The sequence below is a fragment of the Sus scrofa genome, chromosome 15 (assembly GCF_000003025.6).
Source record: "Sus scrofa isolate TJ Tabasco breed Duroc chromosome 15, Sscrofa11.1, whole genome shotgun sequence".
Taxonomy (NCBI): domain Eukaryota; kingdom Metazoa; phylum Chordata; class Mammalia; order Artiodactyla; family Suidae; genus Sus; species Sus scrofa.
The window spans coordinates 40,458,629-40,530,717 of record NC_010457.5 but is presented as its reverse complement, the minus strand read 5'-3'; the positions used below and the strand labels follow the sequence as shown (position 1 = coordinate 40,530,717).

The following is a 72,089-nucleotide window of genomic DNA, read 5'->3' as shown; positions in this document are numbered from 1 at the left end:
ATCCCTCAAAATACGTGAGAGTAAAAGAAACCTCCCAGTTAGAAGGAATAACACCTCCTCATCCTCTTCAAATTCCTTCATTCCTTTTCCAGAAAGCACCACTCTGTAGTACAGAAAAGATACATTGTTCTTCTCATGACCACCAGAACATTAGAATGTGCTGTTTTCTTGTCAGTTTTTACTCTTCCATCACATTCTTGGTAAGAGCCTGGGACACAGACTGAAAACATAGGGTCATTTTATAATCCTTATGTGGTATAGTTCAAATGATGTGTGTAATCTCCCATGAAGATTATATCTTCTTGATTATAATTAAGTCATTGAAATCAAGGCCAATTCAATGCACTGAATTCTTTCATCCAATCCTAATATGCCATGAGGTAAATGTTGTATGTGTAGATAATTTTATCATGATACTACAGATGTAAATCTGAGACTCTCCTATTTCAGTATATAATGCTGAGAATTCCACTTCATCAAAAAGTTACATTACCAGAATGAGGAAAAATACAGGTGTTCTGTTCTTAGGTAACATTTTAGGAATAACTTACGACCTAAAAGACATATCTAGGAAAATGATGTAGCAAATTACTGTATTGGCCCATTTCAAAACTAAAATAACTGCTACCCTGGCCCATTTTACATTTAGACTTGCTTGGTTTTGAGAATGTCATTCAATAAATCACTATGTTAATAATAATAACTCTCAAATACTAAGGACTTAACGCTGTATAAGATTCTGTGCATAGAACTTAAATTTAGTGTTATATTCAATCCCTAGAAAAATCAGTTTTATTATGTATTTTAACATCCATTTTATAACCAAAGAAACCAAAGAACAAAAACAAAGGCAATGTCACATAACATGCTTAATTTAACAGTTTTAATAAATGGTAGGATTAGAAATTGATTCATTTTCTTGATTAATTCTCTATTAACTCTTTTATCTGTGCTTCAGTTGAAATTATTTTCAATGTAATGATTATAGAGGTAATACCTGAATAAAATTATTTTAAACATCTAAATACTAAATTTAAGAAATATTCCATTGAAAATATTTATTTAATTATATATAACATTAGAATTTATATTAATTTTAAATATCAAAGTCCTCTGTTATAAGTGATGCTAAATATTTTTTAAATATAGATTACAAATTTATATATGAATATATTTTCATATCACACCTATTGTAACGATTTTAATTGGTAAATTCTATCATCCTACTGTATATCATTTTCTTCTTAAAAAATTACATAAGTCATTTTTTTGTGTCTATTTAATAGTATTTTTAATGATATCACTGTTCACATAATGGGCCATGATTAGACAAATATAATTTAGCTTAGATAATACAATCATTTAATAATGTCTGAATCCTAAATTTCATAAAATTGTTAGTAAACTAAAATAAATTGATGTTTCATCCATCTATATTTAATTTTTTTGAAAATTTAAATCTTTTATTATAAATATATATGAGTATACATAAGTAATACATATATGAATGTATATGACATGTATATAAATATACAGTAGTCCCCTCTTATCCACAGTTTTGTTTTTCACATTTCAGTTACTGTGACTGGAAAATATTAAGTGGATAGTTCCAGAAATAATTCATGAATTTTAAATTGCACACCCTTCTGAGTAGTTTGATGAAATCTTACAACATCAACTCTGTCCTGCCCTGGACTTGTTACCCCTTGATCCAGAGTGTTCAGGCTGTAGGAGCTGCCCACCTGTTAGTCACTTAGCAGCCATCTTGGTTATCAGATCCACTGTATCTCAGTACTCTGATCAAGTGACCTTTTCTGACTTAATGGTGGCCCCAAACACAAGAGGAGTGATGCTAGCAATTTGGATATGCCAAAGAGAAGCCTTGAAATGCTTTCTTTAATTGAAAAGGTGAAAATTCTTGATTTAATAAGGAAAGAAAAAAAGTTGTATGCTGAAGTTGCTGAGATCTAAGGTAAGAACAGCCTTCTCTTACTGAAATTGTGAAGAATGAAAAGCAAATTTGTGCTAGTTTTTTGTCACATGTCAAACTGAAGAACTTTACCACCACAGTGTGTGTGATAAGTGCTCAGTTAAGATTGGAAAATGCATTAAATTTGTGCAGTAAGATATTTTAAGAGACCACATTCATATAATTTTTATTACCATATACTATTATAAATTTTCTATTTTGTTATTATTTAGTGTTGTTGATCTCTTACTCTGCCTAATTTATAAATTAAAATTTTATCATATGTATGTATGTACATTAAAAATGCATCATGTGTGTGTATATGGTTCAAAACTATGCAAAGTTCACACAGTTTTCGATGATCCACTGGGGGTCTTGGAATGTATCTGTCATGGATGTGTGGGCTATTGCATATTAAAAATAAAAATAAATATATAATATACAAATATAAAATGTTAATTACAAAAATATCATTACATTTATAATAGATTATAAAATTTCATAATATAATTTCATGTCAAGTTAATCTAAAGGTCCCTAGTTGTATTTTTTCTCTAAACTTAGAAATATGGAAATTAAATTTCAGATATTTAGAATGGAGATTTAAAATAACTCTATGCATAGAATTATAAATTATTCCATGTATTGCTAAGACAAAGGTCAAGAATAGTAATTTCTTAAGACAAAATAAAAGAAGTTTGGCATTATCCCATGTACTTTTCTTTTTCTTTCTGTTTTTTTTTTTTAAGCTTTTTAGGGTCATACACCTGCAACATACGGAAGTTCTCAGGCTAGGGTTCAAATCAAAACTGTATCTTCTGGCCTATACCATAGCCACAGCAGCAGAGGATCTGAGCTGCAACTATAACCTACATCACAGCTCACAGCAACCCTTGACTGAGCAAGGCCAGGGATCAAACTGGCGTCCTCATGGATATTACTTGTGTTCCTTGCCACTACACATCGATGGGAACTCCATGTATTTTTTTTTTTTTTTTAATTTTAGCTGCAACTGGGCAAATGGAAGTTCCTGGGCCAGGGATCAAATCTAAGCCACAGCTTCACCCTACACCACAGCTGCAGCATTGATGGACCCTTAACCCACTGCATCGTAGCAGGAAATCTCCATGTACTTTTCTTATGAAATATGTAACTGTCTTAATAGTTATTGAAAACAATATAAATCAGAGCATTTTTAATTCTCATATCAATGATCACAATGTAAACAAATACGAAAACTTTTAAATTGTTATTAATAAAGTTGCCTAGAAAAGACAATCTCTTACTTTACTTGATTTGTAATTGTTTTTAAGAATTACTATTCTTATTTCATTCAACTTTTTGTACTTCATCATTTGAAGAGATAATGGGTACAGAGAAATCAGAGGGAGTTACGACTAACTTTTAACAACAACAACAAAATTCATTTATAAGCTTAAGTTGATAATTTTAATATTCTCAGAATGATGTTACAAAATGTCTTTTCAAGGAGTTCAGAGGATCCAGAGATATCTTAGAAGCTCTCAGTTAAACCACCATGGAAATTTATGTATTTATTTGTTTTTATCTTTTGCCAGAATATAAACATTTATCATGACAGAAGGGAGCATATAGCACTTTTAAAATACTACTTAAAGGGGAAAACATAATTATTCCATGTGTTTATATAAAAGGGAGTTAAATGAAAATATTTTAATACTCCCAGGACAATAAAATAAAGCATGTATATCTCATCCACATCATAAAAACATCTGACTAGAATTTAGAAGTGTTACTGTTGTGTAAAAAGCTGATCATATACTGTTCAATTTATTTCTGGAATATTTTAAAATTTGTATTGGGAAATAATGAATCCCAAAGCTTTAAAGGAAGAGAGAAATATTGAAAATGAAAAGAAAAAACTTCCCACTGTGGCTCAGTGATAATGAACCTGACCAGTATCCATAATGACGGCAGGTTCAAACCCTGGCCTCGCTCAGTGTGTTAAGGACCCTGCATTGCCATGGCTGTGGTGTAGGTTGGTGGTTGCAGCTCAGATTCAACCCCTAGTCTGGGACCTTCCATATGCCATGGGTGTAGTCTTGAAAAGAAAAGAAAAAAAGAAAAGTCAAAGAACTTCTCCATGTTACCATAAAATAAAATAACACAAAATTTAAAATATTTTTTAAAATATGAAACCATCAATTTGACTTCTGATGATTTTTTAAAAAATATCCATTAATCAGAATCCACCTAAGAATATATTTACTTTAGCAAAAATATCAAATCAGATACAAGCTTTTGTATAAAAGGAACTTTATAGGCAGAACTTCCTTTGGCATCTGTTGTCACTATATATTCAATCTTAGTTCTATGTATTAGTGGTGAGAGAATTGATTTGAGTTTTAGAAAGTGATGCATGACTAGTATTTTCTTGTGTTAGGGCACCCATATTTAACCCAAGTAACATTGTCTAAGGCCTTATCAATTTTCTGGCTAATAGTGTATGGAATTATGTCTCATGGTGTAGGGTAAATGTTTTACACTAGCCCACAATGCTTTCGTCCTTTCGTTAACAAATACATGCCTTTTCATGGGGCTGTAACGCTTCTCTATGGATGTGATTCTTGTGGGTACCAATCACACTGTTATACACAAAGTTCAGGTGGATACCTATACGATCCGTACTAGGTCCATTAAGTCCTGGATCTTATAAATATCTAGGACTTAGATGCATAAAAAATCCAGGGACTGAAAGTACCTTGAACTTCTTTAATATAAGAAAAATAAAAGCTGAAAAAAAGTTTAGAGTTTTTTGGCAAACTTTCATAAGAGGGTTTTTAAGCTTGATGAGCGTCTAAGATCTGCGTTAGCTCTTGTCTGGACTCCATATTGGGTTTTACTCTTCCATCACTCCTGTGGGCTCATCAGAATCCTTCCAATGAATACTATTTTCTTACATAAATTAGCTATGAATAGTGTTTATTGTTTTAATCAAATTATGCAATGCATTTTGTTAATATAGAAAAAAGCCACTCTGATTCGATTAACCCCAAACCTATCGTTCTTTCCCACTTACTTTCATTTTACAGATAGTTCAAAAATCAGTCCTTTCAAAATTTCACTTTACCCAGCCTTTAGTCAAGAGAGAGGCAGAGAGACAGAGCTGCTAGAATTGCTTGGATGTGGTTGAAGTCTGTTAAAAGAAGACCTAGTAAAATTAAATTGGCAAAAATTGGTTGAGGCAGGAGCTTATTTTTAAGTTCAGTATTGCCAGATGGCAGTGATGATTAGCGAGAGAAAGGTTTAATCATGTCTTTCTGCAGAACTGGTACATAGTTCTCTAAAGTTTATTCCTGTTCATTGTGAATCTGCCTGAGACGACAACTAGTTTTATTCCCAACGGGTTGGTTAATACCATTCACAATTTGATGCTATGTAGTCAGAATGACCTGTAGAACATAACATCTACCCATTCACCAAGCCTGTCTCCCCTTCCCTGCCCCCTCCCTCAGTACTTCTGCAGTATCCTGCTTTTCCTAATCCTTTGTTCAGTGGTGTGCAATCATGGGCATGTGTCCACTGACCATTTCCTGGACTTGACTGTGACATTCCTGCTTTTATGCTATTGCTGCAGTTTAATGATTGATTCTGATATTCTTAAAAGTGCCTAGATGTAGCTAAGAAATTATATGCTCATCTTACTATCAAACAACATGGTACAGATTTTCATAGAACTTGTTGGGAAGAATGAGAAGTATAGTACATTTTGCTGGTAGAATTACTCAAACTCGAAAAGGGAACCCTCCTGCACTGCTGGTGGGAATGTAAACTGGTACAGCCACTATGGAGAACAGTTTGGAGATACCTTAGAAATCTATACATAGAACTTCCATATGACCCTGCAATCCCACTCTTGGGCATCTATCCGGACAAATCTCTACTTAAAAGAGACACATGCACCCGCATGTTCATTGCAGCACTATTCACAATAGCCAGGACATGGAAACAATCCAAATGTCCATCGACAGATGATTGGATTCGGAAGATGTGGTATATATACACAATGGAATACTACTCAGCCATAAAAAAGGATGACATCATGCCATTTGCAGCAACATGGATGGAACTAGAGAATGTCATACTGAGTGAAATGAGCCAGAAAGACAAAGACAAATACCATATGATATCACTTATAACTGGAATCTAATATCCAGCACAAATGAACATCTCCTCAGAAGAGAAAGTCATGGATTTGGAGAAGAGACTTGTGGCTGCCTGATGGGAGGGGGAGGGAGTGGGAGGGATCGGGAGCTTGGGCTTATCAGACACAACCTAGAATAGATTTACAAGGAGATCCCGCTGAATAGCATTGAGAACTATGTCTAGATACTCATGTTGCAACAGAAGAAATGGTGGGGGAAAAACTGTAATTGTAATGTATACATGTAAGGATAACCTGACCCCCTTGCTGTACAGTGGGAAAATAAAATAAAAAAAAAAAAAAGAATTACTCAAACTCCAAATAAAGATTACCAAGCAAAGTAAAGTAAATCGCAAAGTTTGTAGTTAAAATGTTTAGCTTCAAATATAAACTTTTGAATGTCTTTTTCTAGTGAAAATATAAAGAGTAATTTTCACATTAGCAATTAGAGACATTTTGCATATGGCATTAATAAAAGAAAAGATCGTGAGTGTGTGTGTGTGAGAGAGAGAGAGTGACAGAAAGGTAACTGGGATAACTATAAATAGGTTCTGGGGAAAAAACTAAACTTTTATATGCTCTTGCTGATGACCATTCAGTGATGTGATATGTCAGTAATAAGCACTCTTGCTGCTTGTTTGGCAAATATAATAATAATAATAATAATGCAACCATAGAAGTGCATGGTCTTTGCATGTATGAGCATAATGCCTTAGCTGTTGAAATAAAAACATTTTCCCACCATTAATTTTAGAGTTATCCTTTTAATTAATGTGATGATTTTGAGTTAGTCTTGATATGCTTCTTTATAACAAGTATCACATATAAGTAATTCTGAAGATTTCCTTGTTCTCATTAAAAATACATAGCAAAATACATGATATAAATTTGTTTAGTCATGCACAAGTGGAATCAAGCAAGCTATACTTAACATCACATCTTTGCTTAATAATTTCACTGTGCCCCTAGCATTTTATGGCAAATAATTAACAGGAATACAATGCACCTGTCATACTCACACAATTCATACATTTTTTTTTAAAAAATTAAATACATTACAGGAGGTAAATCTTATTTAATTACTTGAAGATAAAACATTAATAACATATATTTATTCTCCCCTTTTATGAGCTACTGAGACAAAACTATACACAAAAGACAAAAAAAAAAAAAACCTCCCGAATTTAAAAGTAACCCGTTGAATATTTAAAATTTATTCTTTGAATTTAAAATTTTTTTCATTATTATTTTGGCATGTGAAGCTGATTTTAACATAGATTAATATTTGGTTTCCACAAATTTTCTAACCGATGCAAGGATAGTTGTAGACACGACTATTTTCTGAAAATGTATCAATGCTCCCTCAAAAATTACAGGGAGGTAGAATGAAAACAAAATATATTTTAAAATAATGAAGGAGTGGTAAGCGTAAATTAGCTTCCATGTTTCTACCCATGAATACAGAAAAACACATCTGTACTGCTTCCTGTTCCTGCCCCTGCCACACATAATCCTAGGAGTTAGTCTGATATTAACTCAAGAATTGTCTTGATTAATTTTCAAGGTTGCAGATTCTTAAGTGACATATATACTACTTTATTTCCTCTCACTCTCTCTTCATTTTAAAGTTAGAACTACAGATTAAGAAATTTGGGGCAACCTAAATTTTTAGTTATTATTTTTAAAGACATTGAATTTCTTTACTTACTGAATAATGGATCAGAATCTCACATGTGTTGTTGGACATTTGTACTACCTGGTCTTATTTGTATTATTGCTTTAAAAAATCAATAACCTCTACATTATGGGGAAAGTTTTACTTTTGACATAATTTCAAACTTTACTTTGACATAATTTCAAAGTTGCATGAGCATCACAAAGAACTCCCATGTACGTTTCCTTCAGATTCCGCAAATATTAACATATTAGTATGTGTATTGATTCTTTCTCTCCTTATTATGTTTGTTTATTTATGAACACTTTTCCTTAACTGAAAGTTGTGATGCCACTTTACTCAAATACATCAATAGGTATTTTTCAAAAGCAGGAATTGTATTATAGTACCATAGTAAAATTATCAAAATTAGGAAATATGTATTAATGTGATTATGAAATCTACTGACTTTATTCAAACTTCAGCAGTTAACCCAATGATATTCTTATAGCAAAGTAAATCTAACATCATGTGTTGCATTTATTTATCATGTCTCATGTATCTCTTTAATCTGGCAAATTTGCCCAGTAATTCTTTATATTTCATGACTAAGTTTTCTAGAGGCATGGGCCCACTATCCTATAGAGTGTCCCTCAGTCTGTGTAACATGATTTGGTTCAGATGATGCACTTTTGGCGGGAATATCACTGACATGATGCTGCATGCACAGTGTTTTGCAGCTGGTCACGAACGTTACCAATTAGTCCCATTACTGTTTCTATTAACTTTGATCACTAGGTTGAAATGGTGTCTATCAGTTTTCTGCACAGTGGTTCACTACTGTGAACCCTTTTCTAGTTAATATTATTGCGAGGAGATATGTTGAGGAAAAGTAAATACTATTGATCCTCTTCAAGTATTTGCCTACTAGTTTAGCATGTATTATTGTTGCTTGCCTAAGATATTATTGTGCTGTAAAATTCCATGTGTACTTGGATATTCTGGACTTTCTATTTTATTGCAAAAGTCTAGCTGTATATTCATGTGTCAGTGCCACACTGTTTTAATTATGGAGACATCATAGTATGTTTTATTATCTAATATTTGGGGCCACCTTGCATAGATTGTGTGTGTGTGTGTGTGTGTGTGTGTGTGTGTATGGTGTTTTCTTGGCTGTTGTTGAGTGTTTAAATATCTATATGAAGGTTTACATCAAATTTTCTCATGCCATTAAATGTATGCTAACATTTACATTAGGGTTACTTTTAATGTATGGATTAATTTGGAAGAATTGAGTCCTCTATTATATTGAATTATCATATCCAATAATAATAATTGTCTTTTTACTGGTTCAAGTCTAATCTCAATCAGTGTTTTAAAATTTTACTCATATAGTAAATAGTCATTCAAATTGACTTTGTTTTCTTCTTTTTTGTTATTTAAACTATTTTTCTCTCATGATATCTACTATTACTTTGTACATGGAAACTATTGATTTTCTATTAACAACATAAAAATCTTGAATTAAAAACTATAATTTGAATAAAGTTTGTTCATTGAATTTTCTTTTTTTTTTTTTTTTTGTCTTTTTGCCATTTCTTGGGCTGCTCCCATGGCATATGGGTGTTCCCAGGATAGGGGTCAAACTGGAGCTGTAGCTGCTGGCCTACACCAGAGCCACAACAATGCAGGATCCGAGCCGCATCTGCAACCTACGCCACAGCTCACTGGCAATGCCGGATCCTTAACCCAATGAGCAAGGCCAGGGATCAAACCTGCAACCTCATGGTTCCTAGTAGGATTCGTTAACCACTGAGCCACAATGGGAACTCCTGTTCATTGAATTTTCTATTATTTTTTAATATTGTTTGAGCATTTACAGCCAACTTTAACATATAAAAATACTTAGTTTTCACAAACTTTCTGTGCAAGAACATTTGTAGACATGGCTATTTCAGACTCTTTTCTAAAAATGTATGTACTTGGACCTGATTTTCCATTATAAATTGCAAGGAGGTAGAGGGAAGGCAGCATACCCCACTTCTCTGGGGTTACTGCTAAACTCCAGTGGCCTTGCAGCTCTGTATTATGTGAATATCCTCTCATTAGAGCCTCCTCTGTATTGAAGTGTTTTGTTTGGGAATTCACTTGGGATATTGAATTCCACATCTTGTCCTCTTTACTTACTTTTTTGAATCATTTCATTGTTTGAGTTAAAATTATCATTGTGTATCAGGGATTTTCCAGATACCTGAATATATCATCTACACATAGAGATCATTTTATTTCTTGCCATCAAATTCATATCTATTTCCTACTTAATTGGATAATACTGGAGATAATGAATACCTTGCCTTGTTTTAGATATTAGTGGAAATGCCCCTGGTTCCTTCCCTCCCCCAGTAAGTTAGTGTATTTAGGATTAATACATGTAATCATTGTAGGAAAGAATTATTTCTTATTCTCTTGTACTTTTTTAAAATTACAGGTGAGTATTGTAGTTCATCATGTGCTTTTTTCAGCATCTATGGAGATACCTATATGATTTTTCCTTAAGTGTCAATAGAGTTTATTACATTAATACAGTTATAGAAATAGATTTGCCAACACTGGAAAACCTTTGGATTCCTGGAATAATTTTTGCTTTATCTTAATACATCATTTTCTTGCATGGTACTGGATTCTATTTATTTACATTATTTATATAATTTTTGTTAGAGCATTAGTGACATTAGGCTTTTTTTTCCTTTTCTTTTCTTTTCTTTTTATCTTTTTTAGGTTTAAGTATCCATGTTATATTTAGGAATAATTTATGATACTTTGAGACTATTTTGCCTTTGGGATTTTGTACCACCTTGCCCTTTTGGTTTTTCCTGGGGTAGTTTCTTACTAACATTCTTAGTATCTCCAAGGAAAATTTATGAGTTGAAGTTCTCCATCTTTAATGTGGTTATCTTAGAAAATTGAATTTCCCTAGGAAATTCTTCAATTTATTTGCAAAAATATCTCATAGTTTTTATAAATTAATTTTTGTTTCAAAAGTTATTTCCCCTTTAAAATCTTTTGTTCTGTATTTTCTTTTTTTTCCTTAATTGTATTTTTAACAATATGTCTATGTCTTAATCAGGAGTATGCAACCCCTGATGAAAAAGACTGATAATCATCCAAATTTCTTGAACTTTAAGGTGAATGAAATAAATAGCTGGGCATTTGAGAATTATTCTTATGGAGAAGGGGTGAGTGTTGTTTTTTTTTTAACTTTATTAAATAAAATTGTAGAGTGGATGTTATTTTGAATCTAGTTTATTTTGCTCAAAAATATGCATACATTTTGTGAACTATAACAAAACTTTGCTCATTTTCAATGTTTATAACCTAGTCCATTATGTAACATTGCCACAACTTATTTAGATATTATACCAATGATGAGCATTTGTTCTGCTTCTACGTTGCAATTAATGCTATGAAGATATCGTTGTACTTCTCTTTTGGTAACTGAGTGCATGTTTGTATCTGTGTGCACTCAACTAATATATAGTTCTATATAATATTAATTTTATAAACCTCCACACATATCTAGAAGTACAATTGCTGGGTGATAGATTATATCATAGGATATTAGCATGCAAAGGAAAGGCTGTTTTCATAAATGTATTGCCTATATGGACCCTCTTATATTATACTTTTGTCCACTTTTTTCTATTATTTATCTTCTATTTTCTTCTGCATTTGAAGGTGTTATTTATATATCCTGGATATGAGTTCTTGTTGGTCGTATGCATTTCAAATAACTTTTCTCAGTTTTTGGCTTGATTTTTTCCACATGCTAATTGTAAATTTAATGAATCGGTTTGTTGTTTTAATATTGCCCAAATTATCAATCTATTAAATACTGTATGATATTTTAGTGTGTTTTAAAAATTTACATAATGCATGTTTTTTGTAATTTTGCACAACCTGTATTACTTTTAATTTTTATTTTTGAATCTATAATCTACTTGAGGCTGCCTTTTAGAAAAGTTGTGAGATAAGAGTTATGATGTGTTGTCTTTTAAGAATTATGATATGTTTTAATACCATATGGATATTCAGTTGTCCCAGGACTATTTCTTGAAGAGCCCATCCTTTCCTACTCCACGTATATGTTGAATTTCTTGAATGCCTTCTGTTGTTCCATTGTCAAGGTAGTTATTAATTTTTCCACCACTATATTATTTTATATATTCCTGTTTTATACGACCATATCCTTTTATGTTAAAACTACTACTGTAGCTTTAAAATAAGTTTAACTGATATTAAATAGTATAAGAATCTCACAGTTTTCTTTTTTTATGATTTTCTTGATTATTCCTATGTCTTTCTCTAAGTTTCTGAGAATTTTATTTTATTTCTTTAATTTAATTTAATTTTTTAATTATTTCCCCAATACAATTTTTTTTCTACTGTAAAGCATGGTGACCCAGTTACACATACATGTACACATTCTTTTTTCTCACATGATCATGTTCCATCGTAAGTGACCAGACGTAGTTCCCAGTGTTACACAGCAGGATCTCATCGCTAATTCATTCCAAAGGCAATAGTTTGCATCCATTAACCCCAAGCTCCCCAACTACCCTACTCCCTCCCCCTTTCCCTTGGCAACCACAAGTCTGTTCTCCAAGTCTCTGATTTTCTTTTCTGTGGAAAGTTTCATTTGTGCCCTATATTAGATTCCAGATATAAGTGGAATCATATTGTCTTTTCTGTGGAAAGGTTCATTTGTGCCTATGTTATATTCCAGATATAAGTAAAATCAAATGGTATTTGTCTTTCTCTTTCTGACTTACTTCACTCAGAATGAGTCTTTAGTTCTATCTGTGTTGCCGCAAATGGCATTATTTCATTCTTTTTTTATGGCCAAGTAGTATTCCATCGTGTATATATACCACATCCTCCTAATCCAATCATTTGTTGATGGACATTTGGGTTGTTTCCATGTCTTGGTTATTGTGAATAGTGCTGCAATGAACATGCGGGTGCATGTGTCTTTTTTAAGGAAAGTTTTGTCTGGATATATGCCCAAGAGTGGGATTGCTGGGTCATATGGAAGTTCTATGGATAGATTTCTAAGGTACCTCCATACTATTCTCCATAGCAGTTGTACCATCTTCCACTCCCACCAACAGTGCAAGAGGTTTCCCTTTTCTCCACCCCTCCACCATTTATTATTTGTGGACTTATTTGTGATGGCCATTCTGACTGGTGTGAAGTGATATCTCATGATAGTTTTGATTTGCATTTATCTAATAATCAGTGATGTTGAGCATTTTTTCATGGGCTTGTTGGCCATCTGTACGTCTTCCTTGGGAAAATGTCTAGGTTTTTTGCCCATTTTTCCATTGGGTTGTTGGTTTTTTTGCTGTTGAGTTGTATAAGTTGTTTGTATATTCTAGAGATTAAGCCCTTGTCAGTTGCATCGTTTGAAACTATTTTCTCCCATTCTGTAAGTTGCCTTTTTGTTCTGAGAATTTTAGATGCATTTTGATCTTTTTCATATTTGTAGGGAATTTCAGTCACTGACATTTCAAACATTGTTTATGTCCCATTCACATGATCTTCCTCTTTTAGAATTCTAATTACACATGTTAGAACCACTCTCTGCCCCACTTGATACTTATGCTTTTTTTCCTCTGTGTTTCCTTCTCTTTTCTTTCAGTGATTCTGCTGTATCTAATTTGTTGTTAAGCTCAACTATTTATTTCTTAATTTTGGCTATTACTTATGGTTCTAGAATTCTCTTCATTTTTAATATGATTTCTAGTTTACTGCTAAAATTCATCAAATTATTATTTCTTGAAATATTAATCAAATTAACTTTAAAGTTCATGTGTAAAAATTCTAATATCTAGAACTTCTGTGTATCTTCCTCTATTGCTTGTCTTTCCTCAAATTTCCAGGTAATTATAGTATTCCCACAGGAATTTCGTACTGCTTTGTTTTTTAGTGTCAGTCCTTATTCATGAAAAATTATAAATCAAAGCTTTTGTGATGTTATTTTCTATCTGAAAGGATTAACTTTTGCCTCTGGTTAGAAGTTTGCAAGGAATACTTATCTTAATCCAATCGGATATTGACCTTTTTTTGAAGTTTCTTTATTTTAGAACTTTATATATAGCCTGCTCTTACTCTTATGCCAGAACCTTTGAATCTTCAAAGGAAAGCCTGGAGTATTTACAGTGGTCTCTTTTCTGCAGTGGCCCCTTAAACCAAGTTTTTTGTTTTTGTTTTTTCTTCCATCACTTTGACTCTCTAAGTGTTCTATTCTCATAGCAATTACTGCCAAATCAATAAAAGTCATACCAAACACTGAACTCTTATTTCTTGGCTTTCATTCTCATTAGCATCCTGCCACTACAAGTCCACAATTGTACCTCAGTGTTCTCAAGCATATTTATTTTATTTTTTATTCTCACTTTTAAAGTTCTTTCCCATAGGGAAAATAAGATCAAAACAAGCTTACTCACCATTTCTGAAAGTGAAATTTGCATTTACAATCACATATAAGCCAGTGTTATTTGTGTTTTCTTAGCTTAAGATGAACATAATTCCCAATAGTGCCAGCTCGATAATAGCTAAAGTTTTAGAACAAATTATTTGGCAAGTAACTACTTTTATGTTGAGAAACAATATTGATTTACCTGTGTGTTAGAGACTGAAATTCTCATCTTTATACCATGCATTCTCTGATCTGACATCTATAGGAAAACTGGGCATTGTCTGTGGTGTATGGAATAATTGGCCATTGGGAACCTGTTCTATATCACAGGGAACTCTAGCCAGTATTCTGTGATAATCTACGTGTGAAAAGAATCTGGAAAAGAATGGATATGTGTCCATGTATAACTTAATCACTTCGTTGTACAGGAGAAATTGTCACAACATTGTAAATCCACTATACTTCAATAAAACTTTAAAAAAATGAAGAAAAAGAACAAAATCCAAATGCACACATGCACACACACACACACACACACACCCCAAACAACAACAACAAAACAAAACTGGGTGTTATATCCAAAAGCACTTCGTTACCACTTGGGATTAGCAGTTTCTAAAAACATAATTCCTAATGATTTTATTATTGCCATATGAAGAGTTGCATGTAACTATTAAATTTATAAACAATTATTTAAAACGAGTTTCTTTACAAAAAGGTTATGTATTTATCTCACGTCAGCACGCTGATATTTTCAGTATAACAGCCGAGCCCAAGGGCATCCTTGAAGCTCAGTAATGCATGAAATCCTCTTGTTGGTCATAATTTCAGGTTGTTTATTGCATTGGCCAGTCTTCTTGAAAGGAGAAATGGCCCTCTGTATAGGAACCCATGATTTCCAATTCAGTTACTCAGAGAATTGGAAAGGGTATAGTATGATAGGATTTCTAATAAAAGAATTTACGATAGAGAATTTTGAGAAAGAGTTCTGTTGTGGAATCTGAGAATTCTCAAAGGAATTCTCACCAAAATACTCTAATGCAGAGGCGGGTCTCACAATTATGTGTCACCTGTGCCTGATGTTCACCTCAAGTCTTGCTTAATGGCCCCACCAATGGTGATTGTAGTGACAGAGAATAGTAACTGTACATGGACTCAATCTCCAGGTCTTTCTCTCACTGGAGCTGAACTGGCAACCCTCAGCACAAACTCCCAGCTTGATATTAAACCCCTGAGGTGAGGCATATTGCTCAAATTAGACCCCTGCTAATCATGAAGATTGCTACAGTTATCCACACTGATTTAAACGTTTATGCTGCAGATGGAATTTTCTTCCCTTCCTAGCACAAAATTTCTGTGACATTGACCTTGTACTTAATATTTACCTGTCTATGCATTATAGCATATAACATTGCTTTGGAATAAGAAACTTTTCACATTTACAGATCTTACCACTCTTTCCATGGTTCAGAAGCAGCTAGCCTTGTGGAACTATGGAACAGCCTACTGAAGACATGCATATGGAGCCACCTGGGAACACCAGGAATCATGGACATGATCTCCTGTAGGATGTGCTGTATGTTCTGAACTAATGAAAAATAAATGGTTCTTTTATCCCACAAGTGAAATAAAAGAGCCCAGACGTGAATAAATAAATATAGTTTTCACCCTCTATAATCATTATCCTTTTAAAAACGCTGGAAATATTGTCTTTCCTATCCCTAAAATTCTAATCTGTGCTTATTGAAAAAGCACAGTACTTAAGAAAGAAATGTTTTCATCAATACTATCATTGATTTGAAAGTAATCTGACCATTTAAGCTTTCTCAAACCACTTGTTGAAGCAAAAAAAGTGATTATGTGTTGTCTCATGTGATTGATTTTGGTAATCAGGAGGAATATACTTTCTAATATACTTTCTAGTCTTACAAGGAAAAGTAAATTTGAGAAAAAGTAATTATTTCCATGATCAGAGGGAAAAAAATGAAAAAAAATAAAGCACATTCTAGAGTTAGGGCCTCTGAGATCACAGATTCTTGAAGACTGAAGGTCTGGCTTATCCTGAGAGTTAAAACAAACAAGAAGTTCCCTTTGTGGTTCAACATGTTAAGAACACAACATAGTGTTCATGAGGATGTAAGTTCGATCCCTGGCCTTGCTCAGTGGGTTAAGGATATGGCATTGTCACAAGCTACAATATGGGCTTCAGATGCAGCTGGCATCCAGTGTTGCTGTGGCTGTGGTGTAGGCCAGCAGCTGTGGCTCCAGTTCAACCTCTGCTTCCATATAAAGCAGGTGTGGCCCTAAAAAGAAAAAGAACAAAACAAACAAACCAAAAACAGTTAACAGAGATTCCTGCAGAGTTGTTAAAAGAAACTGATATAGGTATTTAACATATAAAATGCTCTGTAACCAGCTTTATGAGTGAGAAACAATGATTCCCAGTCTTACTTTCTTCCTTGATGTGATAATGACTTTTCCTCCCTTTTCATCCATTCTCATAATTTTATTAATGTATATTGTGTTGATATTTAATTTTTAAATTCAGAAAAGAACATAAATGCACTATCTACATGACTTTGAGCTGGACTACACTGGGGACACTCACACTGGGTAAATAGTGGGTGGATTGTTGTGGGTATCTGTCATTGGTTATTGCCTAAAATCCAACCTTCCCAAAATAGAATCCCAGAATTCCTGGTAGCTAAAATGTAGGCAGGTAATTAAAGTTCTTCTGGTCAAATGCACTTTCAAGAGCCTTTGGATTGGCTATGAATAGCATGAATAAAGAGGCTTTGAAGGATATCAAATTTTTACTTATATATGAGAAAGAAGAAGCACCTTGATATCAGTTTTACCATGATTCTTGTTAAATGTTTGCTGGTATTGACTTGTGAATTACCTGCTGTCTTCTATTTTTTTTTTTTAATTAAGTAGCCAGATGGAATCTGCTATTTGCATGAACCCTGAGCAATACTGTATTAATGGTTAGTTTCTTCTCAAAATATTTCTTTCTCCCACCTTGCTTGAATGCAGACATAGTGATAATTGAGAAAAGTTTTCTACAACAAAGGTTTGTAAATAATACTTTTTCTTAGTTTTTGAAAATGTGACAACATATAAATAAAGCATATAGCAATACATCTATCATATATGTTTATATAAGTGACATCATATATATACATATGTTTATATATTTAATTTTTGTTAATTAATTTAAAAGGAAGGAGTAGTATTTAGTCACTCCATCTAGTAATGAATCATACTGAAAGCACATTTTTCAGGAGTATATAAGTTAATTTTATGCACCATCTAAATCTTATTTTCACTCATTGTTCTTTGTTTCTCATATGTGATTTTACATTACTTTTATAGTGTAACTCACTTTATACCTTTGTTAATTTCTTTTTTCTTTTTTAGGGAAGATGGTGGTTAAAATGAACAAAGAAAACAATTTTAAAAGTTGTCATTTTTGGAGTTACCGTCGTGTCTCAGTGGTTAACGAATCCGACTAAGAACCATGAGGTTCCGGGTTCGATACCTGGCCTCGCTCAGTGGGTTAAGGATCCAGTGTTGCCATGAGCTGTGGTGTAGGTTGTAGACTGGGCTCAGATCCCACGTTGCTGTGGCTCTGGCATAGGATGACGGCTGCAGCTCTGATTAGACCCCTAGCCTGGGAACCTCCATATGCCACAGGTGCAGCCCTATAAAGACAAAAGACAAAAGACAGAAAATAAAAATAAAAAATAAAAGTTGTCATTTTTAATAGAAGTGTAATGCTAAAGTTGGATATTACTTTTATTTTATGTTTCCTAATTATTAGAAGAATGTCAAAACTTTTCTCGTTTTACGTAATATTTCTTTTAAATTGTTTTCCTCTTTTGCTCATAGAAAGTTCATATACATTTGTATTGTCTTATACCATATAAAAATTGACTTATTATTTTAACATAAAAAACTATTAAAATACAGAGTTATTTTTCTTTATGTAGAAATTCTTTCCTATGTTTTCATAATATAGTTTCCCCATAATTAAAATAATAATACAGGGGTTCCCATTGTGGTGCAGAGGAAACAAAGGTGACTAGTATCCATGAAGATGTGGGTTCAATCCCTGGCCTTGCTCAGTGAGTCAGGGATCCAGCATTGCTGTGAGCTGTGGTGTAGGTCGCAGACAAGGCTAGGATCCTGTGTTACTGTGGCTGTGGCATAGGCCAGCAGCTGGCTGTAGCTCTGATTTGACCCTAGGCCTGGGAACTTTGATATGCCATGGGCGCAGCCCTAAAAAGCAAAACTAATAATAATAGTAATAATAATAATAATAATAATAAAATAATAATACAGAATATATTCATTGCTTAGTGTTTAAAATTGGAGCAATGATTCTGCCTCCCACCGTTAATTATTCTGTACTGCAACAGAATGTCCTTTCTTAAATGTGTTATGATACCAAAAAATAAAAAATATGAATTCTCATATCTACTCTCAACTCATATTTATATGTTGAATAAAACAGTGTTAACCCATGGTCAGCATGTATTGAATGATGTATGCCTTTCAGAACCTTGTTCTTAACTATTCTTTCATTGTCTCTATTTCATATTCTTTATATTTTCCTCTATAAACATTGTCTTAATTTCTACTTTTTTGTTTTGAAGTTTTTTAAGTTTTCAAAATTTAAAAAAGCATATTGGTTTTTTGGGGTTTTTTTTTGTTTTTGTTTTTGTTTTTTTTGTCTTTTTGCCATTTCTAGGGCTGCTCCCGCGGCATGCGGAGTTTCCCAGGTTAGGGGTCTAATCTGAGCTGTAGCCGCCGGCCCATGCCAGAGCCACAGCAACGCGGGATCCGAGCCGCGTCTGCAACCTACACCACAGCTCATGGCAACGCCAGATCCTCAACCCACTGAGCGAGGCCAGGGGTCCAACCTGCAACCTCATGGTTCCAAGCCACAATGGGAATTCCAGCATATTGGTTTTTTACCTCAAGAACTTAACCTACACAAAACTGTGATACAGTTTTAAATCATCTTTAGATCGTCATTAATTAATGAATGAATTAATATATCTGAATAATTTCCTTTTCTTTTTTTCTTTTTTTATTTTCTTTTTACATCTTTCTTTGTGGCTTATGGAAATTCCTGGCTAGGGGTCATGTCAGAGCTGGGTCATGTCAGAGCTGCAGCTGAGGCCTCTACCACAGCCACGGCAACACCTGATCCATGCCACATCTGCAATCTATGCTTCAGCTTAATGCTAAACCCTTAACCCATTGAATTAGGCCAAGGATCGAACCCACATTCTCACAGAGACATCATGTCCTTAATCTACTGAGCCACAACAGGAACTCCTCTGAATAATTTTCAACAACATTGTTAGTAAATATTATGGTATGTTGTGATTGTATTGGACTATCTCTGTTTCTTAATAGAAATTCCCAGAGCACAAGCATCTGAGTGTAAGTTCATATATGAGTGTATATCAGGAGTTATATAAATCTTGTTAATTTCTCTTAACATGCACAATTTGTCACATAAATTTGTTGATCAATAATTGTTTAATGTCTAATTAATTGTGAAAATATATTGAAACAAAAAATATCAATGTTTTAGATAAATGTCTCAAATATTTTCAATGAAGTGTCTTTAACAGCCAAAAATAAAACAATATTTCTCATGTCCAATTCATTTCTATTCCATTTGAAAAATTCTCGTGAATACACAATTTTAAAAATGTATAGATTTTGACTTCTATTTCTTAATATCTGTGTTTTTTAATGTGAAAAAAATCCTGTTTTTATAGTTCATGAAATTAAAAAAAAAAATCAAATTTTCTAGTATGTCAGCACACCATCATGGAGCCAGTTCCTTCATGGTGCTTGTCCATATAGACACCTGACTCCTCTCCGCTCGATTACCTACATTCAAATAGGGAGAGAAGAAACTATTCCTTTCCTTTAGGATATTTCCGGAGTGCTTTTTTACAGGCTGTCTTGGTGTTTGGCACTACTTTTTTTTTTTTTTAACATGAATCAATGTGTTTATCCAATTTGCCATGTACTATGTATAACCTAAATTTGCAGGTACGAATGTGAGTATGATTATAATAAGTGCCTTCTGCATTTTGGATATAAATTAGAACGCTATTCACTTACAATCTGGTTAATCTCTTATATACTTTTTAAAAAATTTTACTCCAAATAACTTGAAGTATTTACTTAAATTGTGGATTAAATTAGTTGACCAAAAACATTCTTCTTTATTAACAAGATACATTTTGTTTTTATTTAGTATATTTCTTCATTTTTTTTTTCCCTTTTCATATCTTTACATGCTGTGAACATCTTCTTAAATGGAAAAATGGGTGATATTTGTTGTAAGAGAAGGAAAAGAGAGAGAAAGTTTTATTTTCAGAAGACAGATCATATCATCTTAACATTCACTTATTCCAACTACACAAAATACTTCAACATGTGATTCTGGCAATAATTATTTTTTAAAAAAGTTATGAATCTTTGGATTGGAAGTTTGCTTAAATATGTACATTTCTCTATGTTTATAAACTAATTGAAAGGAATAAGACTGAATTTCTAGTCATGTAATAAACATTTGGGTTTTTTTCTTGATAAGTTGAATGAATGAATTTATTGGAAATTACAAAGTTTTTTTCTTGATAAGTTGAATGAATGAATTTATTGGAATTACAAAGTTCCTTCATATGACCATTTGCCTTTGCAGAAAAAAATTAGCTATTTTATATCTTCAGCTTATCTAATCTTCCCATTAGTTCATTCATTTGGTTGCTTGACAAATTTTTCTTTACTGAGTGCTCCAATATACCAGACATATCTGTTTTACAGCAGAGAAAGGCAATTAACAAGATAATAGAGAAATATGAGTATTTTAGACTGAAATAAATACTAAAGACAAAATAAATTCAGAGAAAATAAGTGTTAAGGAAGGGTAGTAAAGGCAAAATAAATTCAGAGAAAATGTGTTAAAGAAGGGACTTTTGCAATCATGGGTAAGGCATCAAACCCATTTCTCCTACCTTCACTATTCAAGGTCCTTTAAAGACTTGCATGTCCTCCAGGTGGCAAGTAGCCTAAACAGTAAGAGGTTTGCTTGAGCTGTTTTCTAGAAACAGAGTCAGCTGTGTCTAGTTGGAGCTTAGCTAGTTAGGACCGGATAGGATCATGGTCCCTCCAGCTGGGCATGCACAAGTGTCCTGACCTTTTGCACTTGTGGAGGCCTGTAGCTTAGTTACAACTGGGCAGAACCACAGTGACCACACCTTTTTCCAATCACCTTTCCCCACCCTCCCCTCGTTCCCTGCATCTGGACCCACCCTGCTGCTTATTTCTTATCCCATAAATACCCCGAGCCCCTTGGATCCCGGGAAGAGGTTTTGAGTGCGGTTTTCTCTCCTTGCTTGGCAACTCTCTGAGTAAACTGCAAATCTCTCTGCCACAAGTCTTGTCATCTCAAGAGTTTGGCTTGCTGTAAGATGAACAAGAAGAACCTGGTTAGTAACAATCTTTATAAAGAATCTAGAAAAAAGCTCACTGTAATTTAAATTACAACCTCTGTGAGTAGAGAATTCTAGGTAAACTAAGGGCAAGAATGGAGGACCCATGAAGGAAGTGTGTTAAGTAAGTTCAAGAAAAACTGATGGAACTGGAGGCTGGAGCAGTGAAGGGAATAGGAACAAAGTCATATACATCAGGGGCTTAATACTTTGTGAGGCCTTTTAGTTCATGTAAGGAATTTGATATTTACTCCAATATGAGAAGCTGCCAGAGAGTTTGGACCAGGAAAGTGGCCTGATCTGAATGAGACTTGTTTTTCTCTTACTGAGGTATAACTGACAAAAAATTATACATGTTTAAGATGTACACATGATGTTTTGATATACATAATATGCTGTGAAATGATTACCAATATCAAGTTAATTAACATATCCATCACCTTGCATTGTTTGTGTGTGGTGAGAACTCTTTAAGATCAACTGTTTTAGCAAATGCCAGGTAAACAATACAGTATTAACTACGGTCACTGTGCTATATGTTAGATTTCCAGAAATTATTCATCCTACATAACTGCCACTTGGTGCTTTTTGATCCATATCTCATTTCTCCACCTCTAGCCCTTGACAGCCACCATTCTACCTCTGCTTTTCTGAGTTCTACTTTTTTAGATTCCACAGATAAATGAGATCATGTGGTATTTGTCTTTTTTTATCCGGCTTCTGATTTAAATTTAACAATATCGCTCTAACTCCTGTGTTGAAAATATGCTGGGAGGAGGCAAAGGCTGCAAGCAGGAATGGTTAAGCTGCTAGGGCTTTGCTCCAGGTGAGAGATATGTGGAGGTAGAGGGGGCCATGAGGAGGAGCCGGATCCACTGTAGCCTTTGTATCACTTCATGATTATTTTCCATATTCCCTTGATTATACCAACATCCTACCCACCTTGCTGACAGCACATAAGTGCCTTTCTCTGCTCCTTGCACACCAGGAATATTCAACTGCTTCTCTAACAAAAGTGATCAATCAAGACCCTCCTAAAAAATTTCTCCATAGAAGTTTTCTTGATTCCTCCCAAACCTCAGACCCTCCATGTCACAATTTATTTTGTCAAGTATTGACTTCCACGTGCTAACCTGCAAGATTCCCAGGAGTATTAAATTATTTCTCATCTATAAAAGCCCTCCAAAGAAAGGCTCCCTCTCCCCCATGAAGAGTGAAATTTGTGACACAGAGTGTTTAAATGATGTTTCAGAAACCGCCCTATTGACAAAGTACTGGTCTGGGACTTAAAGCTGATTCTGTTTTGTTTCAAAGCTCAAAAATGTTTCTTCACTCTGCCCCATAGCCACATCATGTGTAATTTACATCACACTGTGCAACAGCAACAACAATTGGGGTTAATATAACCTATGCTACATAATGCAGGGGCTCTTTGTTACTCACCTTAATTTCTTCCAGTTGATCAATATACAAATAAAGTTTTCTCTTACTAAATTTCTCCTTTTGAAAGAGCAGCAACATTGATGTGTATTTTGATAACTTCCAGGTAGTTTATTCTCCTTCCAAAGAACCTAAGCTATTCTCTTCTGTTCCAGTATTGCAGCTATGTGTTCATCTTTACTTTAGTTAGGTTTTTCCTCTGAAATTTTAATTTACCTGTTTTAATAATATAATTTTAAATGTCTTGATAAGTCAATTTAACTTATAACAAGTTAAATAATTAAAAATTGCTAAATTAGCCCACTGCGTAATTTAAGCTCTTTCTTCACTGCTTAAATTGTGGTTTAAATTAGGTTTTATGATTAGGATTAGATTTTAGGACTTGATTTAAAAATAATAAAAATTTATCTAAATTGTATATTGCATTAATTATATATTATATATATGGTTAGCACCTAAATCACCACTAGATATTATTATCATATAATGGAGTTTATTATTACTATTGTGAGATTATTTTTAGATTAAAGACTCTAGAAATTCTAATTATAAGATACAAATAGCTTCACATTTTTCAGTTTCACTAATTAAGATATGTATAACATGGTGAAATGATAATTTAATAACATTACTAATAATTAGATATTATTAGAATTGAACTTTTAAAAAAGATTGAAGATAACAGTGTTTTTCTAGAAAAATCCATACTAAAGGCACCTCCTGTGCTAGAAAAGTATTAAATTGTTTTGGAAAAATGCTGGAAGCCACCCAGGTTTTGCTATAGTTACAGAGCTTTAAAATATTGTGTTCCAAAGAACATTTTTTATTTTGAATATTTTTTACCTTCAAATATATGTTAACAGAGAACATTTTTTAAACATATAAAATAGAAATATCTGAGATGCATATTAATATTTTATTTCTAATTTTATCAAATAATTAAGTTTAAAATGAATGTCTCTTTAAGATCATCAGATTTATGGAACATACATATAATTCAGTTCTGAAGGAATTTATCATTAAAAGGGCAATTTTGGTTGGCCAAGCCATTCCTTTAATCTATCTGTCCAAAATTCTATTAACTCTCTTGGCATTGAGAAAATTTTATACAGAGTTCTGAAGAACAGAAAAAGGTTTATATTCCATATATATGTTTAAAATTATAAGTGAATAAGCCGTAAAAGAGACCTTACTAGGTTTTTCTCTATTTAGTTTTATCTGATATTCCAGCTTAAGTTTGAAATATTTGAATCACTATTGTTGCAGATGTCTTACAGTAATAATTATTAAAACAATATTAACCTTACTATCTCAATAATACACAAACCCTTTATTCCTTTAGGATTATGATTTGAGACATAACAATTAATAGTCAAAAAGCCAACTGTCATAATTTTTATAACATTATTTTGTATAGTAAACATTGGTATCTAGAAAATACAGTCCCTCAATTTCAATGTTTCTCTGATGAATCTGCCTCTTTGTTTATAATTCTCACAAATAATCAATGTGATATTTCTTTGTTTTCTGTCTCCTACATTCAAGGCACTTGAGAGAATATGAGGATAAATAGGAAAAATGCTGCACAATTTATTCCACTTTCTTTTTGAAATGAATTGAGCAAAAATGTAGAAGCTAGGCCAAAGAGAAACGTGTACACATTTATAAAGTATACCTTGAATAAGAAAGATACTATGTTTCAAAAGACTACATAACAAAAAATGTCATATTTGAGTAGTAAAATAAAAACAAATTTTAGTGCAAAAAATGCATGTAGCCCATATTACACATGTCCTAAATCAGTGATGCAAAAAACTAAACATGATCAGTTAAAATTTCATTGTTTAATACATAGCAGTGTCCTGATAAATCAAAGGAAAAAATATTTCCCTTAATTCTTATACATATTAAAAAAATCTTGTAGTTAGGCCCTCATGAAAGGGCAGTTTAGGGATTTAGGGAATATGGCCTCTGACAAAATCAATCATAAAATCACAAAGGTTTTCATAAAATGTGTCTGGTTTTCCTTAGTCTCTTTAAGAGTTTTCTTGTAAAAATGAATTCCTCATTCTCTCCATCCCCAGATTCCTGTGATAATTGATATTTTACTTAAGGTCCCTATGAATTTGATTTTTCTGAGTACCTCATAAAAGTTTTTTGTCTTTTTAGGGCTGTACCCTCGGCATATGGAAGTTCCCAGGCTAGGGGTCAAATCAGAGCTGTATCTGCCTTCCTACGCCACAGCCACAGCAATGCCAGATCCAAACCACATCTGCAACCTACACCACAGCTTACAGCAATGCTGGATCCTTAACTCACTGAGCAAGGTCAGGGATCGAAACTGCGTCCTCATGAATGCTAGTCAGATGAATTTCAGCTGAGCCACAATGGGAACTCCACCTCATACACATGGATTACACAATATATGTCCTTTTGTGTCTGGCTTATTTCCCTTAGCATAATGTTTTCAAGATTCACCCATGCTTTAGTTGGTGTCAACATTTCATTCTTTTTAAGGCTGAATAATATTCCATCTTATGTATATAGTATATTTTTTTATTTATACACTCTTGGGAGTTTGAAATGTTCCCCACTTTGGGCTAATGTGAATAATACTGCTGTGAAAATTGTATAAATATCTGTTCAAGTTACTGCCTTCAATTCTTGGGGAATTGAAATTACTATAAATGGAATTTCTGGTTCATATCGTAATTTTATGTTTAATTTTTTGAGGAACTTCCTTATGTTCTACACAGAGGCTGCACAATTTCATATTCCCACTAGCAGTGCACAAGGGTACCAATTTCTCTTCATCCTCACCAACACTTGCATTTTTTTTAAACTTTATTTTTTTTTTAACAATAGCCAACCAATTGGGCATGGAGTAGAAACTTAGTTTAGTTTTGATTTGTTATTTCTAATGATTAGTGATATTGAGAACCTTCTCTTGAGTCATTTGTATTGTAGAAGAAATATTTATTTTCATCTTTGGCCCTTTTTTATTGCAGTTATAGGTGTGCAACAAAATTTACTGCAATGCACAGAGATTTGCTGACAACCACTTGCCCCCATTATCAACCTCTCCCACCAGAGTGGTACATTTGTTACAGTTGTTGAACCCACACTGGCACATCCTAATTACCCAATGTCCAGAGTTGTGTTCACTCTTGAGTGTTGTATATTCTATGGGTGTGGACAAAAGTATAGTGCCATATAGCCATCATTATATCATCGTACACAGTATTTCCACTTCCCTAAAAAAATCCTAAAAATTCATCTCTCTCTCCCCTTACCACATTCCCTGCCAACCACTGATCATTTTACTATTTCCATAGTTTTGCCTTTCCCAAAGTTTGGAATCAGACAGAATATAGCGTTTTCTGATGTGCTTCTTCCACTTAATAATATGAATTTAAGTTTCCTTCATATCTTTTTATAACTTGATATCTCCTTTATTTTTAGTGCCAAATAATAATTCCATTGTGTGCACATACCACATTTCTTTTACCCATTCACTGACTGGTGAATATCTTGGTTGCTTCCAAGTTTTGGCAATTAGAAATAAATCTGCTCAAAACATGCTTGTGTACATTTTTGTGTGGCATTCAGTTCTCAACTCCTTTGGGTAAATTGCAAGGAGTGTAATTGCCTGATCACTTGGCAAGTGTGCTTAGTTTTGTGAAAAACTGCTGAACAGTCTTCCAAAGTGGCTATATATTTGCATTCTCACTAGCAATGAAAGAGAGTTCCTATTTCTCTATGTCCATGCCAGCAATTGGTGGTGTTAGTGTTCTGAATTTCGACTATTTTAACAGGTGTGTGGTGGTATCAACTTTCTTTAAGTATTACCCTGATGATATAAGATCTACCTTTTCATATACTTATATGCTATCTGTGTATCTCCTTTGACAGGATGTCTGTTAAGGTCTGTGACCCTTTTCAAAATCTGGTTGTCTATGTCTTGTTGAGATTTATGAGTTCCTTATATATTTTGGATAACAGTGCTTTATTAGATGTTTCTTTTGCAAATATTTTCTTCCAGTCTGTGCCTTATCTTATAATTCTATTGATAACTATTTTTAACAGAGCAAAAGTTATATATATACATATATATATATATATATATATTTGGTCTTTTTTGCTATTTCTTGGGCGGCTCCCGCGGCATATGGAGGTTCCCAGGCTAGGGGTTTAATCAGAGCTGTAGCCGCCAGCCTACGCCAGAGCCACAGCAACACAGGATCTGAGCCGCGTCTGCAACCTACACCACAGCTCATGGCAACGCCGAATCATCAACCCACTGAGCAAGGGCAGGGACCGAACCCGCAACCTCATGGTTAGTTGGATTTGTTAACCACTGCGCCATGACGGGAACTCCAAAAAGTTTTATATTTATTGAAGTCCAGCTTATAAATTATTTCATGGATTGTGTCTTTAACATTGTATATAAAAAGACATCAGCATATCCAAAGTCATCTAGGTTTTCTCCTTTGTTATATTCTAGTAGTTTTATAATTTGGCCTTTTATATTTAGGTCTATTATCTGTTTGATTTAATTTTGGGTAAGAGGTGAGATTTCTTTATAGATTATTTTATTTTTCAAGTGTATGTCCAGTTATTCCAATACCATTTATTGGAAATATTATCCTTGGCCCATTTCTGAAATCAAGTTATAAATTTTATTATTCTTCAATTGTTTAATCTTTATATATTCTGGTTGTTAATGCCTTACTAGATAATGATTTTCAAATAATTTTCTCTCATTCCACAGGTTGCTTTTTCACTGTCCTTTTTAGTATCCTTTGCACAAAAGTTTTCAATTTTAGTGAAGCCGAATGTACCAATTTTTCATTTTGTTCCTTTTGCCTTTAGTAATATAACTAAGAAGTTCAATTGGCAAGTGCAATGATAACAAAGCTTTCCTCCTCTGTTTTCTCTAATAATTTTATAGTTTTAGCTCTTATGTTTGTTTTGACCCTTTTTCATTTAAGTTTTGTGTACGGTGTAAGGTAAAAGAGCAACTTAATTCTTTTGTATTTATATATCTAGTTTCCCTATACCATTTGTTGAAAACACTGTTATTTCCCCATCAAATAGTTTTGGCACCCTTGTCTAAATCATTTGATCATACTTGGGAGGGTTGGGTTTGGGCTTTCTATTCTAATACATTGGTTTCTATGCCTCACTTTTTGCCAGTACCATATGGTTTAGATTACTTAGCTTTGTTGTAAGTTTGGAAATCAGAAAGCCTGAGACCAGAAACTTCATTTTTCTTTCCCAAGATTGTGTTATCTATTTGGGGTTCTATGAGATCCTATGTGAATTTTCAAATCTTAATTTATCAACTTGCACATTTTTAAATTACGTAATTTATTGAGAATGGGCTAATCATATGGACTATCCTGTAGACTATGGCATGTGTATCTGAAAAGAATGTTTATTATATCAGGGAGTGTTCTATAACTGTTAAGTCTAGATTAGCGTGTCATTCAAATCTTCTATTTCCTTATTAATGTTCTGTTTAGTTGTTCTGTAAATTGGTAAGTATGCTGCTTACGCCTCTAATTATTATTATGTTCATGTATTTTGGTGCTCTATTTTTAGGTACCTGAATTTTTTTTTGTTTTTAAATTTTGATGATAATGTGTTGTTTCCTAATGATAAATAAGTCAATTTGATTTATGGTGTATACTGTGTGATAATATAGCCATTGCAGTTCTTCTATGACTGTGTTGTGCCTTAATGACGTTTCTTTATTTCTTTACTTTCAACTTGTTTCTCCTACAGATAGTACAGATTTGGATGTGAATTTTCCAGTAGATAAAATTTGGATGATTTTTCAATCCACTATTTTTAAATATTACTACTAATATTGTTGGATTAACATCTGCTATTTTGCTTTTTGTTTACAGTGTATGGTGCCTTTTTGTGTATGTTATTCTCTAGTGCCTTTTTTTTATTGTTTTGGGAAAATTTTTAGCTTTTACTCTATCACTTACTATTTATATTTTATCAAAGTCAACCTCAGATTTATAATAACTTGTTATCAGTGATGTATAGATACTTTTCTTCTTCTTTTTTTTTTTTTTTAATTTTCCCACTGTACAGCAAGGGGGTCAGGTTATCCTTACATGTATACATTGCAATTACAGTTTAGCATCATTCCATCTTTTTCCTTTGGTATGATGGCTGTACATATTAAGGCTACATGTGTTAACAAACCCAGCAATATATCGCATTGCTATGTTTATTACTTTACAATATCTTATGTCTTCTTAATGAAACTTAAGAAAGGAAAGCAAATATTTATAATTTTGATATTAACCTATTTGCCATTTCTGAATCTTCCTCATTTTTTTCCTGTAGATTGACTTTACTACCTAGGGTTACTTCATTATCCTTACACAGCTTTGTTTCCATCTATCATCTTTGTGCTGTAACCATAAAATGTGTTATATTCCTATGGGTTATAAACCCCCAAACACTTATATGCATATTGTTTTATGGTATTATTTTCTAAAAGTCACTTAAGAGAAGAAAGGGGAGATACACAAATATATTATGTTTATGTCAAAATAGCTGTTTTTTTTAAAAATCCCTGACTCTAGCAGACACCTGTAACATTGTATTCTTGCTTCATTCCTAGATATGAAAATCCTAATGGAGAACAAAATTAAATAGATCTTCTCTTAATAAACAGAACAAAATCTTAGAGTACAGAAGATTTCAACAATATAATAGGAAAATGTAGACCTAATGGGGAAATATAGAGTATTAAATTATTTAGAAAAAAAGAAATAGATATATCAAGGATTTAATCATATGCCAAAAATTAGAAAAATAGAGCAAGTAAAACTCAAAGACCATTAACAGGAGAAAATAATAAAAATAAAGTTAAAATGTTTAACATAAAAAATATATAATAATGGATCAAAGTCTTAACATTTTTTGATGGCTTTTGCCAATGCCATGTTACTTTCTCCCAATCATGAAGATAACTCTCCTATATTTTATCTTTCAAGCTGAGACCACAGTCAACTGGAATTAATTATTCTACGCTGTATGAAGTTGTGGGTAGGATTAATGTTCTATGAAAAAATTACCAAATACCACTTATACTTTTAATTTCATGTTTTATATATATATATGTATAAATGTAAAAAATTGTACAAGCTGTGTTTTGAGAGGCAGCACTTCAATGACACTTTTATAAATTCTACTACTGAACATTAACCTATGGTTCAGATGCAAAATCCTGATGATTTGTAGAATATAGCTTAGAAATATTTCTAGTCATGTTATTCATGTCTGATAACTTCTCTTTATATATATTAATATATATTAACTTTAGATTGTTTATAGTTATAAATGAGTGAGCTATGCCTTATATTGATGTCTAATCATGCTAGTGACTACAAAATCCCAGCAAAAAAGTACATGACAAATTGACTTTTTTTTCATCTTGGCATTTTTTCTATAACAAAGTATAAAACTCACTTTAAATCAGGATCATGACCACAGTGGGAATGTTATGGTCAATACCTCTTTTTTACCACCCTTACAATGATCAAATGAATAAGTCAAATTGTTCAAATCATAGGAATTACTATCATAAAATTTTATGTTATGTGCAATTATGTAATTAGGTTATCTTTTTTTTTCATTTTCTGTCACAAAAATAACTTCCTCAAGAGCTCCAAGTATGTTCCAATGCAAAAGTGGTATGCTCCCATTTCTGTACATTCTGCCATTTACAAACTTCTTAGATTTTTCCTACATGAGTTATTAAAAGGAAATGTCATGTGCTCAAAAGAATTTTATTTTCCTTAGGTGATTATGATATCACCTAGCCTAACAACCAGAATCATTTTATTGCTAGTTAGTATTTTAAGATTCTGTAGTTTGTTTTTCTCTTACTTAGTAGCATTTCTGCATATTGATTTCTAGAACAGGAATATGTATACCTATGGTTACCTCATGTGCTAAAATGCCACTTTGACAAATGGTGCATTAAATTTTATCTGGATCCTTGGGGAAAATGAAACAGCTTGTTTTGGATAATCTACATTAACATGAAATGCCCAAGTATGGATCAAAAGAATAAAATTAATCCACAGATGATTCTTAATCAAATCCAATATATAACATCTGTCATCATCAGTGATATTTACAGTAACTGCTTCCAGACTTCAAGGTTTGTGCTGCAGTATTAAAGGAAGTTTTATGAGCAACTGAATTACTAAAGTCTCTTAGGATTTTAAGTATGAAAAATTCACAGAGACTAGTTTAAGCATTAAAAGGGGGGGCATTTGTTATATCTCTAATACTTTTCTACATAAGCAAAAATATACAAACTAGCTTCAATGAAGAGGAATGGTTATTATAAGGTTATAGAGTTGGTTCATGGAATGCAATGGCAGGGATGGATCGAGAACTCACATTGGACTAAAATCAAGGACTAATGTGCTTCAGAGTGCTTTTCAAATTTTCATGTGCATACATGGTGCTGGGAAGGTAGAAACTGGTATGTCAAGGCTTATATACATGTAATCACTGCAGCTTTCTTTGTGATGGTGAAAAACTGGAAAAAATTGAAATCTCACCAGCAGATGAAGTGATAATCAATGTTACTCAGTTTGTTCTTTTATTATGGCCAGGACAAAAATGCCAGATAAAAGTTCTGCTGCAGAGACCAGTTCAGCAGGTGAGGGCTGAAGAACGGGTCCTGTGGAACTTAAGGAAAAAGTTAACATAAAACAAGACACAGAGACATTTATCTTAATTAAAGGTGGGAACTGGGGGACTCAAGGTCTCAGGGACTAAGAGCACAGCCTCAAGAAACCACACTGCTTTTATTGTGCTCTTTAGGATTACATAAGTGAGGAGGGGGTTTTAGGTGCAGGATATATTTTTTTTATTATTTTAAAAGTTCTTTTATTATTGTAAAAGTCACATAGCTCGTAGATGGTTAAGCTTTTATTCCGACCTTTAGACATTTAACAATTGTTAGCATTTGAGGAAGTTTGGTGTTAGCTGTCTATGCATAGCACCTAGAGAATCATCATTGTGCTTCCATAATGGGCATGCCTATCTGCTGCAACCCAGAGTGCCTAGGTTTGCACCTGGTTCTCCTTGCTGATGCATATTGTGCTAATGACCCCTCATAAACCCCTTGGGGCCATGAGGCTCATCTTATTCTTAAGAGAACAAACCATGCTGTGCAAATGGCATGCCAATCTGCACTGGTCCAGACATGCCTAGACCAATGCATTATGTCCTTTCAGCTGACCATATGAATAACTCATGTCTTTAGATCTTTGTTCTTTGTTCTTAAGCTTAAGTCATTCACCAGCACTGCGACTGTTTTTCAAGCAGGAATATGGGGTAAAGTAAAGCAGGACAAGATGGAGTTTCTAGAAAACAGAAGCAAAGAGGCTAAGAAAATATTGTAGAAACATGTCTCTCGACATTGTGCATGATTCCATTAATAAAAAATTTTAGAAAATGAAAACATTATAGAAGGCAAATCAGTGAACTTCTGGGCATGTGAGAGGGCAGAGTTATAGGGCCTTAGGAAGTTATGATGATGATCTAAATGTTCATTACTTACATTGTGTTAATAGCCTCACAGATATAGGTATTTGTTAAAACCATATCAAAGTTCCATGCATTGCATGTCAATTATATCACAATTAAGTATTTAAAAAATAAAAAAATATTGACAGTAGGCACAACATAGTGAAATTAAATAGCCCTGTCAGATGGAGAGAAGAGAAAAACCTTAAAATCAGGAGGAGAAAGGTTATATTTAAAAGAGCAATAGTTACGTGATAGCTGAGTTTGAAAATCAACACTGAAAGGAAGAAGATAGGGGATTACTATCTCCATCATCCAGTGGGGTGGGGGTGGGGAGGGTGGGAGTGCAAAACTTGCCTAGGTAGAATTCCAGGGACAGAATTTTTTTAAAACAAGAAAATAAACAAATGGAAAAAGAATGAAATTTAGGCAGAAGGAAAGTACTCTCACATAGAAATTCCCTTATGCAGGATGAAAAGAATAAATAAAATTGGAGATATGTCTACTGTAGTAAACGATGGAATACCAATGTTTCACAGGGATTAAAGGAATATAATTAAAATGCATTATGCAAATTTGACATCACAGTGTTCTAAGGTCCAGGGTCAGAATGAAAATATTAAAATTGGGTGGGAGGTTCTAACAGAGAAAATGACAAACAATCTAAGGAATTATCATTAAAAGAATGGATTAAAAAACCTCAGTGAATTCAAAACTACACAGCAATTAGATCATATAAGCTCATGCATAACTGAAGTAAATTAAGTCAGATGAAAATTTACAAAGGCTATTTATTATTATATGGGTCACATATAAGTAGTAAGATAATAAAGTTTCCATAAAAAGGATGACAAGCTTAATTGTATAATTCAGGAAGGGGAATAGAAGGAGGGAGGACACCCTTTTTCTTTTGTTGTTCAATATTTCATTTTTTTGTAAACACAAGATAAAGTTTGGCTTAAAATGAATATGGTGAATATTTATCATATTCTCTACTTTTAAACTTGAAATACCAATTTCAAAATGTTCAAACAAAGTAATTACAAATTTCCATTGATAATGCTACACTTATTTGTAAAATTAAAAGCTTGAATTGAGGTAATTGATCTTGGGGAAAAAATACTTTGGTGACAGGCATGTTGAAGTATACTGCTCCAGAGATAGAAGTAAAATGTAACAACAGGCTTCAAACATTTGGTAAAAATAATGTAATAGGACTACATAATTATGCTTTAATTACTAAAGCCATAAAGAAGAATAACTCTAATATATTTATTTGTTGAAAAAGCTTGGGGTTAATGGGGAGAAGTCACTGAAAGAGGTTTTTAAAAGTGTTTATACAGGAGTTCCCGTCGTGGCTCAGTGGTTAACGAATCTGACTAGGAACCATGAGGTCACTAGGAACCATGAGGGCGCAGGGTCGATCCCTGGCCTTGCTCAGTGGGTTGGGATTATGGTGTTGTTGTGAGCTGTGGTGTGGGTCGCACGTGGCTCGGATCCCACGTTGCTGTGGCTCAGACGTAGGCCAGTGGCTGCAGCTCCCATTGGACCCCTAGCCTGGGAACCTCTATATGCCGCCAGAGCGGCCCAAGAAATGGCAAAAAGACAAAAAAAAAAAAAAAAAAAAAAAAAAAAAAAGTGTTTAAATAACATAATGGCATTGGGTATTTGATGTAAAGCATCACTTCTAAGAGTTTTAAGTTACATGATCAGACTAATGCAAGAAATCAAATGTTGTATTTTTCCCTCTTGGAAAGTAGCAGGGCACATTGTTAATACGAAAGATTCTGAAAAACCTTGGGAGAAAGAACGGTTTAATTTTGCTCATCCCAACACAGGCTAATTTGATCACTAGAGATATTTTTTTTCTTAACCAAGCAATGCATAAAACACTCTAGTTACCTTGGAAAACACACGCGTAAAGTGAACATTTCAAGGAGGTGTCAAATTATGCACAAATGTCAACAAATATTGATTAAGAGAAACCATCACATATGGTGAACAGGAATTCACTGGTATTTTGTTAAGACACACTTTAGGAGAAAGTGGGATTGAGAGACACTGTGTGGTTATAAAGGAGAAAGTAGGATGTGGTAACATTAGGTGTGGAAAACAGTTAAAAGGAAAGGGTGTGTTTGTGATATGAAGGAGAGGGGAGAAATTGCAAGAGAGTTTTATTAATCTTAAGGTAGTTTCAGTTGTGCTATAGATGTGGATCTAAATTGGATATATTATTAAGCACAAATTTAAATTTCATAATTTTAATTTCACCAAACCTTGAGGAAGATGAAATGGAGAAGAAAAAGAGCTCTTAAAGCAACATCTCTCAAAATGTGACTATAGAAACACAAGTCTCAAAATTACCCTAGGACATGGGGCCCAAGTAAATGGCATTTCAGAAAAGTACCTTAGGGGAGAAAAATTTGTTCTTTTTCTGACTCTTTTACTATAGGAAGTAATGTTCCTAATATATGTTCTTTAATAGTGAGGTGTTTTTCAGAGAGCTAGATAATAGTTCATGTGATGTGGAATTGCCACCATTAAACACAGTGTAATCTGATGTTTGTAAAATACAGAATCACTAATTCATTAAAGATGGGTATCGGCTTTAAAGTTACTACATTGCACTCAGAGGCCACAGGGAAAATGTGGATGAAGTCGTCCCTGAAGTCACTTTGGGGTGGTGTTACATTTTAGGGTCCCCAGCTCTGCCTCTGCCCTTGGAGAAGGGCTCAGAAAGGGAGGCAGGTTTGCTGGGTGGACAGCAGTGGCTTTTCCCCTGTGTTTTAGATGATGTTTCAGGTAATTCAGCCACTCTAGATCTGAGTCAGGTTGCATTACATGCTTCTTTAATTGGAGGATGATGTTAATTCTTCACGGAAAAGTTTACCTTTCCTTTCAGAAGATTTTATACTTTTGTTTACATTAGAGAGAATATCATTTTTTGTTCTGGTGGTTTCTTGCTATGTAATCAACTGTGCTGCTTGCATTTTAAATGATGTTAACTATAATATTCTTACAGCAATCCTGTGATCTTCATTTTGAGTATACATAGGAAATGTTTGTGATATTTCTAAAATAATAATTCCCAAATTACTGAAAATTGAGACACTGTTGTTTCCTTTGTAGCAATACATACTGATAAATATATATTCATTTCAAACTGTGAATATAAAGTTTTGAATACAGTTTGAAATGATGTAAATATGCTCTTATATGTGATTTAATATATCCGGAAAAGAGAAGACAGACCATATAAATCAATAAATCAGTTTTATTTTTGGCAGTGTAGAAAGTGACTTCCTTTTGGTTTCTGCAAAAAGTGAATAAATATATTTTAAAATGACTGTATGATGTTGCTATGATATTTGAAGAAATTTCACTTCAGATTTACCTTGAAAATAAAATATGTGAAGTTACAGATAAAGAGCAAAGCCTAAAAATATTTGGAGAATATGAAATTAGGAAAATGCATTACTATTTTTAACAACTATAGTATTCTTAAATATATGCATGTATGGACCATATATACATTGCACATTTTCACACAAATCCCTATAAGGTAGAGATAATGATGGTATAATCCCATAGAAACTTATAGTAGTATAGCTTCTGGAACTAAGGTTTAATTTAGGCACATAAATATAAAATTTCAAAAATTATTTTACAAAAAATTATAATGATCTTAATATAGTATGGATAAAACTATGTAATAGCATTTAGTGTAAAAATCTTCAATTAACATGCTTTGCAAAGAAGCAATATCATTTTAAAAATTTTTAATTGAAGTATAGTTGATTTACAATGTTACACTGGTTTCATGTGTACAGCAATGTCCTTCAGTTATCTATATCTATAGAGATATTCTTTTTCAGGTTATTTTCCCTTATAGGTTGTCACAAAATATTGGGTATGGTTTCTTGCGCTACATAGTCGGTCCTTGTTGTTAACCTATTTTACATGTAGTAGTTTATATCTGTTAATCCCAAATTCCTAATTTATCCCTCCATTCTCCTTTCCCCTTTGATAACTATAAGTTTATTTTCTGTCTGTGACTCTATTTCTGTTTTGTATAATAAATTCATTTGTCTCATTTTTCTTTAGATTCCACACATAAGCAATATCATTGTATTTTATTTTTTTTATATATTTTTTTTTTCCCACTGTACAGCAAGGGGGTCAGGTTATCCTTACATGTACACATTACAATTACATTTTTCCCCCCACCCTTTCTTCTGTTGCAACATGAGTATCTAGACATAGTTCTCAATGCTACTCAGCAGGATCTCCTTGTAAATCTATTCTAAGTTGTGTCTGATAAGCCCAAACTCCCAATCCCTCCCACTCCCTCCCCCTCCCATCAGGCAGCCACAAGTCTCTTCTCCAAGTCCATGATTTTCTCTTCTGAGGAGATGTTCATTTGTGCTGGATATTAGATTCCAGTTATAAGTGATATCATATGGTATTTGTCTTTGTCTTTCTGGCTCATTTCACTCAGGATGAGATTCTCTAGTTCCATCCATGTTGCTGCAAATGGCATGATGTCATTCTTTTTTTATGGCTGAGTAGTATTCCATTGTGTATATATACCACCTCTTCCGGATCCAATCATCTGTCCATGGACATTTGGGTTGTTTCCATGTCCTGGCTATTGTGAATAGTGCTGCAATGAACATGCGGGTGCACGTGTCTCTTTTAAGTAGAGTTTTGTCCGGATAGATGCCCAAGAGTGGGATTGCGGGGTCATATGGAAGTTCTATGTATAGATTTCTAAGGTATCTCCAAACTGTTCTCCATAGTGGCTGTACCAGTTTACATTCCCACCAGCAGTGCAGGAGGGTTCCCTTTTCTCCACAGCCCCTCCAGCACTTGTTATTTGTGATTTATTAATGATGGCCATTCTGACTGGTGTGAGGTGATATCTCATGGTAGTTTTGATTTGCATTTCTCTTATGATCAGCGATGTTGAGCATTTTTTCATGTGTTTGTTGGCCATCTGTATATCTTCTTTGGAGAAATGTCTCTTCAGGTCTTTTGCCCATTTTTCCATTGATTGATTGGCTTTTTTACTGTTGGGTTGTATAAGTTGTTTATATATTCTAGAGATTAAGCCCTTGTCAGTTGCATCATTTATCATTGTATTTTAAATGCGTAGATTCAGCCAGAGTACATCTCAATTTTAAAACCATGTTAATATTTTGAGTTGTGTAAATATAACACAATCATTAGAAAATTTCATTTTTGTTAAAGTAAAAACAGTTGTATTATTCACATGATCATAATTATCATAATGATATAAATTTGGCAATGTCTCATTGAACCACTCAATTTTATTTATAATCATTATTTTTATTAGTAAAAATCATCATGGAAAAACTTGGAAGAAAATCTTTGGGGGAAATATAAATTTATGATATCTTAATGGAAATAATACTCCATATGACATAATGCATTCTCTTAATATGTTCTGAATTTAATGCCGTATTCCTTCAAAACGGTGCATGATACTAAATGTTTTTATTGATTTTTAATACAAATGAACAGTAATTTCTTTCCAAAATGTGGTATAAGCAAACAAAAGAGAAAATATTAAGTATGTGTAATAATTCAGAGCAGTCATGGGGGGAAAAAAGCACCTTTGAAAATGGAATATAAATGGAGTGAATAGTAATGGAAAGGAGAATATTTAAGAGATCTGTTTAAGCTCAGTTTTCTCCCATTGTAATATGCATCAGTTTATTTCCTTCCAAATTCTTATAGCGTGCAAACTCTATATTAAATACTAAAATACAACTATACATCACTGACAATAAAAGAAGTAGGGATGGTATTGCAGTTGAGGAAATGTATTTGATATTTTTAAATGGGTTAAAACAAAAAATTCCTCCATAATCCTCTCTGAATTTAGCCTTACTTGAGCTTAATGGAGGCTTGACACACTTCAGGGAAAAAAAAGGGAGAATTAGTTTTAGTTTCATCATTTTTTTACTTTGTTTCTTTTAACAAAATTAAGATGTAAATACCATTCTTTATAATACACTGGCGATTATTTCCTTAATTGGATAAATAACTTTACGCTGAATCCAGTACAAGATGCTTTTTGACAAAATGTCAATTTTGTTTGCTTTCAAGTCTTAATTAGATTCATACTTCTCTAAGCAATTTATATTAGAACAATTGAGACATTTCTAGGCTCTAATATGCTTGTTAGCAGAGTGCAATTAAATCTATGGTTTTTCATTTGCTCTTACTTGCAACAATGCTTACATCAGGTGATTCCATATTAGGTGATCAATGATTTTCATTTTTGCAGTTATTAAGTAATATTTTTGGAAATTTTCAATGTACATGATTTAAGTTTTTGGTATGCGAGGAGGATTTTTTTTTAAGGTATTTTCACTCACAGAATTCCTGTTGTGGTTCAGCAGGTTATGAACCTAACATCCATGAGGATGTAGTTTCAATCCTCTGGTCCTGATCAGTGGGTTAGCAATGAGCTGTGGTATAGGTCACAGGCACAGCTGGGATCCCATGTTGCTCTGGCTGTGGTGGGAGCCTGCAGCTGCAGCTCTGATTCAACCCCTAAACTGGAACTTCTGTATGTGCAGTTGTGGCCCTAAAATGTGAAAAAAAATAAAAAAAAGATATTTTTCACTCAGGAGCTGTAAATATTAGCTGGAGAAGGGATAAAAGAGGAAACCACTGATTGCGTTGGGAAGAGAGAAACGTGTGAGATATTGAAATGGTTCAGGGGATGGTGATGATGTTGATGAGGACACCAGTTTTCTGTCCTTCAGAACAGGATGAATGTTGAAGCCATTTTCTAAATAGGAATCATCAGAGAAGGTACTGTTTTTTGGAGGAAGCACATGAGATCCACGCTTGATACGTTTTGTGCTTGATTTCTGGTAGATACATCCAATAGCAATATTAAGGAGGTGGAGTTTTTGAGGAGCTATAGTTCAGAACTACATGGGAATTCCTGTCATGGCTCAGTGGAAATGAATCCGACTAGGAACAATGACTTTGCCAGTTCGATCCCTGGCCCCACTCAGTGGGTTAAGGATCCAGCGTTGCTAGGAGCTGTGCTGTAGGTCACACACATGGCTTGCATTCAGCATTGCTGTGGTTGTGCTGCAGGCCAGCAGCTACAGCTCCAATTCAACCCCTAGCCTGGGAACCTCCATATGCCGTGGGTGTGGCCCTAAAAAGACAAAAAAAATAAAAATAAAAATAAAGAAATATATGAAAATGAAGATCTTTGGCATACATGTGGTGACACGGTTTTGGATGAAATTGCCCAGGCAGAGGACATATTGGAAGATGAGGCTCTAGAAGGACGCTACTAGAAACCCTACATTGCATGGCCAATTGGAAGAGAAGGACTTGCAGAGAGGATAGAAAAGAAGCAGGGTAAGTCCCATATGGAGAAAATAAGGAGACTGTGATGTCATAGAAACAAGAAAGGAGTGTCTCTTTCCATGTTGTGAATCTTCCTAAAAACAGAATGGGTTTGGGAGCACAGAAAGGATTGTGCACTGAAGCAGTTGTCTGATTTCAGCTTTCTAATAAATTTAGGGGTTTACTGGCTTAATCCTGCTAAGAGCTCTGTGTAAAAGAAGTACATTGCCACCACTTTCTTTGTTATTTTATTCATCCTAGTGTAATAATGCTTTTAGTCTTCTCTATAAAGAGCCAGGACCCTATTTTTAAAATATGATTTCCTTATATTCTATAAAAGAAATAATTACAGAGCAATCACCGGCAGGATTGTTCATATCCTTTCTGGGGAAGAATTACAAAGGAACTACAAAACTGGAAACTTACTGTTAATGTATCATTAAGTGTATTTCCATTTCCTTCTCCAAGGGGTGTCTTATTAGGGGAGGGGTTAATGACACTGACCTCAAACACCTGCAGTTATATTCATTTAATCTGCATCACTTGACCAGTAAAGAGTATGACTAATAATACGATGCATTCATGTATTCTTAGCTTATTGGACCTTGAGTGCTATTTTGAGCTCATGAATATCAGTTAAATGAGTCAATGATGACATTTGAGAATCTGTTCTATCATGTGAATACTCAGAACTCAGGAGACTTATGATTGGAGATCATGTAGGATATTGGATCAGCTAACTGAAAGAAAAAAAAGCATATTTTTACAAGCCCTCTTGTATATTAGATTGAATTCTGTATATCTAATATTGGGAAATGTTGGCTTGAGCTTTCGTTTGATATGATACTCCATTGTAATTACACCTTGTTGTTCACACACTTCCATCAGTTGCCATCCTCAGGGAATTGGTTAACTCTAAATTCTGAATCTAATTCTTCATTTACATTCAATTCTATCAACATTTTTTAAATGGAACCAATCAATTGCAGAATCTATGAGACACTGCAGCATTTGTCTTTCCAATATTCATTGAATAAACTCCCTTCTGGTCAGGTTTGGGCTTTAGAGTCCAATGAATGAGTGCTCATTTTGATTTTTTAAATGCGTATTTTAGAATTGAAAATATTTTGATTATCTTCTGTTCAAATCATAGCCAATTATGAAGAAAAGGCTAATTTTTATGTTCCATGGCCTCTTCAACTATTGCGGCCAAGAGTTTTAATGATGTCATAAGTTGAGTTGACTGCTTTATACTCTGTTTATTTTGGTGTTTATTGTGCTTCATTTATCTCTTAAAGACTACAAACTCATTGGGAATAGGTATTTCCGATCTAGTCATACCAGTCTACCATGCTGATAAGTTTATCATCAATTAGGTTAGATCCGAATTTAATCTGTGATGCTCATTCTCTTAAAGATTTATTCTCAATTACTTAAGCTCTCTGTGTCTAAATTTCTCATTTGAAAAATGGAGATAGTTATAAGTACCTACCACCAAAGGAATTTATAGGGAAGAAATTAGGAAATTTATACAATAAAATGAGTAAAATAGCATATACATACTATTCTCTCAACAAATTAACTGATAATTATGAGATATAAGCAGGTACAAGAAACTCATCCACTTGCTCATTGTAAAATTCAGAAATCACATTCAATATTAATTTGTAATTTTAGGAAGGAACATTTTACTATTCTTTTTATAACAAATTTCTGCATAAGGAATATATATTTAAAGATTTCACATTCAGAATTCTAATACTATTATTTTTATGCTTTATATAACAATTAACTGGAAAATAATCCATGGCTTTCAATAAATAAAAGACATTCAGTAAATATGCCCACAGTTGTGGGAATATATATTTTTCATAATAAAAAATTACCTATTACAAGTAACACTAAATATTTATAATATAAAGAAGAATCAACTTAAATATGTGATAGAATATTTCTACAGTAACTATGGAATATACATTTCAATTTATTAATTTATTTTGAAATTCTTAGGAACGTGGAAAACACTAGTGATCAAAGGAATAAAGCTTGATTTTTTTTCTTTTTGTGTGTGTGTTTTCTAGGGCTGCACCCGTGGCATATGGAGGTTCCAAGGCCAGGGGTCTAATTAGAGCTGTAGCCACTGGCCTTCACCAGAGCCACAGCAGCGCAGGATCCAAGCCACCTCTGCAACCTGCACCACATGGCAAATATTTTTCACTCATAGCAAAGCCGGCTCCTTAACCCATTGAGCAAGGCCAGGTATCAAACCCACAACCTCATCATTCCTAGTCGGATTCATTAACCACTGAGCCAGGATGGGAACTCCATGATTAATAAATAGGATTTATAAAGAAAAGTAGCATCATTCTCTTATACATTATCTTCAATTAATTTTGTAGAATATTAAAGATATGTTATCATCCTTCACAAAAATTGAAACAAATATATTCAACTGCATTCTCTAGAAGCTAAACTAGAAGGGCCTCTAATTGCATCTTAATTTTATAGTATTTGGGGAGTTTGATTAATATTTCCAATCAAGTTGAACCAGTTTATAGTTAAATTAGCTTGTTCTCTGGATGATTCCTAGGGATTACACATTTACTTGATTTAAAGACAAATATTCTAAAATGAGGTAAGAGTGTTCATTTCTGCAATACAATTTAGCACCATAGGATTTAGTATAAATAAACTATTTCTTGTCTAACATGTTCCAAGTACAACAAAGTAAATCATGGTGCATAATTATGACAGCAGAATAGTCAGAGTTATATATTTTGTTTATATGTTTTGTTTTGTTTTTGCATTTGCCTAATTGCTTAGCTTGCTACTGGTTTTTGTCTAAATGTAAATGCTACGTAAAGGAGGGCATACTGGACTGTGCCAGGTATGACAGTGAGATCTTGTTGTGTGGGTGAAATGGAACCGCATGGTCATTAGTCACAATCCAGATTTGGATCCCTCATTTTTCTTAATCTGTACTTAATGTGCCAAAATTAACTACCTCCTTATAAATGGCAGAATTATGTCTGTGTGATAACTCTTCTAATTTTAAGAACTATATTCTTTCCCCAAACATAATAAAGACAATTAGTGTACTTAAACAGGCTCATACAATTAATATGAATTCCTTGTATGAGTTATTTATTATGAGAAATAAGGTTATTTTACATTGACCCAAATTTCATGAAAACTGTCAAATTTCTTACCAAAGTTCTTCTGTTTTATGACTATAAATATTAATGTTGGATGGTGGTGAAGGTTGTACGACAGTGTGAATGTAGTAAGTGCCACTGACATGTACACTGAAAGGTGGTTACATGGTAAATTTTACGTTATATGTATTTTCTTTTTTCTTTTTTTTTTTTTTTTGTCTTTTTGCCATTTCTAAGGCCACTTTTGTGGCATATGGAGGTTCCCAGGCTAGGGATCTAATCAGAGCTGTAGCCACTGGCCTACACCAGAGCCACAGCAACACGGGATCCGAGCCATGTCTGCAACCTATACCACAGTTCATAGCAACGCCAGATCCTCAACCCACTGAGCAAGGCTAGGGATCGAACCCACAACCTCATGGTTCCTAGTCAGATTCGTTAAGCACTGAGCCACAATGGGAATTCCCATATATATTTTCTTACAATTAAAATATTACTATTCTGGTGCCTGTCACTAAATAAATTATAAGTTGTAAATATTCTGCACTGTGGAAAATATGGAAATTTGTTAAGTCTGCCAATCTATGTATTTAAGATTAAAAAAAAGTATCAGAGGGGCTTAATGTTAGATGTATGCATCAATTGAATTAAGCATCTGATTTTAGACACCTGTGTTTTTTTGTATTTTGTTCCATTCAATTTAGTTGTAACCTTAGCTCTTTTAAATGCCCAAATGGTAAGTATCAAGTATAGATAATATAAAAGAATAATGCTGAGATTTCTGTAAGAGCATTGTTCAATATCTACAACTGGTAGAAATGATCTAATAAAGATTATTATCCTATAATAATAATCATAAAAAACATTTAACTGTTTTTTAATATATCAGAGTATTTCCTTTTGAAAAAAATATTTTTCATGAAAGTCATATTTAACCATCAATTAGGAAATCTCATTTGGGTAGAAGTCTATATATCTGGTTAAGTAGCACTGGACCTAATTTGGAGCAGTCCTTGATATTTTCCTCATTGCCATCATGCTTGGCTAATAGAATGAACAAACTCAAATCATGAGGCATACCTTGTTTTACTGCACTTCCCTTTATTTCATTTGTATAAACCCTGCCTCCACAAATCTATGGCACTATTTTTTCAACAGCATTTGCTCACTTCATCTATATGTGTCACATTTTCTTAATTCTTTCAATATTGAAACTTTTTCATTATTATATTTGGTATGGTAACATGTAATCAGTGATCTCAGATGTTGCTATTTTAATTGTTTTGGGGTATCATGAACTGTGCCTGTAGAGATGGCAAATGTAACTGATAAATGTGTGTTTTCTGACTGTTCCACCAGCTGACTTTCCCCTGTCTCTCTCTACTCCTCAGACCTTCTGATTCTCTGACATACCAGTTTTGAACTCATACCAATTAGCAAACTTACAGTAGACTTTAGATATTGAAATGATAGGAAGTGTTGCATGTCTCTGACTTTAAATCAAAACCTGGAAATGGTTAAGCCTGGTGAGGAAGACATGTCAAAAGTAAGGGTAGGCTGGGAGTTCCTGTCATGGCTCAGTGGTTAATGAATCTAACTAGGAACCACGAGCTTGTGGGTTTGATCCCTGGCCTTTCTCAGTGGGTTAAGGATCTGGCATTGCCTTGAGCTGTGGTGTAGGTTGCACATGTGGCTTGGATCCCTCATTTCTGTGGCTCTGGTATAGGCCAGTGCTACGGCTCTGATTAGACCCCTCGCCTGGGAACCTCCCTATGCCTCAGGTGTGACCCTAGAAAAGACAAAAAGACAAAAAGACAAAAAAAAATCAGGGTAGGCTGAAGGCTAAGCCTCTTGTGCCAAATATTTAACCAAGTTGTGAATGCAAAGGAAAAGTTCTTAAAGAAAATAAAACATTCTCCAGTAAACACATGAATGATAAGAAAGTGATGCAAGACACATGCACCCATAAGTTCATTGCAACACGATTCACAATAACCAAGATGTGGAAACAATGTAAATGTCCATTGACAGGTGATTGGATTAAGAAGATATGTTACATGTACCCAATGGAATAATACTCAGCCATAAAAAAGAACAAAACAATGCCATATGCTGCTACATGGAGGGAACTCAAGACTCTCATACTAAGTGAAGTAAATCAGTAAGAGAAAGACAAATACCATATGATATCACTTATACCTGGAATTGGCACAAATGAACCTTTCCACAGAAAAAAAATATCACGGACATGGAGAACAGACTTGTGGTTGCCAAGGGTGAGGGGAGGAATGGTCTGGGAATTTGGGGTTAGTAGATGCAAACTATTGCATTTGGAATGGATAAGCAATGAGATCCTGCTGTAAAGCATGGGGAACTATGTCTAGTCACTTATGATGGAACATGATAATGTGAGAAATAATGCGTACATGTATGTGTAACTTGGTCACCTTGCTGTATGGCAGAAAATTGATAGAACACTGTAAACCAGCTATAATGTAAAAAATAAAAATCGTTATAAATGAAAAAAAAGTGAAACAGCCCTATTTCCAATATGGAGAAATTGTGATTGACTAGAAGATCAAACCCGCCACAACTTTCCCTTAAGCCAAAGACTAAGCCACAGCAAGTCACTAAATCTTTTTTTTTTAAATTAATTTATTTATTTTTTGTCTTTTTGTCATTTTCTTGGGCCGCTCCCATGGCATATGGAGGTTCCCAGGCTAGGGGTTTAATCGGAGCTGTAGCTACCAGCCTACGCCAGAGCCACAGCAACGTGAGATCCGAGCCACATCTGCTACCTACATCGCAGCTCACGACAATGCCGGATCGTTAACCCACTGAGCAAGGCCAGGGATTGAACCTGCAACCTCATGGTTCCTAGTGGATTCATTAACCACCGCGCCATGACGGGAACTCCTCACTAAGTCCCTTTAATTCTGTGAATGCTAAGAGAAGTGAGGAAGCTGCAGAAGAAATTTTGAGGCTAGAAGAGGTTGGTTTATGAGGTTTAAGAAGCTGTCTCTTAACATAAAGCTGCAAAGTGAAGCGGCAAGTTATCCAGAAGATCTAGGTCTGATAATTAATGACAGTGACTACACTAAACAATAGATTTTCAAGGTAAACAAAACAGCCTTCTATTGGAACTATATGCCTTCTCAGACTTTCAGAGCTAGAGAGAAGTCAACAGTTAGCTTCAAAGGACAGGCTGACTCTCTTATTAGAGCCTAATGCAGCTGGAAACTCAAGGTTGAAGCCAATGCTCAGTTAACATTTTGAGAATCCTAGAGGCCTTAAGAATTGTGCTAAAGCTACTCTGCCCATGTTCCAGAAAAGGAACCACAAAGCCTGGATTACAACACTTCTGTTACAATATGGTATGCCGAATATTTTAGGCTCATTGTTGAAGCATACTTCTCAGGAAAAAAAAAAAAAAAAAGATTACTTCAAAATATTACTGCTCATTGACAATGCATCTGGTCTCCCAAGAGTTCTGATGGAGAAGTGCAATGAGATGAATCTTGTTTTTATGCCTGCTAACACAGCACCCATTTCACAGCCAATGGATCAAGGAATAATTTTGATTTTCAAGTCTTAGTATGGAAGAAATGTATTTGCTAGTGCTATAGCTGCCATAGGTAATGATTACTCTTATGGATTTGGGCAAGTTCAATTGAAAATCTTATGGAAAGGAATCATCATTCCAGATGCCATTAAGAATATTTGTGATTCCTGAAGAGAGGTCAAAATACCAACATATACAAGAGTTTGAAAGAAGTTGATTCCAATCCTCATGGATTGAAGGGTTCAGTCCTTGAGAGGTTCAAACTTTAGTGGAGGAAGTGACTATATGATGGAAATAGCAAGAGAACTACAAGAGGAGCCTGAAGATGTGACATATCTGCTTCAATCTCAGTATAAAACTTGAGTGGATGAGGAGTTGCTTCTTATGCATGAGCAAAACAAGTAGTTTCCTGAGATGAAATGTACTCCTGGTGATGATACTGTAAACATTGTTGAAATAACAACAAAGGATTTAGAATTTTCCAGAAACTTAGTTGATAAAGTAGCAGCAAGTTTTGAGATAATGGACTGCAGTTTTGAAAGAAATTCTACTGTGTGTGAAATACTTGTCAAACAGCATGGCATGCTACAGGGAAATCTTTTGTGAAAGAGTCAATTGTTGTTACAAATTCACGGCTGTTTTATTTTAGGAAATTGCCACAACCACCCCAACCTTCAGTAACCACCCTGATCAGTCAAGGGCTATCAACATCATGGCAAGATCCTCCACCAATGAAAAATGAAGACTCCCTTAAGCTTGGATGATGGCTAGCATTTTTCATCTGTAAAGTATTTTTTTAATTAAGGTACATTTACTTTTTAGACATAATACTTTTGCACACCCAATAGACTATTATAGTGTAAACATAACTTTTATATGTACTGGCAAACCAAAAAAAAAATTGTGTGACTCTATTAAAATGTTCATTTTACTACAGTTGCCTGGAAATAAGCCCATATCTCTGAGGTCTGCCTATATAAGCAAACATCCATACCATCCTCAAGCCTTGAAAGGAACTTGGGTGAGAAAGATTTTCATTTTAATAGAAAATTACTGTTTTCTGTTATTACTGCATAATAAATTTTTTTCTTTGACACTCAACATATATTTTTCCATCTTTTTTAAATTAAATGCAGCTCAATTTATGTCATGTTAAATTATTTATTTTATATACTGTAAAGTTATTTGGGAACTCTTCTAATAAGTACACCACAGATAAAATATAAAACTACAGGATATTTGGTAACACAATATTTGATGTAATGAGAAGCCAGAAGTGTTGACAAGATGTACTGGGACTCAAGTGTGAATAGAATTTTTTAACTCCTTGTATTACATGCCAATATCATTCTAAAATATCAACCTCTAATTAAACAGAAAAGTCATCTGTACTAAGACAGGGACTGAGATCGGGAAAGACCCCATTTTTTTTTTCCTTTTTGTTTTTGATTTTTATGTTTTTCCATTATAGCTGGTTTACAGTGTTCTGTCAATTTTCTACTACACAGCAAAGTGACCCAGTCACACATACATGTATACACTCCTTTTTCTCACATTATCATGCCTCCACCATAAGTGACTAGAATAGTTCCCTGTGCTCTGCAGCAGGATCTCATTGTTTATCCAATCCAAAGGCAATAATTTGCATCTACTAATCCCAAATTCCCAGTCCATCCCATTCCTCCCCCTCCCCCTTGGCAACCACAAGTCTATTCTCCAAGTCCATATTTTCTTTTCTGTGGAAAAGTTCATTTGTGCCATATGTTAGATTCCAGATATGTGATATCATGTGGTATTTGTCTTTCTCTTTCTGACTTACTTCACTCAGTATGAGAGTCTCTAGTTCCATCATGTTGCTGCAAATGGCATTATGTCATTCTTTTTTATGGCTGAGTAGTATTCCATTGTGCATATATACCACATCTTCTTAATCCATTCATCTCTTCATGGACATTTAGGTTGTTTCCACATCTTGGCTATTGTGAATAGTGCTGCAGTGACCATATGGGTGCATGTATCTTTTTCAAGAAAAGTCTTGTCTAGTTATATGCCCAAGAGGGGGATTGCTGGGTCATATGGTAGTTCTATGTAAAGTTTTCTAGGGTACCTCCATACTGTTTTTCACAGTGGTTGTACCAATTTACATTCCCACCAACAGTGTAGGAGGGTTCCCTTTTCTCCACACCCTCTCCAGCATGTATTATTTATGGACTTATTAATGACAGCCATTCTGACTGGTGTGAGGTGTTACCTCCTAGTAGTTTTGATTTGCATTTCTCTAATAATCAGTGATGTTGAGCACTTTTTCATGTGCTTCTTGGCCATCTGTGTATCTTCCTTGGAAAAATGTCTATTCGGGATTTTTGCCCATTTTTCAATTGGGTTGTTGGGTTTTTTGCTGTTGAATTGTTTAAATTGTTTGTATGTTCTAGAGATTAAGCCCTTGTCAGTTGCATCATTTGAAACTATTTTCTCCCATTCTATAAAATGGCTTTTTGGTTTTTTTATGGTTTCCTTTGCTGTGAAAAAGCTTGTCAGTTTGATTAGGTCCCTTTGGTTTATTTTTGCTTTTATTTCTGTTGCCTCAGGAGACTGACTTGAGAAAACATTTTTAAGGTTGATGTCATAGAGTATTTTGCCTATGTTCTCTTCTAGGAGTTTGATGGTGTCTTGTCTTATGTTTATGTCTTTAAACCATTTGAGTTTATTTTTGTGCATAGTGTGAGGGTGTGTTCCAGTTTCATTGATTTATATGCAGCTGTCCAGTTTTCCCAGCACCACTTGATGAAAAGACTGTTTTTTCCCCATTTTATATTCTTACCTCTTTTGTCAAAGATTAATTGACCATAGGTGTTTAGATTTATTTCTGGGTTCTCTATTCTCCTTTGGTGAAAGACCCCATTCCTATATGTCACTCACTCTCATGAAAGTGAACAGCCATGCCACAGGCTGGCAGGAAATATTCACAAAAGTAACTCTAATAAAGTACTCTTATCCAAATTCAAAGAACTCTTAAAATTCAATCATCAAGAAAACAAACAATTGAATTAAAAAATGAGCAAAAACATCTTAACACCTGACCAAAGAAGATACACGGATGGTAAATAAACATATGAAAAGATGCTCCACATCACGTCTTTAGGGAATTGCAAATTAAAGCAATGAGATAGCAATAAACATCTATCAGGAGTTCCTGTCATGGCTCAGTGGTGACAAACCCAACTAGTATCTATAAGGATGCAAGTTCAGTCCCTGGTCTTGTTCAGTGGGTAGGAACATGATGAAACCACTTGATGGTAAGGATATGGAGCAACAGGAATTCTTACTCATTGCTGGCTGGAATGCAAAATTACATAGCCATATTGGAAGACAGTTGGCAAGTTTTTGGCAAAACTACTCATATCTACAATATAATATCCAAAAACATCTACTTGGTATTTAGCAAAGGAGTTGAAAACTTAGATCGACCCCAAAACATGCACACAGATGTTTATTGTAGCTTTATTCTTAATTGGCAAAATTTGGAAGAAATCAAGGTGTTCTCCAGTCTGTGAATAAATAAATAAACTATTATATACTGAGCTAAGAGAATATCATTCAGTACTTAAAAATAATGAGCTGTCAAACCAGGAAAAGACAAAATGGAGGAAACTTTAATGACTATTGCTAAGTGAGAGAAGCCAATCTGAAAAGTCTCCATTCAGTGTATTTTCAACTATATGGCATTCTGGAAAATACAAAACTATGGAAATAGTTTAAAAAATAGTGTTTGCTAGGGATAAGTGGAAGGAATGAATAAGTAGAGCACAAATGAAACTAATCTATATAGTAATATAACAGTGGGTACATGCCATTGTGTGTTTTTACAAACCCATAGAATGTAAAACACCAAGAGTGAAGTGTAAACTATGAACTTTGGGTGATTATGGATGTTGGTAGTAGCAAAAATTATACATGTGTGGGAGCAGGGGTATATGAACATTCTCCATACTTTCTGCTCAATTTTGATGTGAACCTAAAACTTCTCTAGAATAATCTCTTAAACAGTATCACTACTAGTTTATATGAAGCATTTCACATTATTTAAATTATTCTGACTGATTTTATGTCTATGGCTCTGGAAAATTATTTTAATGGGAAATTTGGGGGTTAAGTACTTAACCATCACAATTGTATTTTGTATCATTGTGAAAGTCCTGTGGACTTCAGAATCACAGTATGTGGGGATTTGAGGCTTTCTGAGCTGTATGGTTTTAGTACTACGTGCAAGTAATTTAACCTCTGTGCCCATCGTTTACCTACGTATCATATGGAGACCAAAATAGATTCTCAGAGCTGTGAGGATGATACAATGAGATGAAAAGGCAGGCAACAGAGAGGCTGGCTTAAAATAGGCATTAATACATATGAATTACCTGCTAACTTTGTCTCAAGAATCTACTAATTAGCAGCAAAATTTTTCTTATTGCAAATTGTATTCTGACATTTGGATTTTTCAGTCTCTTTTCCTGGTTGGAAAGTGAGCAGAACCTTAGAGCTGTCAATAAAATGAAAACCTTCACCCAGCACAGTTGAAGAGCAGCTTCAGTAATTATTTTACTAAAATCAATTATATTATTTATGCAGTTAAGGTTTTTAACCAGTGATATCCCAGCAACTTACTGATTGATCTGTCTTTGCTTTTTAAAATTTTCAGTAGAATATTCTGAAAGGGATTTTATATAAATATAAAATTATATATCTTTGAGGACTTTTTAGAGTAAGTTGAGAGTCAAAACTATATTAACCACATGGTAAAAACTTTAAGAAATCACTGAGTATTTCACAATGGTAGATGCGTTTGAATTAAAGTTGGATTAGAACAGTAAAAGGAGAGAAAGGAAGTTGTGAAAAATTATGTGTCAGTCTTGACCTGGTTAAGTGTTCAAGGAGTAAAATCAAGATGAACCTTAAGTTGCTCTTTGAGCTCTAAGATAAATAAAGAAAATCCTCCAAATCTGCTGATTTACAAAGCAGAAAGTGCCAAATGTCCCTGAGAAATCAAATGCAAGTTATCTGGGTACCTGCTAGAATGCCTTGGCTGCTCCTCCTCACACAGTTTTGTTATCTTGCAGATGGTGAATTTGTTATTTAGCCACTTATTTTAAACATCTAGATTGTGGCTGGCCTTTTCCTAGAAAGTTCTTACATTCCTCATTGCACTTAATTCCTATATTTGCCTATCATTAAAGACGTTTGTATAATTGTGATATGAAATTCTTTTGAGGTGGCTGCCAAAATTTTTGGTTTTAGTTCTGAAAACTATAGATAAGTCAGTTTTGGATGTAGCTGAGTATTTTAATTGCCTCTAAAGTCACACTTCATCTTTGGTTTCAATATGGTGCCTACAATAAAAACTCCATTATTTGAAAAATGTTGATCATTTAAAATCACTGTAATATTTTGATTAGGATTTTGGAAATATTCCCTTATAATGAAAAAACATCAAAAGTATTGGATATGCTACATAAACATATTGCAGTATATTTTCTACTTAATTTATGTGGATTAAACCAAGTAGATAATTTGGAGACTGAAAACAAGAAACCAGAAACAATTTTGTATTATTTCATTAAATCTATTTTTTCATATTTAAATTTGGTTACAAATGTTCATTTTGAAAATATGAATTTCTGTCTTAGAATAGCTATATATGGGCATGAAACCTGAAATCATTTACTTTTGAAAAGAAAGTATATATCTTCTCAAACATAACTGAATTTCAATTTTTTGTTAAAACAATTTCTTTAGCAGACCTCTAGGTAATTTTCAAACATTTCATCTGTAATTTTCAGGCTTACTAACTGCCAACCTTACTCTTTCTGAACTTGTAGCTCTCATGAATGCTGAAAACTTTATTGCCCACACTAAGTATATTATTTTCTGCATATTCACTTATTGCCATTTTATTTTTGTTAGAAACATTCATACTCTCTACATCAATTTTTATTTGCTCATTCCCTTATCATTCTAACAAATAAAATATGTAACACGTAATTGAGATTATTTTTATTATTACCATTTAATGTAAAAACAGTAAAAGTGACCACTTTTTAAGTATATTACAGTCAAATAGATAGAAATAAAATCTCAAGTAACATGAAGTGGGATCTTGGAAGAAGGATCATCTAAATGTCCCTGCATAGGACTCGCCAGGACTTGAGTGAGGGTTAGAAGATGTGTGGGAAGTTGACATACAAAGAAGTAAGAAACAATACTCTAATTACATAAAAAGAGTATTTATGCATCCAAAGGAATAAATGCATAAGATAATTATGGCAGGTTAGGGGAACAGCAATCTTCAGAGCAACTGAAGTGGAGAGAAAAGTGTTGGTTATCAAGCTGGGCCAATGGCCATGAAATGATCTCAAGAAGGGTCTGTATGCCATGCAGGCATTTAGAGTCATCCTGACATCAGGGAAACACTATTGGGTATTGGAAGATGACCTTGTCAGAATATCATCTTGCAAAGTTCACACAGGGGGTGATACCAAAAGTGTCCAAAGCTGGGGGGAGGATTAAGTGAAACAAAGAAATCAGATTATGAATTTAGTTTGGGGTAAGGATTGACAGACCTTGATGATTTCTTGCACAACAGTTGGGAATGAGATGTGGGGAAAATCTAAGAATCCATATTATATACCTGAGCAGCTATTGGCTTTGTGGACATTACCTGAGACAGGGAATCTGGCAAAGAAGAGCCTTGGAGGAAAGTGATGAGTGTTTTTGGTTACGGAAGTTCCTGAGAAAACTCTAAAAGGAGATAGCCAAAGATTTTAGATTGAGAGATTTAGAAATAGTTACTATATATCTTGTAATTAAATTTGTAGGTGTTCCTGGAATAATATAATTGGAATCTTAAGTATCAGAGGTGAAAAGACCAAGAACATTGCATTAGGGGAATTTAAGGGGAGAATACTTCCTAATTAAAGGGTAAATGGAGAAAGAATAGCCCATTAAAAAAATTGAAAATGTATATCCAGGGAGTTATGAAAGAACTGTAATAGAATGATGTCAATTTGTTATGTTTCTTAACCTTTATAACAATTACATTGTTCTTGATGACTAAGATCATTAGCCTAATAACTATAATTAGTTATAATTATGCAAAATGGGAATGTAATTTAATGTGTTCTCTATTTACTGTTCTCAGTAGGTCTCATTAATAGTGTTTATGAACAAAATGTTTATCTCCATCTTTAGACCATCTCTAAAGTCCATCCATCTATAAACATAGGATGCACATGAACTCATACTATATTGAGAATCAGAGACCAATTCCTAGAGATGCAAATAAATTGCACATAATTTTGCACATACTAGGTGCTGCAAAAATCTAAGGGATGTTTTTCAGTGTAATTCTCATTTTTTAGATAAGGAAATCAAACCCCCAAAATAGTAAATCAAAAAGTTAAAAAGGGAGTTCCCATCCTGGCACAGCAGAAACAAATCTGACTAGGAACCATGAGGTTGAAGGTTTGATCCCGGGCCTCGCTCAGTGGGTTAAGGACCTGGTATTGCCATCAGCTGTGATGTAGATGGCAGACATGGCTTGGATCCTGCATGGCTGTGGCTGTGGTGTAGGCTGGCAGCTGTTCTGATTGGACACTTAGCCTGGGAATCTCCATATGCCACGGGTGTGGCCCTAAAAAGCGAGGAAAAAAAAATTATAAAAGATATCTAATGTCAGAGCCAGGAGTGAAACAGAAACCTTTATCTGCTACTTCATCATCCTTTTTTTTTTCTCACAAAATTATACCACCATAGAGAGTTAAGAATATTTACAAATTAATATATCTTAAGTGGTGTCAATAAAAACTATTGAGAAACATCTTTTAATTATACCATAAGTTTACATTAAGCCAAATATTCAAAATTTTAATTAAAAAATTTACTGCAGTTTTATTTACAATGTTGTATTAGTTTCAGGTATATAGCAAAGTGAATTATATATATATGTATACACATATCAATTCCTTTTTCCCATATAGGTTATTACAAACTATTAAGTAGATTTTCCTGTGCTATACAGTAGGTTCTTAATTATGTATTTTACGCAGTAATGTGTATATCTTATTCCTATCCTCCCAATTTGTTAATAAGCTGTTATAGCATGACCTGACTTTCTTAAATGGCATGCCAGTCTCCTCAGTCATCAATAAATTGCAGGTTGAGCGCTTTCTTAAGCACTCTTAAGTGCATAAATTATTAGACCTACTCTTGCAAAATATGTGGAAGTTATATCCCTATGTCCTCTATTTCTATGTTGTACATATCTTTAAGTGCACTGGCAAAATAAGCTTTAGCATCATGTAGGGATGAGGGAGTGGAGACCCAGAGCATGAAAAATTAGCTAAGCTGATGCCACCTGGGACTACTTGCCAGTCTGCCACCTGTTTCCTCACATTAGTGCCTTCATTAATGCGCAGACTCATTGAGTGCGTTTTCTGTTATTTTCCAAGTGTATCAAGTATTGTATTTTGGTTATATGGCTTTTATAAATTAGGTAGTATAGTATCTGAATACTAGCAATTGTTAAAAGCCAGAGGCACCTAATAAAACTCTACATGTAGTTGTTTCCTCCCCTTCCTGTTGGAGTTATGATTTCCTTGACGCAATATAATAAGGGCTCTATCAATCCCCAAAGATAATATTTCCTTAAAAATGATGTTTGTGATTTTAATTGTTTTTATAACTAAATAATTGCCTAAAACGATACATTAATTACAGATTCATATTAATTCTATATTTATAACATAATAGTATATAATTAATTTAATATAGAAATTATCTGCAATACTTTACACTACTTTTCAAAAATATTAGGAACATGTATTTTGTAGCATTATAAAATCTCTTGATATTTAAAACATAATTTTAACCAGTAATTATTACTAAACAAAAATGGACATAAGTGCAACTCATATTATCAACTGTAAATAATATAGTGGGAAACAGAAACTTTGCACTTATCTGTTTTTATAAAAAATCAAATAAAAGTTTTGACAAAGATACTTTTGTGAGATGTTCTAACTTTATTAAAATATTTTCTAAAGGTACAATTCAGATTTGGAAAAAAAACTGTTAAAGTGCATACAGGCATGGAGATTTATAAAATCGTAAAATTGGACAGACCATTCTGCTTAAACATTTCTTTGTTATACATAAAAATATAAAATTCAGAGTGTATTCAAGTCTTTTTACTTACAAAATATCAAAACAAGAAGCATGAATTTTACGCTCAGGCTGAAAGCATTTTTATAAACTGTATTTTCTATGTTTATTATATGGTTTATAAATGTCCAAATATATAAATGCATTTTCTAGTAAAAAAATACTAGATATAAAAGAATATTGAGTAGGAGTACTCTGAAGTCTGTTGCTTTAAACATAAGATACATAAAACCATCAATCTATGTGATATATATAAGCCAACTTTATAATTGAAGGGAAAAGTTGTTATACTTCAAGTCCTTCTATGCTGAAAGTTTTTAGGAAGCTTTTGAGTTTTCATGATTTTACATGATAAAAGAAAGGTAAAAGAAAGTAAAGGCAAACATTGAAAAGTAATACAACATCCTATTTTCTGTTGATTCTCATAATGGCTAAAATAAGACAACTAATAAATTCTGGAATTTTTTTGGTTGTAAATCAAGTTTATTTATCCTTGTGTGCATGTACTGTGTTTGAGCAGTAGTTGTCAAAAAAAAAAGTGAGGAAAAATAATACAATTTGATATTAAAAATAGTTCAACCCCAATAAATATTATGTAAGGGGTATAAATCTAAACACCATTGATATCCTATCTTTATTATCCTTTTAAATCCAGACTATGGATAATACCTGTGAAAAATTTGCTGAATCAACTATGAATGTTTTTCTAATAACTGAGTCTTCATGCTTGGAAGTTTGCTATATTTACCAGCATGGAAGGACTATTGATGATTCGCTCACAAAATAAAATCATCCCCCAAACACAGCCTTTCTAAATTTTTCAGTTTCTTCTAATTTAGTTAAATGAATTCATGTGTTGTCCACATGTGGCATATGCTTATAAAGGTGATAATTTTTAGCTGGAAAAATTCTCTAAGCACCAGAGAAGTACTGCCATTTAAACAGGAATGTGAATTTGTTATGAAACATACCTCTCGGATGTCAGAAAATATATTTAGAAATAAATATTTTACGGATTTTATTTACTATGTTCAAAAGCTAAATCATAGGATTAGACTTGCTGATTTACTTTTCAGTGTGCTCATCTGATAGTATTTGAGAGTCTCTGTGACCTCATGCCATCTGGGTTTGGGGTGTGGTTTTTGCACTTTCCTCTTCAGTGTTTAAGTAAATTAAGTCTCTTATACAATAATCACATCTTAACTCCAGAAAGAATAATCTGAAAAGCACATTCAGAGTTTCAGAGTGAGAAATGTTTGTATGGAAACATTTTCAAATATCACAGGTGTCAGCCTACCCAATTAAGGAAGAGCTGCAAAGGAGTTCCCTGGCCCCAAATTAAGGTGCCAAGTATTTATGTAGCATATAACATTAGCCTAGAACTTCATTCCCTTTTGGGAGTTCCAGAAGAATTCTTAAACCAGTCACTTTCTGGGCTCATAAATCCCAACAAGATCTTACTTGATGTGAAATCTTTCTAAATAATGTTCCTAAGTAATCTTTTGAAGTGGTAGGAAACACAAAATCTCTCTTATTTGCAGATGTTCTACTAATAGAGGGAATCTAACTAACAATAGATTAACTACTGAGTTTATATGAACATTCCTTCAACTTTATTTTGAGTCTGTATCAGGGAGATGGACCACTCAAAGGCTAGCACCAACGCATTTTCTTATTAATCCAAGATTAGCTATTATCAGGGAAAAGGAAGTCTGCTGATTCCTAATAAATATGGGTCAAATGATATTGATTGTAGACATTTCCTTGCCTTCTGAAATACATAAAACTTTTCGATTGTGAATACAGTGATTTTATATAATGGTCATGAAATGTGATGTTCTATAACTACACAGAAAAATATCATATTAGAATTATAAATCACAAAAAAGAACATTAATGAAAGAGGGAGGCAGAAAAGAAAGAATGGAGGAAGGAAGGCAATTATTAGCAGAAACATTTCAGAACATCTCACAAACAAATTAGAAAAAGGAATTGACTGATAATTTCAAGGCCAAGGCCATCTGGATAAATTTTATATATGTACATATTTTTTCAACAATAAAAAATATTTATTCCGTATAACAGTGCAGTTGGAGCACCACAGTGACGTGAAATCCAGAGGCAATAGACCAAAATGAAAAGTTATAAATTTTGCTACATAAAATTTCGTGAGAGTATATATGGCAAACAGACACATGAAGACATCAAAGGCAAATTACACATGGGGACATTCTTGGTAGTACCCTTAAAACAGAAAAGCCTTTTAAAAGTTAAAAAAATCCAAGAATCTTATAGATAAAATAGCAACAGTTTATAGAGAAAGACCCTTATACATATGTATTCATGATGATATATACATTAACTAAAAAATTTTGATAGGCATTCTCATTGTGGCTCAGCAGTAATGAACCTGACTAGTATTCGCGAGAATGGGGGTTCCATCCCTGGCCCTGCTCAATGGGTTAAGGATCCGGCATTGCTGTTAGCTGTGGTGTAGGTCACAGACACAATTTGGATCTCATGTTGCTGCAGCTGTGGTGTAGGCCGACATCTGTAGCTCTGATTCGCCCCTAGCCTGGGAACTTCTATATGCCATGAGTGCAGCCCTAAAAAGACTAATTAATTAATTAATTTTAAAAATAAAAAAGATAAACTTGGCAGCTGGAATGGATTAAAGTGCCAGGCAATTTAGCAACTTGTAGGAATTATCTTTTGCATGCCTCACCTTTATCAGGTTAGTATAATCAGCATCCATATTTTACAGAAGAGAAAAGTATGGTGTATAGAAGGTTATGGACTCCTTGTCTGTGTCCCTCCAAAATTCATATGTTGAAACCCCATCCACTGTGGAAAGCTTTTAGGAGGTGGGGCTTTGGGAGGTAATAAGGATTAGAGAAGGTCATGAAAGAGGACTCCCATGATGGGACAGCTGCCCCTATAAGAGTCATGGGAGAATTTACATCCTCTTCTGTTCTTCACCAGGTGAGGCTACGAGAAGTCATCCACCTGAAGCCAGCAAGAGAGCTCACACCAGCAGCAGACCGCGTGGCACCCAATCCTCAACTCCCAGCCTCCAGAACTGTGTAAGACAGTACTTTCTGGTGTTTATAGGCTACATAGTTTATGGAATTTTAGTTGTAGCAGCCTGAACAGAGTAAGAGAAGTAAGTTTCTTGTGAACTTGAGTAAACAAAATTTAAAATACATGAAGTCCCCATATAAGTAGTTCAAAAAGCACTTGTATAGGCAAGAAAGAGTAGACATACTTTTGACCTGTTCCTCCCTTGAGTACAGTTAAAATACTGGCCATTATGTATAACATGACACAAGCAGACTGAAAGGTGGAGAGAAGAAGATAAACTGACTGGGTTCCTGGGACCCAAGGAGCAGGAGCGGCATGGTGATGGGCTTCTCAGGTTTTGTCTTTACACTCACATATCATAGACGCAGCAGCTGCTGGAGAAATCAGCTGAGTAGCAAACATCAATGGGTAAAAACAAAGAAACAAACAAAACCAAGGGGAAAAACATACTTTATTTAAGCCAAAAGACAAGGCTTAAAGGACAAAAGAATACCTATATAGTAACAGCCATACACTACACATACACCAAGTCCAAACACTCTTCCCTAGCCTAGATTCCTCCCTGGTGATGCTGCTATGAGATGCTCATCCCACACCCTCCCCCAGGTGGTATCTGAAAAGATGAAGGAGGCTCTCTCCACCAGGTGATGTGGGACACCACTTCCTTGCTCAAAGTGTTATTACTAAAGGGTAGAAGTAAGGTACATGGGTGTTAAAAAAAAATCCAATTAATGCTAGTTTTGAATGCTTATAAATGTCTTTTGATGAAATGTGTTTAAGTATAGAAGTCAAAAGAACTCATATTTCTTCCTAAGGATTCTACACCGTTGTACACAAACCTTTTAAAATTGCACTTTAAAAATCAATACATTATTTATATTAGGTAAGGATATTGTAGAGAATATATAAACACACATAAGTATCTCTGCACACATGGATATGCATATAAGACTAATGAACTTAACTATTAAAGATAGATCAGATACTTGTGGCTTTGGATATATTTTCAAAGGATAGTGTAATTAATGGATGTAAAAACCTTTGTGTATCAAATATTTCTCATAGAGGAAAACATGTACTTTGTAAAACTATTTTGATTGTTGAAAAGTGGTTCATGCAATGATGAAGAAACTGATGGAGAAGATGAATGTTAAGAGAATCAATATGTGTTTTTCATAAATTGTGATAGTGGTTAAAAGTTATATAACAAGGGAGTTCCCTGGTGGCCTAGTGGTTAAGGATCTGGTGTTGTCACTGCTGTGGCACAGGTTCATTCCCTGACCTGAAATTCCCATGTGCTGAGGGCATGGACAAAAAAAAAATTGTATGACAAACAATAGATGACACTTGCTATTATGTGATAATAATAGCCAGGCTTTTCCCCCCCTAAAATATATTTCCCATACTGGAAGTTACTCTATTCCCCTAATTATACCTTGTTCATTTTTCCATATCCAATGTATACATTAAGAGCCTGGTTTGTATTTTCAGTGAGTGAATTAATATGATTTTTATTTTAAAAAGTACTATTCGTTATATTTCTAATAAATATAGAAAGTTTTATTCTCTACTAATATAAAAATGAGTATTTAGACACTGTGCATATCAGCATTTTTTACAACTCTGTTATGTACACAAAGGTTGCATCTTTCTGGTAACATATTGTCAAAACATAGTTCTTGACTTCCTCATGCCCTGTGTTAACATGATGCAAATAAAGAGATAATTCTCTTTGTATTATCCATAAAAGAGAAAGGTCCACGTGATCTTCATGAGAAGAAAAAACAGCAACACATCTTTTTCACCCCTCAGGGCAGCCCCTAAACCACCGCACTGGCTCTCTGTGGGGTCCAGGAATACAGGGGTGGAAAAAGGTGGGCAAGCCCAGAGTGAGCCTTGCAGGGAGCAGCCCATATGCTGAGCTAGCAGCTCCTGGCACCTTCAGTGCCATGGTCTTCCCTCCAGGGAGGCCACCCCCAAGGGTAGAAATCTACCCCAAAGAGGAATCACCTAGGGTGTGGCAGTGTCACCAGAACGGAGAGGGAGAGGCAGGAGGACACAAAGGACCATTCATCACAATTCTGCCAGAAAAGAGTGAGAGTGCTTAGTATGGAGTGTGGAGTGGGAGGGTCTTTGGAACAGACAGAAGCAAGCCCAGATTCCAACACCAGCTTCTGACCCAAAATCTTGGCTTCTTCATCTAAACAAAGGACTGACCCAGGTGATCTCAGTGGTTCCTTCTGGGTTTGGGCTTCGGTGGACCTGTGATTAATGACAATCGGAGCACTAACTACCATGTGTATGTCCCCTCTTTGTGTCAGGCATGATGCCAGTACTTTTAGATGTCCAATTTAAGCCTCACGGCCACCCCATAGAGTGGTACTGTTACTGTCATCCCATCTGTTAGGAATGAGCAAGGTCGCACAGCTAGCAAGGGGTACCTAGGACTCAGACCCTTATCTATCTGAACCTAAGACCCAAGCTTTTTTATTTTTAATTTTGGTTACTATATTTACATATATATTTAAAATAGTTCATTGAGGTAAAATTCATGCAATGTAAAAACAACCATTTTAGTGGCATTTAGTATATTCACAGTTTTGTACATTGCTGTGTTTAGTTACAAAACATTTCTGTCCCTCTAAGCCAAACCTACTTCTCCCCATGCCTTCTCATCTCTGCCACTGGCAACCACCATCTACATCTCGTCTCATGGAATTAGCTATTCCGAATGTCCTGATTCTATAGAAATGGAATCATATGATATGTGTGATTTTTAAAAAAATTAAGTGAATAAAGCAGGCTTGTAGAATTTTTTAAACCTTATACTTAAATAATTTTAACACAACATGCCTAAGGTCAGAGCCAAAGGCCTCTGGGAATATGTGGAACTTCTCAAAGCTCTACTAAGCAAAGCAAAGCAGTTTTCTTCAGATGTGTTAATTCTGTTTTATTAGAAAGGAGCACCTAGAATTCTCATTTTGTATTTCCTAAGATTTTCGCATTTCTCATCATTCGTGTTGTTTTGTCCTTGTCTTTTGAATCTTCTTTGGAAGAGTTTCTTAAATTTATCTTCCACATTACTGATACAGCCTTCTATCAAATAAACTCTGCTCTTCTCTGACTCCAATAAAAATGTTAATTTTGTTGCTGCACTTTAAGGTTCTAAGCAGCTAATCTTAATGTCTTTTATACTGGTACATTTACTCTGTGTGGCTTTCTGATACCATTTCATGAAAACCATAATGCTTTGCTTCTATAAGATATTAAATAATTTTTGAAGTTAACTTTCATTTTTTGTATTTGCAAAGATTCGATTAATTCAAAGACAGTACTTTTTTTGCTATAATAATCTAAAGACAAGAGATAGAAGGATAGAACTTAATTTTACCAGAATTTACTTACATGCTTATAATTGATAACTGTTATAACTCAAAATATAAAATTAATATTCTCATAAATTATTCTTATAGATATTAATTTTTCTCAAACTGATGTAAATATTTTCATGACAAAGGAGAAATATTGAAAACATTATCATCAGCATCCAATGTTTATTTGAAAGGTAAACACGGCTTTTAAAAGTTCTAAGTGTTTCAACATAATGGCTACTGCCTCTTTTACTTACTATGAAGTTATTCTAACATCTGTTCAATATCAGAGTCAATAAACTTGTCAGATTCAATGACCTCTATTTTCCTAACTATATTGCTTCACATTTAAAAAATAATTTAACCTCTATGCAAGTTATCCTTTTCAACTTTTGTGTTTTTCACCAATACAAGTTTTATTTGGATCTTGAAATTCATATATTGACCAACCAATTAAATGAATAAAATTATCTTTATGTCGGTGAAGAAAAGTTAAAAATCACTATTTATTTAGCGGGAAATTTAGGTTTGTGTGAGCTGAATTGAATTTTTTAGTGTATTGTAAAATAAACAGACATAAGATTTCACAATCGCTCAAATTATTATTAGAACATCAAGTTATCTGTTCATACAATAAATGGGATTTCTAACTGTTGTAGCCCTTCTCACTCTAGTATACTGTTTAAGATACAAAGACATAGCAAAACTGAGAATGCTCAAATTTGTGATGAATACAGTACTAAGAACCAAGTAGATAATTCAGTTTAATTAAAAAATCACTTTGTTCCCATCAAGTCAAAGGAATCAGATAGTTACATAGCTTTGGTTTCACAATGGATATCTGCTGAAATAGAGACACTAAAAAAAAAAAAATATCATATTTCTGTTTTAATTTTGACTATTTTATGTAGAGAAAACAATTATGCAGGATTTTACTTTCATATGCATACAAGATATGATTGAGAACAGAACTCTGTGAGAAAAGGAGGAGGCAGCAGGATGATGGTGAAATGGAAAATGCTCTGACAATGGCATCAATTAATTAAAAAATAATATATACAAAAACAACAAACACAAATCACTCTGAAGGCCTGATCCCAGTAGCTTTCCATGTCTATATGTGATGAATGGGTAAAAACATAACAACGTCAGGAAATAAATGACCAGTAATTAAGTTAATCTAACTGATTTTGGTGTCACTCAGAAGCATTTGTTACTATGTTACAAAACATTTTACTTAAATGATCATTAAGGAAATATCATTTTTAATGATTCCAGAGTTACTGGCCATGTATTTTAGTAAATACAGAATATCAGCATTAAAAATAGAAAGAAAATTGGAATTGTGGAGACTTTTCATGCCACAGCTGAGTAGAGTACAGAATTTTACATGACATGGCTCTGCCTTGGACCGTTTGTGAGGGGAAGAATTTACTAGGGGGAAGACACTATAGCTAAAATAAACATTCATATTATTAATGTAGAAATACTTAAATATCAAGAGAATAAACAAGTCTCAATCCTCTCCTGATTTGTAAGATTCAAAAAAAAAATTTAAAGACACTTTTACTCCACACAAATTTTAAATGTTTAATATAGAGTAATGGAATTATGACAAAATTGAATTGATAATCTAGAATCAGCTTGCAGGCATCATTTAATCAACATGTTGGCAACCTCTGTGGAAGAAGTCATTAGCAGGGAGAAGAGCAAACAAACAACTAAGAAAGATGGAATCATCCGAAGCATCAAAGTGAGGTTATTGCCTCTTTTATGAAAGGGCTGTGTACCATTTTAAAATTCAAAGGTATGACCTTTTCCAACATATTGGAAACAGAAAAAAAAGAAAGAGACCTGGGATGAGTTTTATGATTCCAGCTGGGTTGAGGGAGAAGCTTAAATTTGGGCGATAAATTAGGTTTCAAAAATTGTATAAGAATTGAAATCTTGGAGTTTCTGGGTGGTCTATCAGGTTGAGGATGTGGTGTTGTCACTGCAGAGCCACAGTTCAGTACCTGATCTGGGAAATTCCATATGCTGTGAGCACAAGCAAATTAAAAAAAAAAAAAAAAAAAAGAAAAAGGAAAAAAAGAAATGAATGGAAAATTAAAAAAAAATAATTATAATCTTATGAGTTGTCTCTGAAAAGAAGTGAATGTGAAAACCAACAACAAAAAAATGATATCTGGAAAAACTCTAGTAGCCTAGGAATTAAACCATAGACTTCCAAATAGCCCAGGAATTGAAGAAATGACAATGAATATAGCAATGTATCTTAAAGAAAATAATGAAGGAAGGATCTATTCAAATGGGGTAATACAACTAACATAGTGTTCCTAGCATATTTCTTGACCTTACATGTATATATGAGCAATAAAGGAAGGCTGAAAATCTAAAAGCTGACCTCCCATCTCAAGAATTTAGAAAAACAACAAAAAAGCAATGAAGAAAGAAGAAAGTAATTACAGAAAAATCAGAAATTAATGAAATAGAAAAATACAGTAGAACAAATCAACCAAGTGTTGATTCTTTGAGAAGATTAAGAAGATTGATATACCTTCAGTGACAATATTAATAGGATTGACAGACTACCAAAAGGACCTCAAAAAAAATGGGAAATACAATGTCAATAACAAAAGATGATGTGAAACAAGACAAAGTAAATTGAAACAAATCATTGCAACCTATTGTATAAATAAGAAAAACAATATGGGGATATAAAGAGCCACTTTAAGTCATTAAATTTTGCTATTGAATACCACAGGGAAAATTTTTCAAACACAACCAACATTGGTGCACATACAAAATATGAAATCTGAGGAACTGGATATGTATTAAAGAGATTAAAGCTGTTAGTTAACTACTAAATTTACCACAAAAAAATTGAAAATGAAAAGTACTAATCTTGCAAAGACTCTTCAAAGAAAAGTGAAAATCACTAGCACAAATATTTCAGGAGGTTGTCTTTACTATGATATATAACCAAATAAAAGGGGCATTCTAAGAAATGGAAATTACCAACCAGTCTCTCTTGTGAATGTTCATTCTTTAAACAAAATAGGATTTATTTTGTTAATTCTGGTGTTTATTCCAGAAACCCAACACTGATTTAATATTTGAAAAGTAACCATCATAATGCATGCACCAGATTCATGGAAAAGTGAGAAATATGAATGTTTCAGTAGAGATGGAAAAACGTTAAAACCTACCCATTCGTAATAAAGATTCTTCACAAACCAAGGATACAATGAAACCTTCTAATAATTATAAAAAACAGATGAAGCATAACTATTTTACTGATTTTAGAAAATCAGTTGTCCATAGAATACATATTCCTACATTCTCTATTAAGGCCTAGAACAATTCAGGTGTTCCTGTTGTGGCACAGCGGAAACAAATCGACTAGTATCCATGAGGATGCAGGTTTGACCTTTGCCTTGCTCAGTGGGTTAAGGATCCAGCGTTGCCATTAGCTATGGTTTAGGTCACAGAGGTAGCTTGGATACTGCGTTGCTGTGGCTGTGATGTAGGCCAGAAGCTGCAGCTCTAATTCGACTCCTAGCCTGGGAACTTCTATATGCCATGGGTGGGGAAAAAAAAAATAATTAAAAATTATTTTAATGAACAAGCCATAAATCAGGATGGACAGTGTGTAGCCTCCTGCCATAAAGGCTCGGATGAAGTACACTTTGCTTGCTTACTAGTGACGGCTTATAATGAGAGACAGAGCCCAGACATACAATGTGAGCCCTAGGTTTTCTAACTAATGGCTGTGATCTCTGGTGTTCACACTTAGACATAAATGAACCATAATTTTGTTTTCTATAAGTCAATTCAATCTGACTCTGAGTCACTGTTCAGTTACATCATTTGAAAACCTAGACCTCAGCTCAGCCCTGGATCTCACTCTGTCCTGTAAAATCCTACCAACTCTGGTCGAGCCATAGCGGCTTTCTAGTAGTTCTGCAAACAAACCTCTCACCCTTTCTTTCTCATCTGGAGCATTTTTACTTGCTGCTTCCTCAGTGTGTCTTCCTCACAGTGCTGTATGTCCTGGACCCTCACCTCCTTTATTCTGTTTACTCAAGTGCTATCTGCTCACTGAGGCCTTATAATCTAAAATTAAAAGTGCATCAACATCTCTTACAGCCATTTCCTCTGCTCTGTGGTTCTCCTTAGCCTTATCCACATATCAACATCTCTTACAGCCATTTCCTCTGCTCTATGGTTCTCCTTAGCCTTATCCACATATCAGATGGTATATTTTATTTATATACCCTCTCTCTCTCCTATTTCCCAAAGAGCTTGAGTTGCATTAATACTATGTGATAGTCCAGTATATGAGTATAGTATGATATATCCATTCTTCTGATGATTGGTATTTAGCTAAGGACATTACCCAAAAAATTAATGGCCTACTTGTATTTGTCTTATTGTGCACATGTGCAGAATCATTTCTGAATTACATACCTAGAAATAAAATGCAGGACCATTCATAATTATCTATTCATCTTTATTAGATGCCAAATTTTCTCCAAAGTGGATATGCTAAGGTAAATTCCAACAAGCAGATTGATACCTGCATTTTCCCATACATCAGGTAATGTTGATAATTTTTTTTTTTTTTTTGGCCAATGTAATAGCTGTGAAACAAAATCAAATTTTGTGTCCCTGAACAAAACCACAATTTTTGTTCAAGTTTCCCTCCACCCCAACTTAATGCTAGCAGAATATCACCTAGGACTCTTTGGGTTAAATAGGATTAATTTAGGCCTGGTTCATACGTTTTATCCCCAGGGGAAGAAAGTGAATGGTCATATATACAAACTTGAGACTTGACAGTAGCGAAGTCTAGATTCCGAAACAAAATTTAGAATGGCAATAGAGGAAAGGGTACAGGATATATAAAGGAGAAGCTGAAAAAATTATAGTACACATAACTCTCTCCTTGAATGTAGAAAATGGAAACAGATAAATTACAAAGAGAAACAAAAAGCATAACATAACAACTCAAAATATTGTCCAATCACATAATATTTTGTATTATACATCTAAAATCCATAGTCATTGAAAATAGACTGAGTTTCAATAAGCCAGAATCTCAGACACTTTGTTGTGCAACTGAAATAAAAGGACAATGCAGCATCTCTCAATCCTCATCACTTTCATAATTTATACTCACGTATTAATATGTTTGTTCTCTTTATGCTCTATGACATAAAGAATTATGAAAATCTTTGTTTCCGCATTTTAGGATTTTCAAAATTATTTTCCCCACACAAAGTCAAGAAATACTATTCTGCTAATAATTACATTTCTGTTAAAGAAGGACTAATTTAGGATGATGTAGGCTCACAAACCAGACCATGCATTTGAGTCAACAGAGCAGCTTTTTGAAAACAATAATGCCCATGCTCCAACTGTGTAGAGTTTGACTTAAGAGAGTAGGCTCAGGTCCAAGCAAATGTTTCAAATAATAACCTATTAAACTATTTTAACCTATACAAAATAGAGATAATAGAATAATAAAGTCCATCAGTCAAATTAATCATTTCATATCCAATTATGTGCCTCTGGTACTCCCATCCCCTTCCCAATCTAGAAGATTTTGAAGCAAAATGAGATATTACATATTTTATTATGTAAATATTCTAAAGCTTTAATTTAAAAGATAAATTAAAAAAATTATAACCATAACACTGTTATCTTACCTTAAGCTAATAGCAATAACTCTCTACTGCATTAAAATATCCAAACAGTGATTATATTTACCCTGTTCTCTCACTTTTTAGAAATAAAAAAATCTGGACAGTTGAGCTCTAGAGATTCACATGGTTGTTGTGTGTTTTGAGTCATGTCTCAGATGCCTAGTGCTATCCCTGTTTATTCCCTTTGTCCACGCATAATTTTTGACAGCAATCACATTTTTCTCTCAAAGTGTCTTTTTTGGATGATCGATTATGCAGATATCCTTCTCTTAAGTATCTTTTAATCTACAGATTTGGTTATTTCCCTTTACTTTCCCCTTAGGATGTATTTTTTTGAAGAAAGCATGTTGACTGTCCTGTAGATTTTTATTTATTTTTTTGCAATCTGTATTTTGCCAATTGCAACTCTTTTTAAGATGTTGAACATGTTATTTTGTTCCTTGAATTTCCTGTCAATTTGTTGTCAAGTATAAAGGTATGGCTAGATTCAAGAGTGATTTGGGGGGAAAGAGTATTTCCTGGATGATATTCCATAGTGGTTATCTTTTCTCTTGTGATGTTTGCAGGCATTAATGATCATTCTCTAGTTCATTATTTCTTAAAAATGGTGAATTTCTGTCATTCCTCCAGAATTTTTGGTGAAATATTTCTTCAAAAAGAAATGTCCCCAGTAAACAACTAGATTCTCTGAGGTACAGTTTGTATAGGAAATGCAGGGCAGATGCTTAGTGTTTGTCTCTATTTGCTGATTCTCAGAATGTTGAGTTGCTTCCTGAGCAACCACAAAAGTGACAATTATGAACTCATGGATTTAAAATATTGAATATGATTCAATTCATTTCATTTATTATTCTTTTTGAAGCTCAGCTTTTTCCATCTTTTGCCAATGGTTGTTTCCTCTTGCTGTCTCCTCTATACTTTCAACAGGAACACATTATGAATAGATTGCTTGAATTCTAGATTGGCTAGATATTCCTTGCTCATTTTAAACATGTTCTACTCCAGACATGATGTCAGCCAATTTCTCTTTGGAGCCCCAGTTCTCTCTTTTGGAGGGGATGGGGGAGTGGGTACAGAATGATGCAATGGCACTTAAAGAATACATTCTACGCTTTAGTGATGCTCACTGCTAATGGGGTGGTCTTTTCAGGAGACAGAGATAGGAAATATGTCTGTTTTGTGAAAGATTATATGCAACATATGCTTATTCTGGTATATTCAGGAATGTAGGTTTTTAGTGATCCTCAATAATCTTATTTCTGTAACTCTTTTGTACACAGAAAGTTCCAACTGGCTGTGACATAAACTAAGCTATTTACATTAATTCATAATAATCTCAGGACAGTCTCAGAATACTCATAACTTGACTGTCACCAAGAATTATCAAATAGTTGAAGATTTTTTTTTTATTTTCCCTCTTTAGGATATATTGTCCAAGGAAGTTTGATTCAAATTACTGTATTTTAACTTCTCTTGAAGAAACTTTCTCACCATATGTTGTGTAATCATTCAGTATACTAATATTAAGTGGTTTAATTTTTAAATATTTTCTTAAGAATTATATTTTAAATAATAATTTTTATATGAAATATTTACATGGTTTAAATCAAATGTACTGAAGAAAATAAGCCTAAATTCAGTTTCTTTCTTATAATCTCTAAGCTATGCACTTTAATTCTCTCCTCACGTGTAACCATTTAAAAAAAATTGGTTCATCTTTCAAGCTATAGATATAAATTTAATATATATAAATTATATATATATAAGTTAATGTGTACATTTATTCCTCATATATATTATATATATATATTTATGGGAAGTGGTGGCATAATTTACATACTTTATGTGCCTTTTTAAGTATAAGTGTCTTGAAGATATCTTCACAGATTTTATGTAAAAATGTACATCCTTCCTTTTCAGAATTGCCTGGTTCCCCATTATATGATTGTATCATAACTTATTCAACATTCCCTGATTGATGAATATTTGTAGTTTTCTTGGTCTTCTGTTGAAGTACTGTAAAGGATAACTTTGTGTTTATTAATGATTCGACTTGAAAAGCAATTCAAAACTACTTCGAGAAAAAAGATACCATGATCTGTTAGAATTAAGAATTTTTTTTTATTTTGTTGACAGGCTATATTTGTATTCTTTTCATTGCATTGAGCTAGGAGACTTTGAACATGCTGAGTCAGAGACCACTTCAGATACTTTACATATTAAATGTTCATCAAATACTACCTAGCTATTAGTCACATGGTGTTTAGTCCTCTGGATGAAGAAGGGGCATCTTATCACTGTAATAATACTTAACCCTGGGATTTTTGTTGAATACCTGATGTCAGGTGGGTCATGACTAAAGCCCGTACCACCCTGGGAGTAGGTACCACATGGTATTTATAATCCCTTTAATTACTTTCTGCAGAATTAGATATAATGGCCTAGTTATAAAATCCAGTCGCAAATTTCTCTCAGTAAATTCTTTAGATGCAAAGGAAAATTATCATTTTTTTGTTTGTCCTTAATTTAAAAGTGAAAAAAAGCATACACAAATTGTGAGAAATTGAATTCTTTCCAAACAAAGAAACTTTAAACAGGGATTTGCAGATATTTCTTTTTTGCCCTCAAAAAAGATAGATCGTGGCTATGTTTTATAATGGGATACCAGAGTGCAGCAGATCTCAAAGAAAATGGTTCTAGTCTAGTAGTTATATTTCTTTCTGCAAAGAGAAACATTGTCACATGGTCCAGTTAAGTTCCCAGGCCAGATTTGAAGACTTTTTTCAGTCCTACATAATAACAAGAAAAATAGAGTGGTTTTGAGTCCAAACTTAATCAAACTTTTTGTATTACAAAACCTCAACTGGTTCAGCCTTTTAAGAAGTCTGAACTGGGAACTGTGCAAGAGAACTTTTGTATTAGGGAGGTTGGGTTTACATGCTTAAAAAATATTAGTAAACATTTGTTACTGAAAAAGTGTACATTTTTTTATTATATTCACCTAATTTATTTGGATCACATTGAATATTTATTGTATGAAATGAATTTTTAGTAATAGTATTCCAATGTAGATCATTCATTATACAGGAAATAAAATTTTAATTACATTTACTATGACTGCTAGTTTTTTGACCATTTTCCAGAACAAAGTCTAAAAACCAATCTGGAAATTATCCTCTAGCAATGGTCCTATGAACACATACTTTATTTTTTTAATGTTATTAAGAATATTGTTTATTTTATCAAAAATTATCTTTTCATGGAGAAAAGTTGAGAATAATTATTTTTCTTTTTCTATGAGAGATATTTTTCTTTTGCGTAACTAGATTTTTATTTTATGAATGCAGTAATTTATATTATCAGTAGTTTCCTCTTTGAGTTTTTATTGTTAAAATTGTGGGCCAGTTCTAATCATGCATCTATAATTCACCTTTCTGAACATTTTTATGTGCTCATTATTGTTTTACTTTCATCTTTCTCAGAAGATATAATTTATATCTGATTAACTGATATATCAACCTACTTTTTATTACTGAAGGAGATATATTATTGCCATCATGTCATTATTATTAATAATGGCAAGAATAATAATTACACTTCATTTCCAAGATCACTCTTTATCCACAATGTCAAAAAACTGATCAACTTATTTTTGAAAGTTAATGCATTAAAAAACTGTCTATTTGTCTTGTCACAGGCTATTCTATAGAATCAAAGATTTTTCTTCATTAGAAATTTATAAATAAGGAAAAACACACTTTTTCTCTTTAATTTA

The 72,089-nt window shown here is 33.7% G+C and overlaps 1 long non-coding RNA gene across 1 annotated transcript; it reads left to right on the top strand.

The window, feature by feature from the left end:
• LOC110257129 lies at positions 21,684-60,734 on the top strand. Its single transcript, XR_002339378.1, has 3 exons — positions 21,684-21,804; positions 40,128-40,236; positions 59,137-60,734. It is a non-coding gene; the product is annotated as an uncharacterized LOC110257129 (long non-coding RNA).